The sequence below is a fragment of the Nerophis ophidion genome, linkage group LG25, assembly GCF_033978795.1.
Source record: "Nerophis ophidion isolate RoL-2023_Sa linkage group LG25, RoL_Noph_v1.0, whole genome shotgun sequence".
Lineage (NCBI taxonomy): Eukaryota > Metazoa > Chordata > Actinopteri > Syngnathiformes > Syngnathidae > Nerophis > Nerophis ophidion.
This window is the reverse complement of record NC_084635.1, coordinates 39,658,508-39,730,596: the sequence shown is the minus strand read 5'-3', so window position 1 is coordinate 39,730,596 and position 72,089 is coordinate 39,658,508. Positions and strand designations below refer to the sequence as shown.

Here is a 72,089-nt window from a genome sequence, read left to right as displayed (position 1 = left end):
TACATGCACATATCAATATATCCATGTACGCACACAATATACATGCACATATCAATATATACACCCAACATACGTGTACATATACATGTATACATCCAAGTACATATACATGTATACACCAACATACATGTACATATGCATGTATACACCCAACATACATGTACATATACATGTATATACACAATATACATTAATGTGTACATGTATACACACAATATACATGCACATACACATCTATACACAGAATATAGATGTATATGTATTAGGGCTGGGTGATAAAACTAACAATATATATCGCGATAGACATGTGATCGATATCAATAGAAAATGGGGTCGATAGAACGTTCGATAATTTCACTGAGTTCTGTTAGAAAAAAATAGTAAGAAACGCAGAGCTGGAACCGCACGGCATTCTGGGGGGTATAGGCAAAGGAAGGGTATTAGCCTCTCGACCTATCACGGCCGAGCCTGAACGGCAAGGCATTCTTGGAAATGCTAATAGGAAAAAAAAAAGCAACGATTGATTGATACTTTTATTAGTAGATTGCACAGTTCAGTACATATTCCGTACAATTGACCACTAAATGGTAACATCCGAATAAGTTTTTCAACTTGTTTAAGTCGGGGTCCACGTTAATCAACGAAACGGGAATATGAGTGCGGCAGCACGAGAGGAAATTGTAAATAAAAAAGGAAACGTCACGTCACCAGTTTGGCAGTATTTTGGATTTTTTAAGTCCGATACGAATCAGAGTAATACTGTCTGCAAGCTTTGCAAGGTCGTCGTCCCGACCAAGTCTTGGAACACGACAAACTTATTTTACCACCTGAGCCGCTCTCACCCACTGGAGTATAGCAGCAAGCAGCCACAACATCAGCCGGTGCAAGTGGAACAGCACCGAAGCGGCAACAACAGACCACCAACAATACAAAACGTTATAAAGAAATAAGGGATGCAGTGATGTATCAATTAGCGAAGGACATGCTACCGCTCAGTATAGTTGAGAAGTCTGGGTAAGCATTTATTTAATGTCAATATTTGCACATCGATCAGTATTTCAATTAATTTGACTGTTTTTCTGAATGCTGACCTTGTTCTAAAGGTTATATCTAAAATAAAATTATTTAAACTCAGCCTTTTTTCTCCTGGTCTTTATCTGGAATAGTTTTTTTTATCAATAATTATCGATATTGACTGATATGAAACACTTATATCGTGATACATTTTTTAGTCATATCGCCCAGCCCTAATATGTATACACACAGAATATATATGTATATGTATACACACAATATAGATTTATGTGTATATACACAGAATATAGCTGTATATGTATACACACAAAATATATATGTATACACAAAATATAGATTTATGTGTATATACACAGAATATAGACGTATATGTATACAACCAATATACATGTACATATACATGTATCAGAATCATCTTTATTTGTCCGTTCCAACATGTAAAAGACACAACAGAACTGAAATTACATTTTCGGCACAGTCCCGCTGAGAGCAGACATAAGTTACCGTGGGGGGGAGGACACACAAGACGAGACCGCCGATGGATCAGCCGGTTACATCGCTTCTTATATATACACAATATACATGAATGTGTACATGTATACACACAGAATATAGATATGTGTATACATTGTGACGTACCTGACAGCCAGTCCATGTATACACACAATATATACATACACAAAATATAGATGTATATGTATAGATTGTGACGTACCTGACAGCCAGTCCAGCATCACGCAATATACATGCACATACACAGAATATAGATGTATATGTATACACACAGAATATAGGATATAGATGTATATGAACTCTCGCGGCTGTGTTGGAGCCACTTTGGTTTGAACTTTCACAGTATCATGTTAGACCCGCTCGACATCCATTGCTTTCGGTCCCCTAGAGGGGGGAGGGGTTGCCCACATCTGAGGTCCTCTCCAAGGTTTCTCATAGTCAGAATTGTCACTGGCGTCCCACTGGATGTGAATTCTCCCTGCCCACTGGGTGTGAGTTTTCCTTGCCCTTTTGTGGGTTCTTCCGAGGATGTTGTAGTCGTAATGATTTGCGCAGTCCTTTGAGACATTTGTGATTTGGGGCTATATAAATAAACATTGATTGATTGATTGATATGTACAGATTGTGACGTACCTGACAGCCAGTCCATGTACACACACAATATACATGTACATACACACAATATAGATGTATATGCAGAGGTGGGTTGTAACGCGCTACATTTACTCCGTTACATTTACTTGAGTAACTTTTGGGATAAATTGTACTTATACAAGTAGTTTTTATGCAACATACTTTTACTTTTACTTGAGTATATTTATAGAGAAGAAACGCTACTTTTACTCCGTTCCATTTATCTACATTCAGCTCGCTACTTTTTTTTATCGATCTATTAATGTTTGTTTTGGTTTATGACAGAGCTTCAAAGTAGAATCTACGCATGCCTGCGTTTCACCAATCACATGCAGTCACTGGTGACGTTGGACCAATCAAACAGAGCCAGGCGGTCACATGACACGACTTAAACAAGTTGAAAAACGTATTGGGGCGTTACCATTTAGTGGTCAATTTTACGGAATATGTACTGTACTGTGCAATCTACTAATAAAAGTTTCAATCAATCAAAAGTGTAAAGGAAAAAAGACACTTTATTTCAACCGTACTTCCCGTCAAAAGCCTAAAGACGGATCGCACAGTTCCTGTCTTCACAATAAAAGTGCTGCTCCGTCGCGCCTGCGCTAACAAAATAAGAGTCTCCGAAAGCCAGCGCAAACAAGCTAGCAAACTACGGAGTTTTCCGCCAATGTATTTCTTGTAAAGTGTATAAAAACGAATATGGAAGCTGGACAGATAAGATGCCAAAAACCAACGACTTTCATGTGGTATTAGACAGAAAAGAGGAACTTTTTTTCTCCTCCATTTGAAAACGTGGACGTCTGATTCCAATCATTGCAAGTCATCAGAATCAGGTAATACACCAACTTATATTCTTGTCTTCATGAAAGATAGGAATCTATATGTTAAACATGCATGTATATTCATTAAAACACCTTCAATATGTGAACAAAAACGGCAAAATAAATACATATAAATGATATACTGTATATATAAATGTATGTATATATATATATATATATATATATATATGATTTGTGTGTGTATGTATGATATGTGTGTGTATGTATGATATGTGTGTGTATAAATGATATGTGTGTGTATGTATATATGAGGTAGATCACCTCGACGTGGTCATTTACTAAGTAATTGATAAACGTTGAAAAACTTGTTGGGGTGTTACCATTTAGTGGTCAATTGTACGGAATATGTACTGTACTACAATCTACTAATACAAGTTTTAATCAATCAATCAATCAAATCAATGAATGCCTACTGAGGCTATGGTGCTGTTAAGTTATTGTGGCTCAATGTGCCATTTTTTTATTTTATTTTAATGTACTATTATTTAATGTATATAATTGTTTTAGTTGCTTAAGAGATATTCCTGGCTCTGAATTTGCTCATTGCTATTTTTATGTTTTTGTGCATTATTTGTTGCCGTAATCAGGTTACTCATCAGTTACTCAGTACTTGTGTAGTTTTTTCACAACATACTTTTTACTTTTACTCAAGTAAATATTTGGGTGACTACTCCTTACTTTTACTTGAGTAATACATCTCTAAAGTAACAGTACTCTTACTTCAGTACACTTTCTGGCTACTCTACCCACCTCTGTGTATATGTATACACACAGAATATAGAATATAGATGTATATGTATAGATTGTGACGTACCTGACAGCCAGTCCAGCATCACGCAGAACTTTGGCGGTCCCTCCTGAAGCTACGAGACTCAAACCAACGCCCAGCAGCTTCTGGGCAAACTCCAGCAGCCCACTTTTGTCTGACACGCTGAGCAGAGCTGCAATGGACGCAACAAAACACTAATGTCACTCTTTCTTCAGCCGGTGTATAAAAATAGCACCACGATGCTAATCATGCTAGCTGAAGAGTTAGCTCCCGCCACGTCCCGTAGCTACGACATAAGTTGCTCTTGAATGAAACTTGGAGGAGGAAACTTACCGAGTTCTGCAGAGGCCATGTTGGCAGGAACAATGTCGTCTTGGAGAAGTAAAGTGGAAGGTTAGAGGAGCGAGCAAGGAGATAATTGTGACAAACTGACTCGAATCCTCCACTTTTCAACGCTTCTTCTTCATGTGCTCGCTAAGCCCCGCCCCGCGCCGTCGGCCCGCCCCCAAACTTCACACGAGCGTACCCAACCCCCCCTACGTCATAGTTACATTCAGGAAGTGCTTAGATTGATCACGTCAACGGAAAAATACAAAAATTAAATTAAATTGAAAAAAAAAATGAATAAAAATGATTAATCACGTGAATGGAAGTAAAAATATTGCTAGCTTAAATACTTTAAAATGTACTCCTTTGTAAACTAGAGGTGACCACATTCTACTCAGTAGCGTTACTTTATTTAGAGCAGGGGTGTCCAAACTTTTTCACTGAGGGCCACACACTGAAAAATCAATGCAAGCTGGGGCCATTTTGATAGTTTTTATTTTTAAAAACCAATACTATATGTGTATAAAAATAAACGTATAAGGCTTGATCCCGGGGACACCAAAAGGTTTTGGTCAAAAAAATATTTAAAATGTGTCATTATTCAGTATTATTATTATTATAGGCTTTAATCTTTAGATCAACATTAGGACTATGTGTCAATATAACATTTAAAAAAAATTAAGTTGTATGCTCTTTTTGTCAAAGAAAACCTTTTTTTTTTTTAAAAAAACTCAAAATACCGTATTTCCTTGAATTGCCGCCGGGGTGCTAATTAACTTAAAACCTCTTCTCACTCCTGCACTTACCAAAAGCATGCGGTAAAAGTAAGCATGCGCTAATTATTTTAAAACCTATTCTCACTCCGGCACTTACCAAAGGCATGCGTTAAAATAAGCATGCGCTAATTATTTCAAAACCTCTTCTCACTCCGGCACTTACCAAAGGTATGCAGTAAAAATTTGAGTGTGATGTAAGCTTGGACCTTAAATCCTACTGAATAGCTCTTAATCTTCTTCCCTTTATGCAATTTCGAATTACCGGTATTGAAATCAGCCTCCTCCATTTTGAAAATGATGACAGGGCAAGTGTTACTCGTGATGTCACGAGTTTGACCAGGCGGTAATACTAAGCATGCGCTATTTATTTTGGGAAGCGAGTTTGACCCGGCAGTAATTCAAGGCAGGCGCATACTATATGCCCTGCGGCAATTCAAGGAAATACTGTATGCAATATTTTCACCCAATAACATTTTTAAGTGGAATATTTTGGGATATATAATAAGTGTATCTTTAAAAAGGTCAATAAGTTATAACAACATTGATTTCAATTCATTATTATTTTTTGAGCAATGGCAAAAAAAAAATATTGGGGATCTAAAAGGGTTCAACTCATTAAAGTGTTAAAAAATAAATTTTAATTATTTTGTTTACTTTTAACACAATAATCTCGAGATCAACTTCAGATCTAGCCGTCGATTATACGTTTTATTGTTGTTTATGTTTTTTGTTTGTTCGTTTTAAAAAAAAAACGTGTGGCAAACACAAAATATGCAACATTTTACACAAAAAATATCTCGAAGTGGAATATTTAATGTGACGTAATTGGTGCCTTGAATAAGTCAATAATTCATAAGGACATTAATTTTGATTCGTTATTTTTTTTTTTAAGAAAGAAACAGCATGCATGGCAGCTTTGTGTCATTAGTCAAAATTGGAACATTTTCTTGTTAAATTTCACCTCTTTGCTCTTTTTTACCACTTTTTATGTTTTGTATTTTTCTTATCGTATTTTTAGAATGTGCCGTTGGGCCGTTAAAAAATTCCCTGCGGGCCGCAAATGGCCCCCGGGCCACACTTTGGACATCCCTGATTTAGAGTAAAACGACTCAAGTAAGAGTAAAAAGTAGTCAAACATTACGAACACGTAATTCATATTCAGTGGGAAAAAATACTCTGCTAAACAAGTGAGTAACTTTTGAAGTATTTGGTAGCTATTTATTAAAATGTACTTTCACTACAACCAGTGTGTGCGTGCACATTTTACAGTCACTTATGACGTCATAAAAGAGCTAATGTTAGCATATGCTAGCTAAAACATGAACAAAACTACTTCTTATTGCAAAATGTGTTGTCTCTTTGGAAGTGTAATGAAATGAATTCATGATTAATTCATCAAGTTTTGATTGATTTGACTGTTATACTTGTTGATGAATGGAAACATTATCACACTTTAATACCATAAATGTAAGTATATTCACGACGTATGTTCTATAATAATACAAACATTTTCTTTATATTCATAAATTAAAGGAGGGTTTTAGTTTGGGGGGAAATTCCTCCACATTCACTAAAAAATACTTCCTTACTCTCACCACCAGAGGGAAGCATTACTTCTGGTCTAAGTGAATATACAGCAGCAATGTCCAAAATGATGCCCGGGGGCCGTTTGTGGCCCACAGCTAATTGTTTACCGGCCCGCCGGTAAACAATTAGCTGCAAAATAAAAAAAGACATTGCAAAAATAAAAAAGGACATTAAAAATATTGGAATGAGGTGAAATCTATCGAGAAAAAGTTGCAATGTTGACACAAAGCTGCCATGCAGGCTGTTTTTCTTTCTTTTGTCTTTATTTTACCATGTAAAAACCATCTTTACCATGAATTGATTAACGTGGACCCCGACTTAAACAAGTTGAAAAACTTATTGAGGTGTTACCATTTAGTGGTCAATTGTACGGAATATGTACTGTACTGTGCAATCTACTAATTACAAGTTTCAATCAATCAATCAATTATTTTTTTATATTTTTTTTGCCATTGCTCAAAACAAAAAATAATGACAAAAAAATCCATGTTATAATGAATTATTTTCAAAGCTCCAATTAGTTCAAAAATTTCACTTTAAAATGTTTTATGTGGTAAATATTGCATATATTGTGCAGTTGCCATGTAAAAAGAAAGTTTTCTTTGACAAAAGAGCATAAAAAAAACTAAATGATTGTTCAGACGTAAAATCAACAGATATATCTGAAGTTGATCTCGTAACTTAAGTGTTGAAAGTTAAAAAAATAATAAAAATGTATCACTTTCTGAGTGGGGCACCTTTTGGATCCCAATATATTTAGTGGTATTTTATTTATCTTTTCACTGTGATTACTCAAAAATAATAAATAATTAAAATCAATGGTGTCCTGCATTATTGATATTGATATTTCAGTTTTACTATGAAAAACAAAGGTGTTTTTGACAGAAATGTCATAAAACCTTTTTTATTTTTTATTTTTAAGTGTTAAATAAAAAAATAATACTAAACATTTGACTTATTTTTAACATTTTATTAACTGAGACCCTTTATATATAGATAGATAGTACTTTTTTGATTCCTTCAGGAGAGTTCCTTCAGGAAAATTAAAATTTATGGTCCCTGGGACCCCTAAAAGTAAAATATTTTTGGAGATAGGCACCAGTGCGCCCCGCCACCCCAAAAGGGACAAGCGGTAGTAAATGGATGGATAGATGGATATATTTTGTTACGGTTAGAAAATGAAAAATATCAAAATGGCCCCCGCATTCTTTAATTTTTCCGTGTGCGGCCCTCAGTGGAAAAAGTTTGGACACCCCTGATATACAGTAATATAATACAACATTATTGTATCATATTAGTTGCAACCAAAATACAAAAAAAACAAGTTCTCTCAGTTTAGTACTTGTAGAAATAGAGGAAACAAGTATTTCAATATTTGTTTATGCATTGTGTAATATTAATATTGTTGTACATTCAAAGTGTATGATATGATGGCAGTTTATCATTTCTGAAAAAAGCGTATTTCAATGAATGAAAACCTAGAAAATGGACGATTATTAAGCATGTTTCATATTTGGAAGATGTTCTGAGGGACGATGTGCTTTCTTCCTTTCCACCAGCAGAGGGCGATGTGGACTTTCTTGACGATTGAGTGTCTTTGGTGGCGTTTTTATGTCCGATGAATAAGTACAGAGTTCATTTAAATAGTCTTTGTTATATCCATTATTACAATCAAAATGTTTAGATTGCTGTCTTAACTCTTAAGTTGCCCGTAATTGTAATGATATTATTTACAGTTGTTATTATTATTTGCAAAAAAACGTTTTGCTGCCAATTTAAAGAGATGATTGTTGTTGTAATTGTGTGATGATGACTTTGCTTCTCCACCTGTAAGTTCACAATAGAATAAAAAAATTGATGTTCATTCTCTCCAACAGTTTATAAAATAGGAAAAATAAGAATGTTTTTCATATAATTCTGCAGTAGGAAATGGATGGATGAAATTCTGAAATCCTCACAAAAAATAAATTTGAATTGAAATTCCATCCATTTTCTACCGCGTATTCCCTTTCGGGGTCGCGGGGGGCGCTGGCGCCTATCTCAGCTACAATCGGGCGGAAGGCAGGGTACACCCTGGACAAGTCGCCACCTCATCGCAGGGCCAACACAGATAGACAGACAACATTCACACTCACATTCACATTCATTATTGTAATCCTAATATAGACAATATGATTAATTTGTTTTTGCAATGTGACACAAATGACGTTTATTTTGAAGGCGGCGGACTGCAAAATAAACATGAATATTCCATGCCTACATTCACTGTGGTTAATATTAAATGTGGCATATTTAGAAAAGGCAGCACATTTGTATTCATATTATTATGTTGCTTAAAAACACTCATAAAAGTTATTTTTAAGTGCAGCATTTATTGTCTTTTTTTGATACATTTAATGTGTTTTAATAAACAGTTTGTTGTAACGTTAGTCTCTTTTTGTCTCTGTTATTTTTACTTTTATTTTGTGGTTCTGTTTGTATTTGATTTATTTCATATTATATTGTAATTTATATTCATATTATAATTTTATATTTTGTAATTTGTTGTCATTGATTGAATTGTACCCGGAGGGAACCCACGCATTCACGGGGAGAACATGCACCAAAGACATGCACCTGGGGATAGGTTGATTGGCAACACTAAATGGTCCCTAGTGTGTGAATGTAAGTGTGAATGTTGTCTGTCTATCTGTGTTGGCCCTGCGATGAGGTGGCGACTTGTCCAGGGTGTACCCCGCCTTCCGCCCGATTGTAGCTGAGATAGGCGCCAGCGCCCCCCGCGACCCTGAAAGGGAATAAGCGGTAGAAAATGGATGGATGGATGGATGATTGAATTGTATTGAGTGCATTATTTTTGTTTGTATTCAATTTAATTCATAGTATATTGTAATTCACATACATATTATACTTTTATATTTTGTAATCTGTCGTCAATGATTAAATTATATTGGAAGTGCATTTTTTTATTTGTATTTGATTTTTTAAATTTGTTTTGTATTTTATATGCATATGCTTTTTTGTTATTTGTCGTCAATGATTTATTTGTATTGGAAGTGCATTATTTTGTTTGTATTTGATTTATTTAATATTATGTTGTACTTTATGTACATATTACAACTGTACATGCTGTAGTTTGTTGTCAATGATTAAATTGTGTTAGGAGTGCATTATTTTGTTTGTATTTAATTTAAATCGTACAATATTGTATTTTTTCATACATATTATAAAATGACCGACAGGAAGGCGGGAAACTTTTTCTTCCAGCAGACTCTCGCAAGTCATCACAATCACACCAACTTATATTCTTGTCTTTATGAAAGACAGGAATGTTAAACATGCTTGTATTATTAAACACCTTCAACTCGTTAACAAAAACAGCAAAATAAACACACGCACACGTTTTTGTTTGTGTGCTATGGCTATGAGTTTTTTTTCCCCTTAGTCTCTGTCTGGACATCCCTCTAGGGCAGTGGTTCTTAACCAGGGTTCAATCAAACCCCCTAGGGTTCGATGAGTCGACCTCAGGGGTTTGGCGGAGATCAAAACACACGCGACTCTTCGTGTAAATACAAACTTCTCCCTGTTGGCATATTACAGATACGGCAACAGCTGACTGATTTGCAGGAGTATAATTTGTTGTGAGTTTATGCACTGTCTTAGTTTTGTTGTTTGAACAAGGTGATGTTCATGCACGGTTGATTTTGTTGGCGGTCAAGTTCTACGTCAGGCCATACAGGAAACATCGGGGGTGGCAGAGCGGAGCAGCCAGTGGTTCTGACTGAAGAGCAAAGACCCCAAATGCTCCCCAAAATAAATCATGACTCCTGCTGAGGCTGGCCGGATGCAGAGGGGGTCACTGGTGCTTCGGCATGGGACGCTGAACCTACTTGAGGCGTCGTGGGCCCGGTCAGCGAGAGGTCCGTGAGCGTAGGAGCCCACTTTAAAACCCCAATGATGCGTCTGCCTGCCTGCCTGCAGCACATAGATCAGGGGTAAGGAACCTATGGCTCTAGAGCCAGATGTGGCTTTTTTGATGACGGCATCTGGCTCTCAGATACATCTTAGCTGACATTGCTTAACACCAGACCTGAGAAAATGAAGGCACATGCGGCCAGTTATGCTTTTCAATCAGGCCCGCCGGACATTCCCATATAATGTCATTAGATCTTCAAGATCTAATGATGTTTTCTAATGACCGTCAGTCTTCATCAGAGGTGGGTAGTAACGCGCTACATTTACTCCGTTACATCTACTTGAGTAACTTTTGGGATAAATTGTACTTCTAAGAGTAGTTTTTATGCAACATACTTTTACTTTTACTTGAGTATATTTATAAAGAAGAAACGCTACTTTTACTCCGCTCCATTTATCTACAATCAGCTCGTTACTCGCTACCTTTTTTTTATCGATCTGTTAATGCACGTTTTGTTTGTTTTGATTTTGTCAGACACGCATTCAAAGTAGGATCTACGCATGCCTGCGTTTCACCAATCAAATGCAGTCACTGGTGACGTTGGACCAATCAAACAAAACCAGTCGGTCACGTGACCGTCAAACGTCGAATCCGACCTTAAAAGTTGAAAAACGTATTGGGGTGTTACCATTTAGTGGTCAATTGTACGGAATATGTACTGTACTGTGCAATCTACTAATAAAAGTATCAATCAATCAATCAATCAAAAGTGTAAAGGAAAAAAGACACTTTTTATTTCAACGGTACTTCCCGTCAGAACCCTAAAGACTGATCGCACAGTTCCTGTCTTCACAATAAAAGTGCTGCTCCATTGCGCCCGCGCTAACAAAATAAGAGTCTCCGAAAGCCAGCGCAAACAAGCTAGCAAGCTACGGAGTTTGCCGCCAATGTATTTCTTGTAAAGTGTATAAAAACGAATATGGAAGCTGGACAAATAAGATGCCAAAAACCAACGACTTTCATGTGGTATTAGACAGAAAAGAGGAACTTTTTTTCTCCTCCATTTGAAAACGTGGACAGTATCAGCACTATACTGTCTGATTCCAATCAATGCAAGTCATCAGAATCAGGTAATACACCAACTTATATTCTTGTCTTCATGAAAGATAGGAATCTATATGTTAAACATGCATGTATATTCATTAAAACACCTTTAACATTTCAACAAAAACGGCCAAATAAAAAACTACAAATTATATACTGTATATATATATATATATGTATATATATATATATATATATATATGATGTGTGTGTGTATGTATATATGAGGTAGATCACCTCGACTTGGTCATTTATTAAGTAATTGATAAACGTTGAAAAACTTATTGGGGTGTTACCATTTAGTGGTCAATTGTACGGAATATGTACTGTACTGCAATCTACTAATACAAGTTTCAATCAATCAATCAATCAATCAATCAATAAATGCCTACTGAGCCTATGGTGCTGTTAAGTTATTGTGGCTCAATTTGCCGTATTTTTTTTTTTTTTAATGTATTATTATTTAATATATATTATTGTTTTAGTTGCATAAGAGATATTCCTGGCTCTGAATTTGCTCATTGCTATTTTTATGTTTTTGTGCATTATCTGTTGCCGTAATTATTAAACAAACAGGTTACTCATCAGTTACTCAGTACTTGAGTAGTTTTTTCACAACATACTTTTTACTTTTACTCAAGTAAATATTTGGATGACTACTCCTTACTTTTACTTGAGTAATACATCTCTAAAGTAACTGTACTCTTACTTGAGTACAATTTCTGGCTACTCTACCCACCTCTGGTCTTAAACTACTCAAAGTCTTTCGATGGTTGAAATCTGCTCTTTTGCATGATATACTAAACTATGGTAATTTAATTAGTTGCTATGCCAATCCAGTTAGTATATGGTAGTGTAAGTCACGGCAGCTCAGACGGGGCACCAAGCAGTGTGGGTGGGGAGTGTTTCCACAGAGTGGTCAACCTGAAATGTGGGTGTCAGGGACAGACAGAAAGTGAAGTGAAGTGAAGTGTATTATATTTTTTACAACAAAGTTCTAAAGCTTAGTGATGTATCAGATGTATCAGATTGTAAGCGGCATAGCTCGGTTGGTAGAGTGGCCGTGCCAGCAACTTGAGGGTTGCAGGTTCGATTCCCGCTTGTGCCATCCTAGTCACTGCCGTTGTGTCCTTGGGCAAGACACTTTACCCACCTGCTCCCAGTGCCACCCACACTGGTTTAAATGTAACTTAGATATTGGGTGTCACTATGTAAAGCGCTTTGAGTCACTTGAGAAAAGCGCTATATAAATATAATTCACTTCACTTTTTACCCGTCAATTTCCTATTTCGCTGTTTGTGTCCATTTTTCTTGATTGTAAAATATTTGGATGGAGAGGGTGAGTGACGTTCATATGTTGTCAATAGTCTGTGTTTTATCCCTCATAGTTAATATTGTAAATCCCACATTCTTTATTTTGGGTGTCTCGCTCAGTCAAATATTGTAAAATTCCACTCTGCTTTTTTGAGGCAGTCTCTCGTAACTTTTTAGCATTCAATCAGATTCTGTTCACCTACAAGGCCACCAAGTGTATGTGCTCGCAAAGGATGCAAACACCTCATTCTGTTTTTAATTTGTTTTAGGAGTCTTTTTACGTGTTTTAGGAGTCTTTTTACGTGTTTTAGGAGTCTTTATGTGTTTTAGGAGTCTTTTTACGTGTTTTAGGAGTCTTGTTAAGTGTTTTAGGAGTCTTATTATGTGTTTTAGGAGTCTTGTTAAGTGTTTCAGGAGTCTTATTATGTGTTTTAGGAGTCTTGTTAAGTGTTTTAGGAGTCTTATTATGTGTTTTAGGAGTCTTGTTAAGTGTTTTAGGAGTCTTATTATGTGTTTTAGGAGTCTTTTTAAGTGTTTTAGAAGTCTTATTATGTGTTTTAGGAGTCTTGTTAAGTGTTTTAGGACTCTTATTATGTGTTTTAGGAGTCTTGTTAAGTGTTTTAGGAGTCTTTTTAAGTGTTTTAGAAGTCTTATTATGTGTTTTAGGAGTCTTAAGTGTTTTAGGAGTCTTATTATGTGTTTTAGGAGTCTTGTTAAGTGTTTTAGGACTCTTATTATGTGTTTTAGGACTCTTATTATGTGTTTTAGGAGTCTTTTTACGTGTTTTAGGAGTCTTATTATGTGTTTTAGGAGTCTTTTGAAGTGTTTTAGGAGTCTTTTTACGTGTTTTAGGAGTCTTTATGTGTTTTAGGAGTCTTTTTACGTGTTTTAGGAGTCTTGTTAAGTGTTTTAGGAGTCTTATTATGTGTTTTAGGAGTCTTGTTAAGTGTTTCAGGAGTCTTATTATGTGTTTTAGGAGTCTTGTTAAGTGTTTTAGGAGTCTTATGTGTTTTAGGAGTCTTGTTAAGTGTTTTAGGAGTCTTATTATGTGTTTTAGGAGTCTTGTTAAGTGTTTCAGGAGTCTTATTATGTGTTTTAGGAGTCTTGTTAAGTGTTTTAGGAGTCTTATTATGTGTTTTAGGAGTCTTGTTAAGTGTTTTAGGAGTCTTATTATGTGTTTTAGGAGTCTTTTTAAGTGTTTTAGAAGTCTTATTATGTGTTTTAGGAGTCTTGTTAAGTGTTTTAGGAGTCTTATTATGTGTTTTAGGAGTCTTTATGTGTTTTAGGAGTCTTTTTACGTGTTTTAGGAGTCTTATTATGTGTTTTAGGAGTCTTGTTAAGTGTTTTAGGAGTCTTATGTGTTTTAGGAGTCTTTATGTGTTTTAGGAGTCTTTTTACGTGTTTTATGAGTCTTATTATGTGTTTTAGGAGTCTTATTATGTGTTTTAGGACTCTTATTATGTGTTTTAGGAGTCTTGTTAAGTGTTTTAGGAGTCTTTATGTGTTTTAGGAGTCTTTTTACGTGTTTTAGGACTCTTATTATGTGTTTTAGGAGTCTTGTTAAGTGTTTTAGGAGTCTTATTATGTGTTTTAGGAGTCTTGTCAAGTGTTTTAGGAGTCTTATTATGTGTTTTAGGAGTCTTGTTAAGTGTTTCAGGAGTCTTATTATGTGTTTTAGGAGTCTTGTTAAGTGTTTTAGGAGTCTTATTATGTGTTTTAGGAGTCTTGTTAAGTGTTTTAGGAGTCTTATTATGTGTTTTAGGAGTCTTTTTAAGTGTTTTAGAAGTCTTATTATGTGTTTTAGGAGTCTTGTTAAGTGTTTTAGGACTCTTATTATGTGTTTTAGGAGTCTTGTTAAGTGTTTTAGGAGTCTTATTATGTGTTTTAGGAGTCTTGTTAAGTGTTTTAGGACTCTTATTATGTGTTTTAGGAGTCTTGTTAAGTGTTTTAGGAGTCTTTTTAAGTGTTTTAGAAGTCTTATTATGTGTTTTAGGAGTCTTGTTAAGTGTTTTAGGAGTCTTATTATGTGTTTTAGGAGTCTTGTTAAGTGTTTTAGGACTCTTATTATGTGTTTTAGGACCCTTATTATGTGTTTTAGGAGTCTTTTTACGTGTTTTAGGAGTCTTATTATGTGTTTTAGGAGTCTTTTGAAGTGTTTTAGGAGTCTTTTTACGTGTTTTAGGAGTCTTTATGTGTTTTAGGAGTCTTTTTACGTGTTTTAGGAGTCTTGTTAAGTGTTTTAGGAGTCTTATTATGTGTTTTAGGAGTCTTGTTAAGTGTTTCAGGAGTCTTATTATGTGTTTTAGGAGTCTTGTTAAGTGTTTTAGGAGTCTTATGTGTTTTAGGAGTCTTGTTAAGTGTTTTAGGAGTCTTATTATGTGTTTTAGGAGTCTTGTTAAGTGTTTCAGGAGTCTTATTATGTGTTTTAGGAGTCTTGTTAAGTGTTTTAGGAGTCTTATTATGTGTTTTAGGAGTCTTGTTAAGTGTTTTAGGAGTCTTATTATGTGTTTTAGGAGTCTTTTTAAGTGTTTTAGAAGTCTTATTATGTGTTTTAGGAGTCTTGTTAAGTGTTTTAGGAGTCTTTATGTGTTTTAGGAGTCTTTTTACGTGTTTTAGGAGTCTTATTATGTGTTTTAGGAGTCTTGTTAAGTGTTTTAGGACTCTTATTATGTGTTTTAGGAGTCTTGTTAAGTGTTTTAGGAGTCTTTATGTGTTTTAGGAGTCTTTTTACGTGTTTTAGGAGTCTTTATGTGTTTTAGGAGTCTTGTTAAGTGTTTTAGGAGTCTTATTATGTGTTTTAGGAGTCTTGTTAAGTGTTTTAGGACTCTTATTATGTGTTTTAGGACCCTTATTATGTGTTTTAGGAGTCTTTTTACGTGTTTTAGGAGTCTTATTATGTGTTTTAGGAGTCTTTTGAAGTGTTTTAGGAGTCTTTTTACGTGTTTTAGGAGTCTTTATGTGTTTTAGGAGTCTTTTTACGTGTTTTAGGAGTCTTGTTAAGTGTTTTAGGAGTCTTATTATGTGTTTTAGGAGTCTTGTTAAGTGTTTCAGGAGTCTTATTATGTGTTTTAGGAGTCTTGTTAAGTGTTTTAGGAGTCTTATGTGTTTTAGGAGTCTTGTTAAGTGTTTTAGGAGTCTTATTATGTGTTTTAGGAGTCTTGTTAAGTGTTTCAGGAGTCTTATTATGTGTTTTAGGAGTCTTGTTAAGTGTTTTAGGAGTCTTATTATGTGTTTTAGGAGTCTTGTTAAGTGTTTTAGGAGTCTTATTATGTGTTTTAGGAGTCTTTTTAAGTGTTTTAGAAGTCTTATTATGTGTTTTAGGAGTCTTGTTAAGTGTTTTAGGACTCTTATTATGTGTTTTAGGAGTCTTTATGTGTTTTAGGAGTCTTTTTACGTGTTTTAGGAGTCTTATTATGTGTTTTAGGAGTCTTGTTAAGTGTTTTAGGAGTCTTATGTGTTTTAGGAGTCTTTATGTGTTTTAGGAGTCTTTTTACGTGTTTTATGAGTCTTATTATGTGTTTTAGGAGTCTTATTATGTGTTTTAGGACTCTTATTATGTGTTTTAGGAGTCTTGTTAAGTGTTTTAGGAGTCTTTATGTGTTTTAGGAGTCTTTTTACGTGTTTTAGGACTCTTATTATGTGTTTTAGGAGTCTTGTTAAGTGTTTTAGGAGTCTTATTATGTGTTTTAGGAGTCTTTATGTGTTTTAGGAGTCTTTTTACGTGTTTTAGGACTCTTATTATGTGTTTTAGGAGTCTTGTTAAGTGTTTTAGGAGTCTTATTATGTGTTTTAGGAGTCTTTATGTGTTTTAGGAGTCTTTTTACGTGTTTTAGGAGTCTTGTTAAGTGTTTTAGGAGTCTTATTATGTGTTTTAGGAGTCTTTATGTGTTTTAGGAGTCTTTTTACGTGTTTTAGGAGTCTTATATGTGTTTTAGGAGTCTTATGTGTTTTAGGACTCTTATTATGTGTTTTAGGAGTCTTGTTAAGTGTTTTAGGAGTATTATGTGTTTTAGGAGTCTTTTTACGTGTTTTAGGAGTCTTATTATGTGTTTTAGGAGTCTTGTTATGTGTTTTAGGAGTCTTATTATGTGTTTTAGGACTCTTATTATGTGTTTTAGGAGTCTTGTTAAGGGTTTTAGGAGTCTTATTATGTGTTTTAGGAGTCTTTATGTGTTTTAGGAGTCTTTTTACGTGTTTTAGGACTCTTATTATGTGTTTTAGGAGTCTTGTTAAGTGTTTTAGGAGTCTTATTATGTGTTTTAGGAGTCTTTATGTGTTTTAGGAGTCTTTTTACATGTTTTAGGAGTCTTATTATGTGTTTTAGGAGTCTTGTTAAGTGTTTTAGGAGTCTTATTATGTGTTTTAGGAGTCTTATTATGTGTTTTAGGAGTCTTATTATGTGTTTTAGGACTCTTATTATGTGTTTTAGGAGTCTTGTTAAGTGTTTTAGGAGTCTTATTATGTGTTTTAGGAGTCTTTATGTGTTTTAGGAGTCTTTTTACGTGTTTTAGGAGTCTTATTATGTGTTTTAGGAGTCTTGTTAAGTGTTTTCGGAGTCTTATTATGTGTTTTAGGAGTCTTTATGTGTTTTAGGAGTCTTTTTACATGTTTTAGGAGTCTTATTATGTGTTTTAGGAGTCTTGTTAAGTGTTTTAGGAGTCTTATTATGTGTTTTAGGAGTCTTTTTACGTGTTTTAGGAGTCTTATTATGTGTTTTAGGAGTCTTATTATGTGTTTTAGGAGTCTTGTTAAGTGTTTTAGGAGTCTTATTATGTGTTTTAGGAGTCTTTATGTGTTTTAGGAGTCTTTTTACGTGTTTTAGGAGTCTTATTATGTGTTTTAGGAGTCTTTTTAAGTGTTTTAGGAGTCTTATTATGTGTTTTAGGAGTCTTGTTAAGTGTTTTAGGAGTCTTATTATGTGTTTTAGGAGTCTTGTTAAGTGTTTTAGGAGTGATTTACGTTTTAGATGATACTGTGCATCTCTTCAAGGTCATTTTTTGTGTTTTAGAGTCAATTTTAATGTTTTAGAAGTTGGTTGTTGTTTTTTTTAAATGTTTTACTAGTCATTTGAATGTGTTAAGTCGTTTTATGGATTTGTGTTTCGCACAAGAGGTAGAACATCTCACTCTGTGTTTTCTGGAATCTCAGTACAGAGCCCACTTAAGGGCAAGGACATCCATTGTTTAATTTCATGAAGACACGCCCCCAGCTGACTACAATCCGGCGTGTTGGTCAGCTTTAGAGGCATATAGAGTTTAGTGTCAGTAAAAGCTAACATGTATGATGTCACCTAGCGGCAGCATGTAGATACTGAAGAGTGCAGGGCCAAGGACAGAACCCTGGGGAACTCCACACTTTACCTTAACATAGTCCGAGGTCACATTGTTATGGGAGACACACTGCATCCTGTCATAAGATAAGAGTTAAACCAAGACAGGGCTAAGTCTCACATACCTATTCGTATTTTGATACGCTCTAATAAAATATTATGATCGACGGTATCGAAAGCAGCGCTAAGATGGAGGAGCAGCAACATAGATGACGCATCAGAATCCATCGTTAGCAATAGATCATTAGTCATTTTTGCGAGGACTGTCTCCGTAGAGTGATTTGCCCTGAAACCGGATTGAAAGGTTTCACATAGATTGTTAGACGCTAAGTGTTCATTTAACTGCTCTGCAACAATTTTTTCGAGGATTTTTGAAATAAAGGGAAGGTGAGACACCAGTCATGGTAAACTACCGATAATATGTCAGTGTCTGTAAGTCTTCAACACGGGAGGGAGGGGGTGCCACTCTGGACTTGAACATCTTGTCCTGTGTATTTTCAAACATTTCACATTACATTGTATTATATACACATGTTATACTCTTATATTTTGTCAAGTGTTGTCAATGATTGAAATGCATTGAGCGCATCATTTTTTAAATCAATTTTTTATTACATATTATATTGTGTTTTATATACATATTACACTTTTTTGTAATTTTCCGTCAATGATTAAATTGTATTGAGTGCATTAATTTTGCTTGTATTTGATTTAATTCCTACTTTATAATATATTATACTTCTATATTTTGTCATTTGTCATCAATGATTAAAATGCCTGCGATGAGGTGGCGACTTGTCCAGGGTGTACCCCGCCTTGCGCCCGATTGTAGCTGAGATAGACGCCAGCGCCCCCCGCGACCCTGAAAGGGAATAAGCGGTAGAAAATGGATGGATGGATGGATGATTAAAATGCATTGAGTGCATAATTTATTTATTCATTTGTATTTTATATACATATTTCACTTTTTTGTAAATTTCCATCAATGATTAAATTGTATTGAGTGCATTATTTTGTGTGTATTTGATTTAATTCCTACTATATAGTATATTATACTTCTATATTTTGTCATTTGTCGTCAATGATTAAAATGCATTGAGTGCATAATTAATTTATTCATTTTTTATTACATATTATATTGTATTTTATATACATATTACACTTTTTTGTAATTTTCCGTCCATGATTAAATTGTATTGAGTGCATTATTTTGTTTGTATTTGATTTAATTCCTACTATATAGTATATTATACTTCTATATTTTGTCATTTGTCGTCAATGATTAAAATGCATTGAGTGCATCATTTATTTATTCATTTTTATTACATATTATATTGTATTTTATATGCATGTTATGCTTTTTTGTAATTTTCCATCCATGATTAAATTGTATTGAGTGCAGTATTTTGTTTGTATTTGATTTAATTCCTACTATTTAGTATATTATACGTCTATATTTTGTCATTTGTCGTCAATGATTAAAATGCATTGGGTGCATAATTTATTTATTCATTTTTTATTACATATTATATTGTATTTTATATGCATGTTATGCTTTTTTGTAATTTGTAATTTTCCATCCATGATTAAATTGGATTGAGTGCATTATTTTGTTTGTATTTGATTTAATTCCTACTGTTTAGTATATAATACTTCTATATTTTGTCATTTGTCGTCAATGATTAAAATGCATTGAGTGCATAATTTATTTATTCATTTTTTATTACATATTATATTGTATTTTATATACATATTACACTTTTTTGTAATTTTCCGTCAATGATTAAATTGTATTGAGTGCATTATTTTGTGTGTATTTGATTCAATTCCTACTATATAGTATATTATACTTCTATATTTTGTCATTTGTCATCAATGATTAAAATGCATTGAGTGCATTATTTTTGGATGTATTTTTTATTTCATATTATATTGTATTTTATATACATATGCGTTTTCGTAATTTTCCGTCAATGATTAAATTGTATTGAGTGCATTATTTTGCTTGTATTTGATTCAATTCCTATTACATTCTTATATTTGGTCATTTGTCGTCGATGGTTCAATTGTGTCGGGAGTTCATTATTTTGTTTGTTGAAAGGTTTCATTGAAATATTCAACATTTCCCGAGGCGCCGATCACGTGACGGCCTTTTCCATAAAGTTTATTGTTGAAAAAGGAGGATTTTGCCGGCTGAGACGTGAATGATCGCCGCGTCCATTAGTTAAGTGACAGGCCAGCTGCGGCTGATGACGCAATCTCTTCATATTCACCTCATCTGCTGATTGATTCCACTCGTCGTGCTTTTTTTTTCATGTATTCATTTCATTTATTCCTTCATTTGTGCATTTAAGAAATGAAAAAGAAGCAAATGAGGGTTTTTTTTTTTTGTTTTTTTTTGGTGAGAGGACATATTTCATCTGAAAGACAAACTGCAGCATTCTTGCTCACAATAGAGACAGAAACGATGACGTCAGTGTTTTGATATCATATTTTAAATCTGTGATAATACATTTAGTGATTTCATAAATCGGATGAAAAGCAACACATTCATGACAAATTAAAGGTTTTTTCGAACAATTATGACGTCATCAATTGACATGATTGGTCTTTGATTGATCTGAAGACGTCATGATGTCTCATTAATTTATTATTATTATTATTATTATTAGGAACATTTTCGTTTTATTGCTAAAGAAATACACTCTTTTTTTTTTTTTTACCTCGACTCATGATTATTTTACATTAAAAATATGCAACATTTATTCATCTTGTATTTGTTTTAATTATGCAAAATGCCATTGCATAATTTTTTATATAATGAGACATTCCTGCAATGAGGTGGCGACTTGTCCAGGGTGTAAACTGCCTTCCGCCTGATTGTAGCTGAGATAGGCACCAGCGCCCCCCGCGACCCCAAAGGGAATAAGCGGTAGGAAATGAATGGATGGAGACATTTTATGTCATTTTATGTTGCATTATTCAGATTTTTTTTCGTTTCCTTGCTAAAGAAATACGCTTTTCTTCTTTTTTTTTTTTTTTTTTACATCGAATCGTCATTAACAATGAGAATATTTATTGAAATGTAATCAAACAATCAAATCATTATCGACTGCCGTGAAAATATACATTTAAATATACAATATTCATTTATCTTGTATTGTATTTTTTTAATTGTGCAAAATTCCATTGCATAATTTGTGTATAATGAGACATTTGATGTCAATAATTATGTTGCATTACGTATTGCATTGCGAAATAAATACAAATTTCTTCTTTTTTTAACCTCGAATCATCTTTATTTGCAATTTATGATTAAGAATGTGAATATTTATTGAAATGTAATCAAACGATACTATTATTATGCAACATTTATTCATCTTTTTTTTTTTGAATGATGCAAATGCTGTGCCTTAATTCCAATGCATATTTTGTGTATAATGAAACATTTCTTCTTCTTTTCTTTAATTAATGAGGATTTTTGTTTATGGGATTTTATTGTGAACATTTTCAAAACAAACATTGTGTTCTAGAGGTTGGAATAATCTCTACTTTGAAATATTGGTTTGGATGAATGTTTCCTCAATGATATAAAAACAACATAAAAATAGTCTTTAACGACATAAAAGGCAATAAAACACATCTCTGCACTTACAGGCACGCGCACGCGCGCTCACGCACCTTTTCCTAATTGTTTTGACGTCATCATCGTCGTCATGTTTAATGACTTTTCATGAGCTGAGTGATTTGCTGTCAGTGATTATTAATTGTACTTGAACCGCTATTTTATTGTTTGTGTTTATTTTGCCACATAACACATGTAAAGAACAGTTAGAAAAAAAACTCAATATTAATTTTGTATCTGCCTGATTTAATTCGTAAAATACATTTTAATTCCTAGAATATTTAAGTGTGGGTTAAAATGTTTTCATAGTCTAAATCCCCAAAGTCGTCATTTAAGACTTATATAAGTATAAACATACAATTTATGCGTCCTCTCCAGATTAGTTCCCACATTTGTTGTGAATTTAGAATTTTAACATTGTTTGATTGCAAATAAAAAGTAATTTCTCGCCTAATGAAATCATATTTCGGCCTAAATGAAGTGAAAGTATCAATAGTGCAGTGTAAATGGGACTAAGCCAATCAGAGCGCGCTGTGCAGAATGGAGGCCTCTGATTGGCTCAGGCGCAAACAGCATTGGATTATAATATATTATAGGTGATTAAATGTTATTTCATATTTAATGGCTCTCATTACAATGTTTTTAAACCGCCATATGTATATGTATTTAAGGAATTTACTACGGTCAGGCCTGGTACCAATTAATGTATATATTTTAATACATTATAATTGTAAATACATTTAATTTATTTGATTCGTCACATTAATTGTCAATAATTTTATTTTTTTTAATTAATTACGTTAATTTTTAATAAATGTAATTTAGATGGATGAACATTCGAATCATCAGCTAATTTTAAATAGGTGTACTTTTTTTATTAATCCCATTAATTGGAAATAGATGTAATTTATTCGATTCGTTACATTAATTGTTAAAAATGTCATTTCTTTGATTCGTCACATTAATTGTAAATAAATGTTATTTCTATGATTCCTCACATTAATTGTAAATACATTTAATTTATTCGATTCATCACATTAATTGTAAATAATTGTCATTATTTTGATTAATCATATTAATTATAAATAAATGGCACGTCTTTGATTCGTCACATTATTGTAAATACATTTTATACAGGCTGACATAGGCTCCAGCGCCCCCTGCGGCCCTGAAGGGAATATCCATCCATCCATCTATTTCTCTACCGCTTATTCCCTTTTGGGGTCGCAGGGGGCGCTGGGGCCTATCACAGCTACAATCGCCCGAAGGGAATAAGCGGTAGGAAATGGATGGATGGATATACAGGCTTCTTGATGCCCTCTAATAAAAATAATCCGTAGATTTTAGTTAAAAAAAAAAAAAGTAAAATTGACTGTGGTTGTTTTACAGTGGATTACTGTAAATTGGAAGAGAGTACCGCTTTTATTTTGATGGTCAAATTCTGGCAACTGAGCTGTCCTACCGTAAACATCTTTGGTAGTTTTTACACTGCCTTGCTGTAAATAAAAAATCATTTGTTTTTAGAGTACAATTACCTTATTCGTAAGTACAATTGCCTTATTTTTAGAGTAAAATTACCTTATTTTTTAGAGTACAGATATCTTATTTATAGAGTACAATTACCTTAATTCTTTAACGTAAAATCCCCTTTATTTTTAGAATAAAATTATGTTATTTTTAGAGTACAATTACCTTCTTTTAAAGTAAAATTACCGTATTTTTAGAGTAAAATTAAGTTATTTTAAAGTAAAATTACCTTATTTTTAGAGTAAAATTATTATTTTTTTTTTGAATAAAATTACCTTATTTTTAAAGTAAAATTACCTTATATTTAGAGTACAATTACCTTTTTTTTTTAGTATAATTACCTTATTTTTTTAGAATAAAATTACATTATTTAAAAAAACAACTCATTTTTAGAGTAAAATTATCTTATTTTTAAATTAGTATTACCTTATTTTTACAGTACAATTACCTTATATTTGAAGTAAAATCACCTTATTTTTAGAGTACAAGTGCCTTATTTTTAGAGTAAAATCAGTTTTTTTTTTGAATAAAATTAACTTATTTCAAAGGAAAATTACCTTATTTTTACAAGTGCAATTATCTTATTTTTAAAATAAAATTGCATTATTTTTAAAGTAAAATTACTGTATTTTTTAGAATAAAATTACCCTATTTTTAAAGTTAAATGACCTTATTTTTAGAGTAAAATAATCTTATTTTTAGTATAAAATTACCTTATTTTTAAAGTAAAATGACATTATTTTTAGAGTACAATTAGCTTCTTTTTAAAGTAAATTTCCTTATTTTTAGAGTAAAACTAGAGTAAAATTATCTTATTTCAGAGTAAAATTACAGCAATTGAAGTGTAAAATCTACAGTGGATTCAGAGGTTTGGACAGCTAATGATTTAATCTGATTATGATTCCTGGATTCTCCTTTCAAACCGATTCCCACCATGTATTATTTAATAAGACAAAACTTTTCCGAAACAGGTTACATGTTAGAAAAACTCTTTCCGGTTGACCTAAAAACGTCTTTTTAACCCTATGATGTGATACATTCTCTATGTTTTGAGCCCTCTTCATCATCATGTCATCATTTTTTTTATTAGAAGCCTGACGTATCAGATCAGATGCATGTGTTACACATACAAGATGGCCACAAAAAAAGAAAGATTTTTGAGGAGAAACTTTGGCAAATTTGAAATAAATAATGTAAGAAAATTTACATTTTTTACTGCGTCATCATTTTGAGCAGTTCAAATGTTGATGCAATGTCAAATTAATATTTCATCGTATATTTTTTAGTAAAACGCTTTGGAAAATGTGTGTATCACATTTGAAACAGCAGGTATAAAAGGTCATTCATTTTAATTTCATTGCAGTCTTTAGATTGTTTTAAATAAACAAATGTAATGTTTACATGACACAATATTTACAGGTAAAATATTTACTGTATCATTTTGTGGTTTTGCATGATAAATGGTAGCGTTCTGATTTTTATGAGAGAAAAAATGGTGTGTTTATGACACATAAGTCATGTGATCACACCTTCTCAGGTGTGTTTATGATACATAAGTCATGTGAGCACACCAGCACAGGTGTGTTAATGACACATAAGTCATGTGATCACACCTTCACAGGTGTGTTTATGATACATAAGTCATGTGATCACACCTGCACAGGTGTGTTTATGACACATAAGTCATGTGATCACAGCTGCACAGGTGTGTTTATGATACACAAGTCATGTGATCACACCTTCTCAGGTGTGTTTATGATACATAAGTCATGTGATCACAGCTGCACAGGTGTCTTTATGATACATAAGTCATGTGATCACACCTTCTCAGGTGTGTTTATGATACATAAGTCATGTGAGCACACCAGCACAGGTGTGTTAATGACACATAAGTCATGTGATCACACCTTCACAGGTGTGTTTATGATACATAAGTCATGTGATCACACCTGCACAGGTGTGTTTATGACACATAAGTCATGTGATCACAGCTGCACAGGTGTGTTTATGATACACAAGTCATGTGATCACACCTTCTCAGGTGTGTTTATGATACATAAGTCATGTGATCACAGCTGCACAGGTGTCTTTATGATACATAAGTCATGTGATCAGACCTTCACAGGTGTGTTTATGATACATAAGTCATGTGATTACACCTTCACAGGTGTGTTTATGATACATAAGTCATGTGATCACACCTTCACAGGTGTCTTTATGATACATAAGTCATGTGATCACACCTGCACAGGTGTGTTTATGACACATAAGTCATGTGATCACACCTGCACAGGTGTCTTTATGATACATAAGTCATGTGATCACACCTGCACAGGTGTGTTTATGACACATAAGTCATGTGATCACAGCTGCACAGGTGTGTTTATGATACACAAGTCATGTGATCACACCTTCTCAGGTGTGTTTATGATACATAAGTCATGTGATCACAGCTGCACAGGTGTCTTTATGATACATAAGTCATGTGATCACACCTTCTCAGGTGTGTTTATGATACATAAGTCATGTGAGCACACCAGCACAGGTGTGTTAATGACACATAAGTCATGTGATCACACCTTCACAGGTGTGTTTATGATACATAAGTCATGTGATCACACCTGCACAGGTGTGTTTATGACACATAAGTCATGTGATCACAGCTGCACAGGTGTGTTTATGATACACAAGTCATGTGATCACACCTTCTCAGGTGTGTTTATGATACATAAGTCATGTGATCACAGCTGCACAGGTGTCTTTATGATACATAAGTCATGTGATCACACCTTCTCAGGTGTGTTTATGATACATAAGTCATGTGAGCACACCAGCACAGGTGTGTTAATGACACATAAGTCATGTGATCACACCTTCACAGGTGTGTTTATGATACATAAGTCATGTGATCACACCTGCACAGGTGTGTTTATGACACATAAGTCATGTGATCACAGCTGCACAGGTGTGTTTATGATACACAAGTCATGTGATCACACCTTCTCAGGTGTGTTTATGATACATAAGTCATGTGATCACAGCTGCACAGGTGTCTTTATGATACATAAGTCATGTGATCAGACCTTCACAGGTGTGTTTATGATACATAAGTCATGTGATTACACCTTCACAGGTGTGTTTATGATACATAAGTCATGTGATCACACCTTCACAGGTGTCTTTATGATACATAAGTCATGTGATCACACCTGCACAGGTGTGTTTATGACACATAAGTCATGTGATCACACCTGCACAGGTGTCTTTATGATACATAAGTCATGTGATCACACCTGCACAGGTGTGTTTATGACACATAAGTCATGTGATCACAGCTGCACAGGTGTGTTTATGATACACAAGTCATGTGATCACACCTTCTCAGGTGTGTTTATGATACATAAGTCATGTGATCACAGCTGCACAGGTGTCTTTATGATACATAAGTCATGTGATCACACCTTCTCAGGTGTGTTTATGATACATAAGTCATGTGAGCACACCAGCACAGGTGTGTTAATGACACATAAGTCATGTGATCACACCTTCACAGGTGTGTTTATGATACATAAGTCATGTGATCACACCTGCACAGGTGTGTTTATGACACATAAGTCATGTGATCACAGCTGCACAGGTGTGTTTATGATACACAAGTCATGTGATCACACCTTCTCAGGTGTGTTTATGATACATAAGTCATGTGATCACAGCTGCACAGGTGTCTTTATGATACATAAGTCATGTGATCAGACCTTCACAGGTGTGTTTATGATACATAAGTCATGTGATTACACCTTCACAGGTGTGTTTATGATACATAAGTCATGTGATCACACCTTCACAGGTGTCTTTATGATACATAAGTCATGTGATCACACCTGCACAGGTGTGTTTATGACACATAAGTCATGTGATCACACCTGCACAGGTGTCTTTATGATACATAAGTCATGTGATCACACCTTCACAGGTGTCTTTATGATACATAAGTCATGTGATCACAGCTGCACAGGTGTGTTTATGATACATAAGTCCTCAGTCATGTGATCAGACCTTCACAGGTGTGTTTATGACACATAAGTCATGTGATCACAGGCCTGCCACCATCTTCCGGTCTCCTCGTCCTGCTTGTACGTCCTCCAGCTGGTCATCAGAAAAAGAGGCGTGTCCATTAAAGGTGAGGTCATCGCGCTGCAGGAAGTCCAAGGCGCGCTCACGTCCGTGCACCGGGAAGCCACGCTGGGTTTCCGCCTCCTCCTCTTCCTCCTGCTCCTCCTCGTCTTCCTCCTCCTCCTCCTCCTCCAAGTCCAGCTGCACACCTCCTCCACCTTCCGGGTTCCTTTTGTCCTCGGCTTTGTTGGACATCTTCCCTCCATCGGCCTCCGACTGGCCCGCAGAGCCCAGCTGCTCCTTGGCCTTCCGACTGCGTTTCCACTTCATCCTCCGGTTCTGGAACCAGATCTTCACCTGACACACCACACACATTCCATACTTGAGGATGGGCCATCTTCCATACTGATGCGATACCATATCAGCAGGAATCTTATATGCATGCTAAAAATGTTGGGTTATCTTGGTAACTCAATTTATGGGTTGAGTTAAATTTGTTGTTGGGTTACATTTTGGGGTATTTTTATAAGGAGTAACCCATTGGGGGGGGTTTAGGACTATTAGTTTGACCCAATTTCTGGGGTTTCAAGACTACACACCATTTTTGGACATTTTTATAAGGAGTAACCCATTTTGGGGGTTACAGGACCATTAGTTTGACCCAATTTTGGGGTTTTCAAAGCTATGCACCTTTGTGGGTTATTCTTATAAGTAGTAACCCATTTTGGGGATTATAGGACTATTAGTTTGACCCAATTTCTGGGTTTTCATGTCTATGCACCATTTTTGGGTTATTTTTATAATGAGTAACCCATTTTGGGGGTTAAAGGACCATTACTTTGACCCAATTTCTGGGTTTTCATGTCTATGCACCATTTTTGGGTAATTTTTTATAAGGAGTAACCCATTTTGGGGGTTATAGAACTAATAGTTTGACCCAATTTCTGGGTTTTCAAGACTACACAGCATTTTTGGAAATTTTTACAAGGAGTAACCAATTTTGGGGGTTACAGGACCATTAGTTTGACCCAATGTTTGGGTTTTCAAAGCTATGCACCATTGTGGGTTATTCTTATAAGGAGTAACCCATTTTGGGGAGTATAGGACTATTAGTTTGACCCAATTTCTGGGTTTTCATGTCTATGCACCATTTTGGGGTTATTTTTATAAGGAGTAACCCATTTTGGGGGTTATAGGACCATTAGTTTGACCCAATTTCTGGGTTTTCATGTCTATGCACCATTTTTGGGTTATTTTTGTAAGGAGTAACCCATTTTGGGGGTTATAGGATTATTAGTTTGACCCAATTTTGGGGTTTTCATGTCTATGCACCATTTTCGGGTTATTTTTTATAAGGAGTAACCCATTTTAGGGGTTATAGGACCATTAGTTTGACCCACATTTGGGTTTTCAAGGCTACGCACCATTTTTGGTTATTTTTAGGAGGAGTAACCCATTTTGGGGGTTATAGTACTATTAGTTTGAACAAATTTCTGGGTTTTCAAGGCTATGCACCATTTTTGGGTTATTTTTATAAGGAGTAACCCATTTTAGGAGTCATAAGACTATTTGTTTGACCCAAGTTCTGGGTTTTCAAGGCTGCGCACCATTTTTGGTTATTTTTATGAGGAGTAACCCATTTTGGGGTTATAGGACTATTTGTGTGACCCAATTTGGGGTTTTCACGGCTACACACCATTTTTTTTATTTTTTTTTAGAGTAACCCATTTTCTAAATACAAAAAATACATTTTTTTCTTGAGGTGGAGTACATTATGGCATAATCTCTTGAAAAGTATTTCTAGTCACACATCTTATGTATATAAAATGCCTTTTGAAGAGGAGTAACCCATTTTGGGGTTATAGGACTATTAGATTGACCCAATTTCCAGGTTTTCAAGGCTAAATAAATAAATAAATAAATGGGTTGTACTTGTATAGCGCTTTTCTACCTTCAAGGTACTCAAAGCGCTTTGACACTACTTCCACATTTACCCATTCACACACACATTCACACACTGATGGAGGGAGCTGCCATGCAAGGCGCTAACCAGCACCCATCAGGAGCAAGGGTGAAGTGTCTTGCTCAGGACACAACGGACGTGACGAGGTTGGTACTAGGTGGGCATTGAACCACGGACCCTCGGGTTGCCCACAGCCACTCTTCCACTGCGCCATGCCGTCCCTATGCACCATTTTTGGTTTATTTTTATAGGGAGTAACCCATTTTGGGGGTTCAAGGACTGTGAGTTTGACCCAATTTCTGGGTTTCATGGCTACGCACCATTTTTGGGTGTTATTTTTAGAGTAACCCATTTTTTAAAATACAAAAAAAAAATTTTTCTTGAAGGAGAGTATATTATGGAGTAATCATGAACAGTATTTCTAATCACACATCTTTTGTACAATGCCTTTTGAAGAGGAGTAACCCATTTTTTAGTTTGACCCAATTTATGGGTTTTCAAGGCTACGCAGAATTTTTCAACTATTTTCATTTAGGAGTAACCCATTTTGGGTGTTATAGGACTATTTGTTTGACCCAATTTCTGGGTTTTCAAGGCTACGCACCATTTTTGGGTTATTTTTATAAGGAGTAACCCATTTTGGGGGTTATAGGACTCACAGTTGGCCCTAATATCTGGGTTTTCGTGGCTACTTACCATTTTTGGGTCGTATTTTTAACCCATTTTTTTAAAATACAAAAAAATGTTTTTTTCTTGAAGGGGAGTATATTATGGAGTAATCTCTTGAACAGTATTTCTAATCACACATCTTTTGTACAATGCCTTTTGAAGAGGAGTAACCCATTTTTAAATTTGACCCTATTTTGGGGTATTCAAGGCTGCGCAGAATTTTTGGATTATTTTCATGAAGGAGTAACCCATTTTGGGGGTTATAGTACTATTTGTTTGACCCAATTTCTGGGTTTTCAAGGCTACGCACCATTTTTGGGTTATTTTTATAAGGAGTAACCCATTTTGGGGGTTATAGGACTCACAGTTGGCCCTAATATCTGGGGTTTTTTTTGGGTCGTTTTTTTAACCCATTTTTTTTAAATACAAAAAATGTTTTTTAATGAAGAGGAGTATATTATAGAGTAATCTCTTGAACACTATTTCTAATCACACATCTTTTGTACAATGCCCTTTGAAGAGGAGTAACCCATTTTTTAGTTTGACCCAATTTTTGGGTTTTCAAGGCTACGCAGAATTTTTGGATTATTTTCATGAAGGAGTAACCCGTTTTTGGGGGTTATAGTAGTATTTGTTTGACCCAATTTCTGGGTTTTCAGGGCTACGCACCATTTTTGGGTTATTTTTATAAGGAGTAACCATTTTGGGGGCTATAGGACTCACAGTTTTCGTGGTTACGTACCATTTTTGGGTCGTTTTTTTAAACCTTTTTTTTTTTAAATACAAAAAATGTTTTTTCTTGAACACTATTTCTAATCACACATCTTATCTACATGTCTTTTGAAGAAGACTACTTGATTTTGGGGGTTATAGGACTATTTGTTTGACCCAATTAATACATAAATTTGGGTTGTTTTTTTCAAAATGACCCATTTTTAGGTTGGAAGCTTTGAAAAAAAATATCTTGAAGGGGAGTATATTATGGCGTAATCTCATTAACATTATTTCTAATCACACATCTTGCATGAACTGCCTTTTAAAGAGGTACTAAATACTTGAACATACTTGTATTATTTGGTAGTGTGAATGTTGGAAATGTTTTGATCAAGTGAAATGAGTCCAACAGAACAATGGCAGCTAAGAAAAACACTAACATATCAGGACTGGAATTCTGTCTACCATTCACAATCCTCATGTAAATTTTGTATGCGTTTATGCCCATAAAGTCCTCTAAAATCATCCAAAACGCGCCTATACTCAATTTACACGTGGTGACTTGAATATTGACAAATATTAGTCATATTGTTATTATAAGCGCTAACACAGAGGAACTACTTTTAGAAAGCTAACTAGCTTATGCTGCTATATTGACATATTGAGCTGCTGCATGGCCTCTGAGTTGGTGAAAGTTAATTGTAGATGACAAATTATGCCTCTCACCTGGATAGTAGAAGGTTGTGGACATAAACCCAAAAGTTGGTCAACTTTGACATCCAACTTAGACCCGGAGATGGCCAGAAAGACACAAAAATACGTTTGTTTGTGCTAATCACACAACTGTTATGTGACTACCAACTCACCAAGGTGTTTTTTATTGCATATAAGTTGTTGGCAGATCAAACGCTAATGTGTGTCTAATATGAATATGTTGTACTGTGGCGGTTCCTGGTGGTGGAGGGGTCAAATTACACCTCTAGAAGGATTTGCACGAATTTGAAAGAGAAGTGTTTGGATTTATTTGGTTTTAATGGAGAAAGCAAAACAAAAAGCAGGTTGACAGTACATCTTATATAAGGAGTCAAGGGGGGAACTCCATTGTATACTTATTACAGGGGTGTCCAAACTTTTTCCACTGAGGGCCGCACACAGAGATATTAAGGCATGCAGGGGCCATTTTGATATGTTTCATTTTCAAACCATAAGAAAATATATGGATTATTTTTTTTACCTTTAGGACTCCCGGGGGCCATAAAGGGTCTAAGTCACTAAAATGTTAAAAACAACTCTAATTATTATTTGTTTTTTTAAATTATTTAACGCTTACAGTAAATCTTTACAATATATAAACTTCGAGTTGATATTATGCCTTTTTTGTCAAAGACAACTTTGTTGTTTTATAATAAAACTGAAATATGCTTCAGTATTTCCCCCACTGCCCAAAACATTCAGAAAGCAATGTTTGATGTGAAGTAATTACAGTCTTAAATAATTAATAATGCAGGACACCAATGATTTTAATTCATTAATCTTTTTGAGTAATCTCAGTGAAAAGATAAATAAAATCTTATTAAATATATTTGGTATTCAAAAGGTGTCTCACTCATAAAGTGATACATTGTTATTACGTTTTTTTAACTTAAGTTACAAGATCAACTTTGGATATATCTGTCGATTTTTTTATTTAGTTTTTTATGCTCTTTTGTCAAAGAAAACAATGTTTTGTATGGCAACCACACAATATATGCAATATTTTCCACATTAAACATTTTAAAGTGAAATATTTGAAATAATTGGAGCCTTGAATAGGTCAATAATTCATTATTAGTGTTAGATAGATTTTTTATTTTTTTATTTTGGCACAATTGCAAAAAAAAAAGAAAAATTAATATAGATGAAAGAAAAAAAACAGCCAACTTTTTCTAGTTAGATTGCACCTCATTTCAGTTTTTTTAAATTTTTGCAATAGCATTTCCAGAAGGTGGAAATGCTATATATATATATATATATATATATATATATATATATACAGTATATATATATATATATATATATATATATATACTGTATATATATACACATGTGTAGATGTGTATATATATATATATATATATATAAACACATATCTATATAAATATATATATATATATATATATACACACACATATATATATATATACATATACATATATATATAAACACATATGTATATAAATATATATATATATATACACACACATATATATATATACATATACATATATATATAAACACATATCTATATAAATATATATATATATATATACACACACATATATATATAAACACATATGTATATAAATATATATATATATATATACACACACATATATATATATATACACATATGTGTATATATATATATGTGTATATATATATACATATATACACACATATATATATATACACACACATATATATATATATATATACACACATATATATATACACACATGTATATATATATATAAATACACATATATATATATATATACACACACATATATATATATATATATATACACATACATATATATATATATATATATACATATATATATATATATATATATATATAAATAAAACATATCTATATGAGAGCCTTTGTAGACCTTGGCAAAAAGAGTCTGACCTGGGTCTCAGTCAGCATGAGGGACGTGGCCACCTCGAAGCGCTTGGGTCTGGACAGGTACTTGTTGACCTTGAACTGGTTCTCCAGCTCCAGCAGCTGCTGGCTGGTGAAGGCGGTGCGAGGCCGGCGACATTTCCCCAGCAGACCCGACTGAGGTCCTGCAGGAGACAAACACCCAATTATTCATGACTCATCATTTCCTTCAGCACATCACATATCATCCTTTTACAGGCCCTGTTTACTCCCTGTTATTGTTGTCCTACTATCCTTCATCTTGATGCTTTTACTTCACTTCTGACAGGAGACACTTTCAGGCCAGATGCTGACGCCGAGAAACAGGAAGTTTAATATCGTTTAGCACAGGCCTGTCCAAACTGAAAAATAAAAGCACGCGGCGACCTTTTTCATATTTTTCAATCCCAAAATCAAAACAAAGAGATTTTTTAACTTTTAGGGGCTCCGCTCAAGGTTCCAGTGGTGGAAATTGTTAAAAAAAACTCTAACATTAAACGCTTAACAACAACTTCACTGATATAAATATGTTTATGCTATTTTTCTTCAAAAAAACAAAACAAAACACAGAATATGCCATATTTCCCCAAAAATATCTTCAAGTGGAATATTTGATGTGAGGTAACTGTAGCCTTAAATATGTCAATCATTCATAACAACCTTGATTTTGATTCATTATTATTTTTCAAGCAATAAGAGTAGAAAAAAAAAATTAATAAAGGAATTCAACCAAAATTCCCAGGAATCCAAAAAAGTGTTAAAAATAAGTGATTCATTATTTTTTTTTTCCAATGCTTAAATTTCTAGATCCTATCCATCCGTTATAAGTATTTTTTTTTTCAATTTGTTTTTTGCAGTTTTTGTAAAAAAATAATAAATAAATATTTTTTATATGTAAAATACACAAAATATGCAACTGTAGCCCTAAATATGTCAATAATTCATAACAATGTTGATTTTGATTCATTATTATTTTTCAAGCAATAAGAGTAGAAAAAAATAAATGAATAAAGGAATTCAACCAAAATTTTCAGGAATCCAAAAAAGTGTTAAAAATAAGTGATACATTATTATTATTTTTTATTTTCAATGCTTAAATTACTAGATCCTATCCGTCAATTATAAGTTTATTTTTTTTAAATGTGTTTGTTTTTTGCAGTTTCTGTAAAATAATAATAAATAAATATTTTTTTATATGTGAAATACACAAAATATGCAATATTACCCCAATTTTTTTTCCCAAAAGTTAATATTTGATGTGAAGTAACTCGAGTCTTCAATATGTCAATAATTCATAACATTGATTCTGATTCATGATTATCTTTCCAGCAAAAAGAGTTTAAAAAAAGAAAGGAATTCAACCAAAATTATTAGGGATTCAAAAAAGTGTTAAGTCATACATTATTAATATTATTATTTATACTTTCAATGCTTAAATTACTAGATCAAATTCAGGTCTATCCATGAATTATAAGTTTAAATAGTTCCAAAATAGTTTTTTATACATCAAATACACAAAATATGCAATATTTCCCCCCCAAAAAATGTTTCAAAATGTAATATTGGATGTGAAGTAACTCTAGTCTTCAATATGTCAATAATGCATAAAAACATTGATTTTTGACTCATTAATATTTTTGAGCAATAAAAGTAAAAAACAAAACAAAAAATTATTTCACCAAAATTGTCAGGGGTCCAAAAGGGCCCCAATCATGAAGTGTTAAAATAAGTCATACCTTAGTTATTATTTTATTGCTTTTAAGGCCTAAATTACTAAATCAAATTCAAATCTATTTGTCGATTATATGTTTTTATTTTTTTCAACCTCTTTGTTTGTTTGTTTTATGCGATGTGTGTCAAATGTATGTCAAAAACATTTCCCAAAAACATAATTCAAAGTGTAATATTTGATGTGAAGTAATTGGAAGCTTTAATAAGTCAATAATTCATAACAACATTGATTTTGATTCATTATTATTTTTTGAGTAATAAAAGTTTTAGTAAAAAAATAAATAAAATCCATCAACATATCAACATTCTTTGTTGATAGTGTTAAATATAAGTCATACATTATTATTATTATTATTATTATTTTTTAACTTTCAATGCCTAAATTACTAGATTAAATTCAGGTCTATCCAGCAATTATAAGTTTTTATTTTTTTTTACAATCTTTTTTGTTTGTTGGTTTCAGGCAATTTTTGTAAAAAAAAAAAAAGATTAAAAAATAAATAAATAAATAAAAATAAATATATATATATATATATATATATATATATATATATTTGTGTGTGTGTGTGTCAAACACACAAAATATGCAACATTTCCCAACAAATATTTCAAAGTGGAATAGTTGATGTTAAGTATTCTTTTTTGAGGAATAAAAGTTTGAATAAATAAATAAATACAATTCACCAAAATTCACAGGGATCCCAAAGGGGACCCAGTCATAAAAGTGTTAAACTTAAGTCATACATTTTTATTATATAAATATTTTTATACGTTCAGCGCCTAAATTACTAGATCAAAATCAGGTCTATTCGAAAACATAGTTTTTTTAATATATCAAACACAAAATATGCAATATTTCCCTCAAAAAATATGTCAAAGTGTAATATTTCACGTGAAGTAATTGGAAGCTTTAATAAGTCAATAATTCATAACAACATTGATTTTGATTCATTATTATTTTTTGAGTAATAAAAGTTTTAGTGAAAAAATAAATAAAATCCATCAACATATCAACATTCTTTGGTATCCAGTCATATAGTGTTAAATATAAGTCATACATTATTATTATTATTATTATTATTTTTTTTTTTACTTTCAATGCCTAAATTACTAGATTAAATTCAGGTCTATCCAGCAATTATAAGTTTTTTGTTTTTTTTTACAATCTTTTTTGTTTGTTGGTTTCAGGCAATTTTTGTAAAAAAAAAAAGATTAAAAAATAAATAAATAAATAAAAATAAATATATATATATATATTTGTGTGTGTGTGTGTGTGTGTGTCAAACACACAAAATATGCAACATTTCCCAACAAATATTTCAAAGTGGAATAGTTGATGTTAAGTATTCTTTTTTGAGGAATAAAAGTTTGAATAAATAAATAAATACAATTCACCAAAATTCACAAGAATCCCAAAGGGGACCCAGTCATAAAAGTGTTAAACATAAGTCATACATTTTCATTATATTTTTTTTTATATACTAAATTACTAGATCAAATTCAGGTCTATTTGAAAACATAGTTTTTTTAATATATCAAACACAAAATATGCAATATTTCCCTCAAAAAATATGTCAAAGTGTAATATTTGACGTGAAGTAATTGGAAGCTTTAATAAGTCAATAATTCATAACAACATTGATTTTGATTCATTATTATTTTTTGAGTAATAAAAGTTTTAGTGAAAAAATAAATAAAATCCATCAACATATCAACATTCTTTGGTATCCAGTCATATAGTGTTAAATATAAGTCATACATTATTATTATTATTATTATTATTTTTATTTTTTTTTACTTTCAATGCCTAAATTACTAGATTAAATTCAGGTCTATCCAGCAATTATAAGTTTTTTGTTTTTTTTTTACAATCTTTTTTGTTTGTTGGTTTCAGGCAATTTTTGTAAAAAAAAAAGATTAAAAAATAAATAAATAAAAATAAATATATATATATATTTGTGTGTGTGTGTGTGTGTGTCAAACACACAAAATATGCAACATTTCCCAACAAATATTTCAAAGTGGAATAGTTGATGTTAAGTATTCTTTTTTGAGGAATAAAAGTTTGAATAAATAAATAAATACAATTCACCAAAATTCACAAGAATCCCAAAGGGGACCCAGTCATAAAAGTGTTAAACATAAGTCATACATTTTCATTATATTTTTTTTTATATACTAAATTACTAGATCAAATTCAGGTCTATTTGAAAACATAGTTTTTTTAATATATCAAACACAAAATATGCAATATTTCCCTCAAAAAATATGTCAAAGTGTAATATTTGACGTGAAGTAATTGGAAGCTTTAATAAGTCAATAATTCATAACAACATTAATTTTGATTCATTATTATTTTTGGAGCATTGACTGTTTTAAAGAAAGATAAAACAAACATGGGAACTTTTTGTTATTAGATAGATAGATAGATTGTACTTTATTTATTCCGTCAGGAAAATTACAATTTTCAGCACAATCCCATTCAAGATCAGACAAACATTACAGGGAGACAGAACAGGATCGACATTAGGATTAGTCGACATTGCAACTTTTCCTTGTCACATTTCACCTGTTTGCTCTTTTATTCTCCATTTGATGTACTTTTCTAATACTTCTTTTTAGAATGTGCCATTAAAAAATGAGCTGCGGCCCACCAATGTCCCCCGGGGGCCACACTTTGCACACCCTTGTTAGCAGACACACGTGACCTGTTATCTGACTTTATAGTTGAGGGGGGAATAAACGCCATAAAATCACATCACGCCATTAACTTGATGAAAATTCAATGGCGGCTTTGGGCTTTTATTGATGAACTCCGCTGCGTCTCAGGCGTTTGTTGGTACATTCTTTGTCTCACAAACACGCCTCGCAGCGGCTTGTCCTTTATAGACAAAGCAGGGGAAAGGAGAATAATGCTGCCTTCCTTCTAGGCATGAACTTGACAAGATGCGACCCCAAAGAAGCGCATGAAAGAGAAAAATGAATAAACGACAGGACGCTTCATGTGATATTTTGCAGCAAACTTACTGCTAGCCCCTTCCTGCTCTGGCACTGATAAGAATGTCATGGCAAATGTCCCAAAACATTTGCACGGTGCATCATTATCTTATCGCCATGTCAGAGAGTTTGCAAATTCATATTTTTATTACGGTCAATGTTTTATTTTGCATGAAAAAAATGTCCCATTACTTACTTTTGGTACAAAACCTCAAATTACATTCAAGTTTGATGGAAATTAAAAAAAAAAAAATCTCTGGATAGGAATAAAAACAGTGACTTTGTAATTGGGGGGGCCTCCAAATACAATTCTGCTCAGGGCCCCAACAATAATTGTTAAGTGCAACTTCTAATATAGATTTTAATTGCATTTTAGGTAGATGACGTGCTACGTGTAGGGCCCAAACATTTGTGGGGGCCCCGTGTGTAACATGTGCTTTATTGAAATATTCATCCAGCCCTTTGCTGCTCCATCACTGATAAGACCGTGATTGTCCCTTGTGCTGCGTGGCCCCCACCTCTCAACAATGTCTCCACATAAGTTACTTTGCACTTTAAAATAGCATTATTCAACAATGTATTTAACATGAATTTGTTCTGGGACAAAACATGGTTCAGGGCCCTAATTTAGTCAGGTGTGGCCCTGCTTGTAAATGTTGTATTAATCAACTGATGAGATACAAAATTCCCAATCTGATATTAATTAAATGATGAGATTCCATATTTGCGTGGGATTATTCACAAACTAAGTCTTGGAATTATTGTTATTTTTTTTCAATAAGTGAAAGTTTTACATAAATAAAATGCGAACATTACTTTTGACATAGGGGCCCCTCTTAATACAATTTTGTTTAGGACCCCAATGAAGCTATGAGCGGCCCTGGTTGTCAATAACAGTTCTTACGTAATACTAATAAGGCAATGATAATAATAAAACAATATTAATGCAGCCGAGATAGGCTCTAGCACACACACACACCCCACCCCGCATGGGACAAGCGGTAGGAAATGGATGGATGGATGGATAATTACACAATATTAATAAGAGCATATTATTAGCATAATATTAATAAGAAAATATAACAGAATAATAACAATAATGCAATATTAATAATACATTATTAATAACACAATCATGATAATAACATCATAATAATAACATAATATTAGTATGACAATATTAATAACATAATACTAATAATGCATTATTAACAAGGGCCCTGCAATGAGATAGCGACTTGTCCAGGGTGTACACTCGCCTTCCGCCTGAATGCAGCTGAGATAGACTCCAGCGACCCCTCACGACCTCGAACAGGATAAGCGGTAGAAAATGGATGGATGAATGGATATTAACAATACAATAATAATAAGATCATAATAATAACACAGTATTAGTAAGACAACATTATTAACATAATATTAATAATGAAATAATAAGAAGACAATATTAATAAGATCATATTAATAGCATAATATTAATACGACAATATTATAACATGATAATAATACTAACACAATACTAACAATACACTATTAATGAGACAATATTATCCATCCATCCATTAATTTTCTACCGCTTGTCCTTATAGTACAATATTAACCAGACAATATTAATAAGATCATAACATTAGCATAATATTGTTAAGACAATATTATAACAGAATTGTAATAATAATATGAATATACAAGATGAATAATGCAATATTAATAATACACGATTAATAGGACAATATTAATAATACACGATTAAAAAGACACTATTAATCAGACAATATTAATAATAGAATATTAAAAATACATTATTAGTAAGACAATTTAACAACATAATATGAGTAAGACAATATTAAAAAGATAATATTAGTAAGACAATATTAAAAAGATAATATTAGTAAGACAATATTAATAAGATAATATTAGTAAGACAATATTAAAAAGATAATATTAGTAAGACAATATTAATGATATATTAGTAAGACAATATTAATAATATAATATGAGTAAGACAATATAAATAAGATAATATGAGTAAGACAATATTAATAATATAAAATGAGTAAGACAGTACCGTAGTCGGGCAGTCTGGGCATCATGATGCCAGCTCGGATCCAGTGCTCCAGGGGCATTGAGCCGGCCATGGCCGCCTTCAGGTGCTCGGGGTAGGCGTGGGAGAGGTGCGTGAAGCCGGTGTAGGCGAAGGCGGGGTGCTGGCCTCCCAGGGCGGACAGCGGGTAGATGGCGGGCGGGTACATGCCCGGGACGGCGGCCTGGGGCAGCGAGGTGAGCCCGTGATGGTGAGCCAGACCCAGCATGGAGGCTTTGGGGAGGATGCCCGCCGCCGCGTGGAGCTGCGAGGCGGCCCGCGGGGAAGGTGTGTCTCCGCGGCGGCACGACACGGGGCTCCCCGCCGGGCTGTCGCTGCTCATTCCCGGGGACACGTCGCGGCTCGCTCGGCTCGTCTCGTCCGCGAGTAAGGCGTCGATTCGGAAGTTTTTAGACTTCTCCATCAGGACTAACGTGGGAGACGGAAGTGAAGCGATGATGCAAACATGAAAGAGATGACAATCATTTCCCGCCTGCAAACATTTGTTTTCACCACTTCACCGCCGCGTGGCCGCCACGCCACGCCCCTCACGCCGGAAGTGGCGTGTGATTGGTTGGAGCTCTCCACGGGTATGACGCTCTTAATCAGCTAATTACTTCCTGTTTCTCCCCACAGAGCCTCGTGAGTGACGTCATGACAGCAAACACCACATTAGTGGATTGATTACTCACTCCTTGTTACTCACTCTTACTCCTTCACTCACTCACCTGTCACTCATTGTTACTCCTTGTTACTCCTTACCACCAACTATTACTCACTCCTTGTTACTCACTCTTACTCCTTCACTCACTCACCTGTCACTCATTGTTACTCCTTATTACTCACTCTTACTCCTTCACTCACTCACCTGTCACTCATTGTCACTCCTTATTACTCACTCTTACTCCTTCACCCACTCACCTGTCACTCATTGTCACTCCTTACCACCAACTATTACTCCTTGTTACTCACTCTTACTCCTTCACTCACTCACCTGTCACTCATTGTCACTCCTTATTACTCACTCTTACTCCTTCACTCACTCACCTGTCACTCATTGTCACTCCTTACCACCAACTATTACTCCTTGTTACTCACTCTTACTCCTTCACTCACTCACCTGTCACTCATTGTTACTCCTTACCACCAACTATTACTCACTCCTTGTTACTCACTCTTACTCCTTCACTCACTCACTTGTCACTCATTGTCACTCCTTACCACAAACTATTAATCACTCATTGTTACTCACTCTTACTCCTTCACTCACTCACCTGTCACTCATTGTTACTCCTTGTTACTCCTTACCACCAACTATTACTCACTCCTTGTTACTCACTCTTACTCCTTCACTCGCTCACCTGTCACTCATTGTTACTCCTTACCACCAACTATTACTCACTCCTTGTTACTCACTCTTACTCCTTCACTCACTCACCTGTCACTCATTGTCACTCCTTATTACTCACTCTTACTCCTTCACTCACTCACCTGTCACTCATTGTCACTCCTTACCACCAACTATTACTCCTTGTTAATCACTCTTACTCCTTCACTCACTCACCTGTCACTCATTGTTACTCCTTACCACCAACTATTACTCACTCCTTGTTACTCACTCTTACTCCTTCACTCACTCACCTGTCACTCATTGTTACTCCTTACCGCCAACTATTACTCACTCCTTGTTACTCACTCTTACTCCTTCACTCACTCACCTGTCACTCATTGTTACTCCTTACCACCAACTATTACTCACTCATTGTTACTCCTTCACTCACTCATTGTTACTCCTTGTTACTCCTTACCACCAACTATTACTCACTCATTGTTACTCATTCTTACTCATTACCACCAACTATTACTCACTCCTTGGTACTCCTTACCACCAAATATTACTCACTCATTGTTACTCCTTGTTACACATTACTACCCATTATTACTCAGTCATTGTTACTCATTACCACCAACTATTACTCACTCATTGTTACTCATCACCACTAATTGTTACTCACTCATTGTTACTGATTACCACCAACTATTACTCACTCATTGTAACTGAAATGATTTACACGTGAATATAACTGAAAAGACTTAAACGTGAATATTACATAACTGAAATGACTTAAGTGTGACTATATTATATAATTGAAATGACTTAAGTGTGACTATATTATATAATTGAAATGACTTAAGTGTGAATACAATAACTGAAATGAATTAAGCATGAATATAACTGAAATTATTTAAGCGTGACTATAACTGAAATGACTTAAGCATGAATATATTACATAACTGAAACGACTTAAGAATGAATATAATATAAATGAAATTACTTAAGCATAAATATAACTGAAATGACTTAAGTTGAATATAATATATAACTAAAATTACTTAAGCGTGAATGTAACTGAAATGACTTAAGTGGGACTATATTATATAATTGAAATGACTTAAGTGTGAATACAATAACTGAAATGAATTAAGCATGAATATAACTGAAATTATTTAAGCGTGACTATAACTGGAATGACTTAAGCATGAATATATTACATAACTGAAATGACTTAAGAATGAATATAATATAAATGAAATTACTTAAGCGTAAATATAACTGAAATGACTTAAGTTGAATATAATATATAACTAAAATTACTTAAGCGTGAATGTAACTGAAATGACCTAAGTGTGAATATAACTGAAATGACTTAAGCATAACTATAATATAACTGAAATGACATAAGTGTGATTATAACTGTAATTACTTAAGTGTGACTATAATATAACTGAAATAACCTAAGCGTGAATATAATAAATGAAATTACTTAAGCATGAACATAACTGAAATTATTTAAGCGTGAATACATTACATAACTGAAAAGACTTAAGAATGAATATAACTGAAATGACTTAAGCATGAATATAACTGAAATGACTTAAGCTTGAATATAATACATAACTGAAAATACTTAAGCGTGAATTTAACTGAAATGACTTAAGCGTGAATAATAATATAACTAAAATGACCTAAGCGTGAATATGACTGAAATTACTTAAGCCTGAATATATTACATAACTGAAATGACTTAAGCGTGAATATAACTGAAATGACTTAAGCTTAACTATAATATAACTGAAATGACTTAAGTGTGAATATAATATAACTGAAATAACTTAGGCGTGAATATAATAAATTAAATTACTTTGGCATGAACATAACTGAAATTACTTAAGCCTGAATATATTACATAACTGAAAAGACTTAAGAATGAATATAACTGACATGACTTAAGCATGAATATAACTGAAATGACTTAAGTTTGAATATGGTACATAACTGAAATGACTTAAGCGTGAATTTAACTGAAATGACTTAAGCGTGAATAATAATATAACTGAAATGACGTAAGCGTGAAAATGGCTGAAATGACTTAAGCCTGAATATATCACATAACTGAAATTACTTAAGCTGCGATGAGGTCCAGGGTGTACCCCGCCTTCCGCCCGATTGTAGCTGAGATAGGCGCCAGCGCCCCCCGCGTCCCCAAAAGGGAATAAGCGGTAGAAAATGGATGGATGGATGACTAAAACGTGAATATAACTGAAATTACTTAAATTTGAATAAAATATATAACTAAAATGACTTAAGCGTGAATAATAACTGTAATGACTTAAGTGTGAATATAACATGACTGAAATGATTAAATACAGGATTAGCAGTGAAAGGTGCAAGACTAGAAATAGTCTGTGAACCAAAATAGGGCTTAAAGTGAACCCAAATTCTGAGGGAACTTTTTACGATTGGATTTTTAGTAAAAGCGTAATTAGAAGAGTGGATGGGAGAGCGAAGCAGAGCCTTAAAAGAGTTCATATCCATAACCAGCCATATAGGAGGAAGATCAAAGGCTTCATTTGCAGTCAATATTAAACAATTGGAATGTTGGTAACCTAAAACCTAATTAAGTGTGACTTGTGATACAAAGACACAAAAACAAGATGGTCTTGCTACCATTTACTTCAGGGGTCACCAAGACCAGGTCGCCCGTAAGGACCAGATGAGTCGCCCGCTGGCCTGTTCTAAAAATAGCTCAAATAGCAGCACTTACCAGTGAGCTGCCTCTATTTTTTAAATTGTATTTATTTACTAGCAAGCTGGTCTCGCTTTGCTCGACATTTTTAATTGTAAGAGAGACAAAACTCAAATAGAATTTGAAAATCTAAAAAGATATTTTAAAGACTTGTTTAAATAAATTCATTTATTTTTTTTTTTACTTAGTTTCTTATAACATTCAGAAAGACAATTTTAGAGAAAAAATGCAAACTTAAAAATGATTTTAGGATTTCTAAACACTTATACCTTTTAAATTCCTTCCTCTTCTTTCCTGACAATTTAAATCAATGTTCAAGTACATTTATTTTTTTTATTGTAAAGAATAATAAATACATTTTAATTTAATTCTTCATTTTAGCTTCTGTTTTTTCGACAAAGAATATTTGTGAAATATTTTTTGAAACTTATTATGATTAAAATTCCCCCAAAAATATTCTGGCAAATCTAGAAAATCTGTAGAATCCAATTTGAATCTTATTTCAAAGTTTTTTGAATTTCTTTTTAAAATTTGTGTTCTGGAAAATCGAGAAGAAATAAGGATTTGTCTTTTTTAGAAATATAGCTTGGTCCAATTTGTTATATATTCTAACAAAGTGCAAATTGGATTTTAACTATTTAAAACAGGGGTGCCCACACTTTTTCTGCAGGCGAGCTACTTTTCAATTGACCAACTCGAGGGGATCTACCTCATTTATATATATCATTTATATTTATTTATTTATGAAAGAGACATTTTTGTAAACAAGTTAAATGTGTTTAATGATAATACAAGCATGTGTAACACATATAGATGTCTTTCTTTCACAAAGACAAGAATATAAGTTGGTGTATTACCTGATTCTGATGACTTGCATTGATTGGAATCAGACAGTAATGATGATAACGCCCACATTTTCAAATGGAGGAGAAAAAAAGTTGTCCTTTCTGTACAATACCACATGAAAGTGGTTGGTTTTTGGCATCTAATTCATCCAGCTTCCATACACTTTACAAGAAAAACATTGGCGGCAAATTCCGTAGCTTGCTTGATTGACATTCACGGCACCCGAGGGTCTTGTGAGATGACGCTGGCTGCTGCCAGTTCATTATTATGAAAAAATGACAGAGAGGAAGGCGAGAAACACTTTTTATTTCAACAGACTTTCGCGCCGTCCCTTCCGTCAAAACTCTAAAGGCCGACTGCACATTTCCTATCCTCACAATAAAAGCCCTGCTTCATGCTGCCTGCGCTAACAAAATAAGAGTCTCGGAAAACTGGCGCGCACAAGTGATGTGCACGCCAGCTTTCTGAGGGATCGCTTGTGCACGCCAGTTTTCCGAGACTCTGTATTTAGTTAGCGCAGGCAGCATGAAGCAGGGCTTTTATTGTGAAGATAGGAAATGTGCAGTCGGCCTTTAGAGTTTTGACGGAAGGTACGGCGCGAGAGTCTGTTGAAATAAAAAGTGTTTCTGGCCTTCCTCTCGGTCATATTTTCATAATAATGATCTTGCAGCAGCCAGCGTCATCTCACAAGACCCTCCGGTACCGTGAATGTCATTTAAGTGACGTCTTGGTGAAGATTGATGATCACTCATTTTTAGGTCTATTTTTTTCAAAAGCCTGGCTGGAGATCGACTGACACACCCCCCGCGGTCGACTGGTAGCTCACGATCGACGTAATGGGCACCCCTGATTTAAAACATGTCATCAAAAATATATATATTTTTGTGAGAAATCATTAAGATGATCAGTGTTTCCACAAAGATAAATATAATTCATTATTAATAATAAAATAGAGTTAATGGTAATTTGAGCTAATTGGCTATTTCTGGCAATTTATTTAAGTGTGTATCAAACTGGTAGCCCTTGGCATTAATCAGTACCCAAGAAGTAGTTCTTGGATTCAAAAAGGTTGCTGACCCCTGATTTACTTACTGAGTACACAACTTTTCAGATAGCATTTACTGTAGTTTGTGTTCTTTCTCCTGAGAGACAAGATGGTTGTCATTTATTTATGACATATAGATTATTCATCCCATCAGTCTTTATCCCAGTGAGAGCAGACATTGTACAGTAAGTGATTGTTTTATTATGTTTAGCACTTAGCAATACTTAAGATGTGATGTTTATGATGCAGGTGTCAACTTCATGTAGAAATAGTTAGTGATGTTTGGGATGAACACTTCCCAGAGAGCAGAATGTGCCGGAATTAGCTCCTCTACGTTTCACACATGTGTTGTGTTGTGTTGTGTTGTGCAGGCGTCATGTGACCAGGGAACCGAGGAAGACGACAAAGTACTGCGCAGGGTTTCCATCAGCGATATTAACGGCTTGCTTCTTTCTCACGGCCATTAAAGTTTACGACGCAGACTTGCACACAAGTCGTATAACAGCCTGATGACTCGGGCGCGGGATGCTAGAAGTTAATTGGTGCTCTGCTTAATGTCAACTAATGAAGTTTTAAGCAGAAAAATGAATGAATGAATAAATAAATAAAGGTACATTTCTTGTGGTTGTCGGTCCGACACTACATTTGATGCCATGGCCTGAAATGTATACCAAAAAATAAAGCCACCTGTTAGAGAAGATAATAATATTAATAATAATGGATTAGATTTATATCGCGCTTTTCTATTATTAGATACTCAAAGCCCTCACAGAGAAGTGGGAAGCCATCATTCATTCACACCTGGTGGTGGTAAGCAACATCTGTAGCCACAGACTGACGGAAGCGTCTACAGCCCCTCCGACCACCACTTATCATTCATTCATCATTCATTCACCAGTGTGAGCGGCACCAGGGGCAAAGGGTGAAGTGTCCTGCCCAAGGACACAACGGCAGTTATTTTTTGGATGTCAATAGGCGGGGAGCGAACCTGCAACCCTCAGGTTTCTGGCACGGCCGCTCTACCCACTATGCCAGGGGTGTCAAACTCAAATACAGTGTGGGCCAAAATTTAAAACTGAACAAAGCCGCGGGCCAAGGTTGAACAAATTAACCTTTTAGGTGCTAGCGTGTGTTGTAGTGTTCCGGAAGAGTTAGTGCTGCAAGGGCTCCTGGGTATTTGTTCTGTTGTTTTACGGTACGGATGTTCTCCCGAAATGTGTGGGCCAAAATTTAAAATCGAACAAAGCCGCGGGCCAAGGTTGAACAAATTAACCTTTTAGGTGCTAGCGTGTATTGTAGTGTCCCGGAAGAGTTAGTGCTGCAAGGGGTCCTGGGTATTTGTTCTGTTGTGTTACGGTACGGATGTTCTCCCGAAATGTGTGGGCCAAAATTTAAAACTGAACAAAGCCTCGGGCCAAGGTTGAACAAATTAACCTTTTAGGTGCTAGCGTGTATTGTAGTGTTCCGGAAGAGTTAGTGCTGCAAGGGATCCTGGGTATTTGTTCTGTTGTGTTACGGTACGGATGTTCTCCCGAAATGTGTGGGCCAAAATTTAAAATCGAACAAAGCCTCGGGCCAAGGTTGAAAAAATTAACCTTTTAGATGCTAGCGTGTATTGTAGTGTCCCGGAAGAGTTAGTGCTGCAAGGGTTCCTGGGTATTTGTTCTGTTGTGTTACGGTACGAATGTTCTCCCGAAATGTGTGGGCCAAAATTTAAAATCGAACAAAGCCGCGGGCCAAGGTTGAACAAATTAACCTTTTAGGTGCTAGCGTGTATTGTAGTGTTCCGGAAGAGTTAGTGCTGCAAGGGAACCCCGGGGATTTGTTCTACTGTGGTGTTACGGTACGGATGTTCTCCCGAAATGTGTGGGCTAAAATTTAAAATCGAACAAAGCCTCGGGCCAAGGTTGAAAAAATTAACCTTTTAGATGCTAGCGTGTATTGTAGTGTCCCGGAAGAGTTAGTGCTGCAAGGGATCCTGGGTATTTGTTCTGTTGTGTTACGGTACGAATGTTCTCCCGAAATGTGTGGGCCAAAATTTAAAATCGAACAAAGCCGCGGGCCAAGGTTGAACAAATTAACCTTTTAGGTGCTAGCGTGTATTGTAGTGTTCCGGAAGAGTTAGTGCTGCAAGGGATCCTGGGTATTTGTTCTGTTGTGTTACGGTATGGATGTTCTCCCGAAATGTGTGGGCCAAAATTTAAAATCGAACAAAGCCGCGGGCCAAGGTTGAACAAATTAACCTTTTAGGTGGTAACGTGTATTGTAGTGTTCCGGAAGAGTTAGTGCTGCAAGGAATCCTGGGTATTTGTTCTGTTGTGTTACGGTACGGATGTTCTCCCGAAATGTGTGGGCCAAAATTTAAAATCGAACAAAGCAGCGGGCCAAGGTTGAACAAATTAACCTTTTAGGTGCTAGCGTGTATTGTAGTGTTCCGGAAGAGTTAGTGCTGCAAGGGATCCTGGGTATTTGTTCTGTTGTGTTACGGTACGGATGTTCTCCCGAAATGTGTGGGCCAAAATTTAAAATCGAACAAAGCCGCGGGCCAAGGTTGAACAAATTAACCTTTTAGCTGGTAGCGTGTATTGTAGTGTCCCGGAAGAGTTAGTGCTGCAAGGGATCCTGGGTATTTGTTCTGTTGTGTTACGGTACGGATGTTCTCCCGAAATGTGTGGGCCAAAATTTAAAACTGAACAAAGCCGCGGGCCAAGGTTGAACAAATTAACCTTTTAGGTGGTAGCGTGTATTGTAGTATCCCGGAAGAGTTAGTGCTGCAAGGGATCCTGGGTATTTGTTCTGTTGTGTTACGGTACGGATGTTCTCCCGAAATGTGTGGGCCAAAATTTAAAATCGAACAAAGCCGCGGGCCAAGGTTGAACAAATTAACCTTTTAGGTGCTAGCGTGTATTGTAGTGTCCCGGAAGAGTTAGTGCTGCAAGGGGTCCTGGGTATTTGTTCTGTTGTGTTACGGTACGGATGTTCTCCCGAAATGTGTGAGCCAAAATTTAAAATCGAACAAAGCCACGGGCCAAGGTTGAACAAATTAACCTTTTAGGTGCTAGCGTGTATTGTAGTGTTCCGGAAGAGTTAGTGCTGCAAGGGGTCCTGGGTATTTGTTCTGTTGTGTTACGGTACGGATGTTCTCCCGAAATGTGTGGGCCAAAATTTAAAATCGAACAAAGCCGCGGGCCAAGGTTGAACAAATTAACCTTTTAGGTGCTAGCGTGTATTGTAGTGTCCCGGAAGAGTTAGTGCTGCAAGGGGTCCTGGGTATTTGTTCTGTTGTGTTACGGTACGGATGTTCTCCCGAAATGTGTGGGCCAAAATTTAAAATCGAACAAAGCCGCGGGCCAAGGTTGAACAAATTAACCTTTTAGGTGCTAGCGTGTATTGTAGTGTCCCGGAAGAGTTAGTGCTGCAAGGGGTCCTGGGTATTTGTTCTGTTGTGTTACAGTACGGATGTTCTCCCGAAATGTGTGGGCCAAAATCTAAAATCGAACAAAGCCGCGGGCCAAGGTTGAACAAATTAACCTTTTAGGTGGTAGCGTGTATTGTAGTGTTCCGGAAGAGTTAGTGCTGCAAGGGATCCTGGGTATTTGTTCTGTTGTGTTACGGTACGGATGTTCTCCCGAAATGTGTGGGCCAAAATTTAAAATCGAACAAAGCCGCGGGCCAAGGTTGAACAAATTAACCTTTTAGGTGCTAGCGTGTATTGTAGTGTCCCGGAAGAGTTAGTGCTGCAAGGGATCCTGGGTATTTGTTCTGTTGTGTTATGGTACGGATGTTCTCCCGAAATGTGTGGGCCAAAATTTAAAATCGAACAAAGCCGCGGGCCAAGGTTGAACAAATGAACCTTTTAGGTGGTAGCGTGTATTGTAGTGTTCCGGAAGAGTTAGTGCTGCAAGGGATCCTGGGTATTTGTTCTGTTGTGTTACGGTACGGATGTTCTCCCGAAATGTGTGGGCCAAAATTTAAAATCGAACAAAGCCGCGGGCCAAGGTTGAACAAATGAACCTTTTAGGTGGTAGCGTCTATTGTAGTGTTCTGGAAGAGTTAGTGCTGCAAGGGGTCCTGGGTATTTGTTCTGTTGTGTTACGGTACGGATGTTCTCCCGAAATGTGGGGGCCAAAATTTAAAATCGAACAAAGCCGCGGGCCAAGGTTGAACAAATTAACCTTTTAGGTGCTAGCGTGTATTGTAGTGTCCCGGAAGAGTTAGTGCTGCAAGGGGTCCTGGGTATTTGTTCTGTTGTGTTACGGTACGGATGTTCTCCCGAAATGTGTGGGCCAAAATTTAAAATCGAACAAAGCCGCGGGCCAAGGTTGAACAAATTAACCTTTTAGGTGGTAGCGTGTATTGTAGTGTCCCGGAAGAGTTAGTGCTGCAAGGGCTCCTGGGTATTTGTTCTGTTGTGTTACGGTACGGATGTTCTCCCGAAATGTGTGGGCCAAAATTTAAAATCGAACAAAGCCGCGGGCCAAGGTTGAACAAATGAACCTTTTAGGTGGTAGCGTGTATTGTAGTGTTCCGGAAGAGTTAGTGCTGCAAGGGATCCTGGGTATTTGTTCTGTTGTGTTACCGTACGGATGTTCTCCCGAAATGTGTGGGCCAAAATTTAAAATCGAACAAAGCCGCGGGCCAAGGTTGAACAAATGAACCTTTTAGGTGGTAGCGTCTATTGTAGTGTTCTGGAAGAGTTAGTGCTGCAAGGGGTCCTGGGTATTTGTTCTGTTGTGTTACGGTACGGATGTTCTCCCGAAATGTGGGGGCCAAAATTTAAAATCGAACAAAGCCGCGGGCCAAGGTTGAACAAATTAACCTTTTAGGTGCTAGCTTGTATTGTAGTGTCCCGGAAGAGTTAGTGCTGCAAGGGGTCCTGGGTATTTGTTCTGTTGTGTTACGGTACGGATGTTCTCCCGAAATGTGTGGGCCAAAATTTAAAATCGAACACAGCCGCGGGCCAAGGTTGAACAAATTAACCTTTTAGGTTGTAGCGTGTATTGTAGTGTCCCGGAAGAGTTAGTGCTGCAAGGGATCCTGGGTATTTGTTCTGTTGTGTTACGGTACGGATGTTCTCCCGAAATGTGTGGGCCAAAATTTAAAATCGAACAAAGCCGCGGGCCAAGGTTGAACAAATTAACCTTTTAGGTGGTAGCGTGTATTGTAGTGTTCCGGAAGAGTTAGTGCTGCAAGGGATCCTGGGTATTTGTTCTGTTGTGTTACGGTACGGATGTTCTCCCGAAATGTGTGGGCCAAAATTTAAAATCGAACAAAGCCGCGGGCCAAGGTTGAACAAATGAACCTTTTAGGTGGTAGCGTGTATTGTAGTGTTCCGGAAGAGTTAGTGCTGCAAGGGATCCTGGGTATTTGTTCTGTTGTGTTATGGTACGGATGTTCTCCCGAAATGTGTGAGCCAAAATTTAAAATCGAACAAAGCCGCGGGCAGAGGTTGAACAAATTAACCTTTTAGGTTGTAGCGTGTATTGTAGTGTCCCGGAAGAGTTAGTGCTGCAAGGGCTCCTGGGTATTTGTTCTGTTGTGTTACGGTACGGATGTTCTCCCGAAATGTGTGAGCCAAAATCTAAAATCGAACAAAGCCGCGGGCCAAGGTTGAACAAATTAACCTTTTAGCTGGTAGCGTGTATTGTAGTGTCCCGGAAGAGTTAGTGCTGCAAGGGATCCTGGGTATTTGTTCTGTTGTGTTACGGTACGGATGTTCTCCCGAAATGTGTGGGCCAAAATTTAAAATCGAACAAAGCCGCGGGCCAAGGTTGAACAAATTAACCTTTTAGGTGCTAGCGTGTATTGTAGTGTCCCGGAAGAGTTAGTGCTGCAAGGGGTCCTGGGTATTTGTTCTGTTGTGTTACGGTACGGATGTTCTCCCGAAATGTGTGGGCCAAAATTTAAAATCGAACAAAGCCGCGGGCCAAGGTTGAACAAATTAACCTTTTAGGTGCTAGCGTGTATTGTAGTGTCCCGGAAGAGTTAGTGCTGCAAGGGGTCCTGGGTATTTGTTCTGTTGTGTTACAGTACGGATGTTCTCCCGAAATGTGTGGGCCAAAATTTAAAATCGAACAAAGCCGCGGGCCAAGGTTGAACAAATTAACCTTTTAGGTGGTAGCGTGTATTGTAGTGTTCCGGAAGAGTTAGTGCTGCAAGGGCTCCTGGGTATTTGTTCTGTTGTGTTACGGTACGGATGTTCTCCCGAAATGTGTGGGCCAAAATTTAAAATCGAACAAAGCCGCGGGCCAAGGTTGAACAAATTAACCTTTTAGGTGCTAGCGTGTATTGTAGTGTCCCGGAAGAGTTAGTGCTGCAAGGGATCCTGGGTATTTGTTCTGTTGTGTTATGGTACGGATGTTCTCCCGAAATGTGTGGGCCAAAATTTAAAATCGAACAAAGCCGCGGGCCAAGGTTGAACAAATGAACCTTTTAGGTGGTAGCGTGTGTTGTAGTGTTCCGGAAGAGTTAGTGCTGCAAGGGCTCCTGGGTATTTGTTCTGTTGTGTTACGGTACGGATGTTCTCCCGAAATGTGTGGGCCAAAATTTAAAATCGAACAAAGCCGCGGGCCAAGGTTGAACAAATGAACCTTTTAGGTGGTAGCGTGTATTGTAGTGTTCCGGAAGAGTTAGTGCTGCAAGGGATCCTGGGTATTTGTTCTGTTGTGTTACGGTACGGATGTTCTCCCGAAATGTGTGGGCCAAAATTTAAAATCGAACAAAGCCGCGGGCCAAGGTTGAACAAATGAACCTTTTAGGTGGTAGCGTCTATTGTAGTGTTCTGGAAGAGTTAGTGCTGCAAGGGGTCCTGGGTATTTGTTCTGTTGTGTTACGGTACGGATGTTCTCCCGAAATGTGGGGGCCAAAATTTAAAATCGAACAAAGCCGCGGGCCAAGGTTGAACAAATTAACCTTTTAGGTGCTAGCTTGTATTGTAGTGTCCCGGATGAGTTAGTGCTGCAAGGGGTCCTGGGTATTTGTTCTGTTGTGTTACGGTACGGATGTTCTCCCGAAATGTGTGGGCCAAAATTTAAAATCGAACAAAGCCGCGGGCCAAGGTTGAACAAATTAACCTTTTAGGTGGTAGCGTGTATTGTAGTGTCCCGGAAGAGTTAGTGCTGCAAGGGATCCTGGGTATTTGTTCTGTTGTGTTACGGTACGGATGTTCTCCCGAAATGTGTGGGCCAAAATTTAAAATCGAACACAGCCGCGGGCCAAGGTTGAACAAATTAACCTTTTAGGTTGTAGCGTGTATTGTAGTGTCCCGGAAGAGTTAGTGCTGCAAGGGATCCTGGGTATTTGTTCTGTTGTGTTACGGTACGGATGTTCTCCCGAAATGTGTGGGCCAAAATTTAAAATCGAACAAAGCCGCGGGCCAAGGTTGAACAAATTAACCTTTTAGGTGGTAGCGTGTATTGTAGTGTTCCGGAAGAGTTAGTGCTGCAAGGGATCCTGGGTATTTGTTCTGTTGTGTTACGGTACGGATGTTCTCCCGAAATGTGTGGGCCAAAATTTAAAATCGAACAAAGCCTCGGGCCAAGGTTGAAAAAGTTAACCTTTTAGGTGCTAGCGTGTATTGTAGTGTCCCGGAAGAGTTAGTGCTGCAAGGGATCCTGGGTATTTCTTCTGTTGTGTTACGGTACGGATGTTCTCCCGAAATGTGTTTGTCATTCTTGTTTGGCGTGGGTTCACGGTGTGGCACATATTAGTAACAGTGTTAAAGTTGTTTATACGGCCACCCTCAAGTGTCACCTGTATGGCTGTTGACCAAGTATGCGTTGCATTCACTTATGAGTGTGTATAAGCCGCTTAAATTATGAAGCTGTACAGGTTTTACAGAACATTGTTGAATGTGGAAATCGGGAGATATTCGGGAGAATGGTTTGCCCAGGGATATTTTCGGGAGGGGCACTGAACTTCGGAAGTCTCCCGGGAAAATTGGGAGGGTTGGCAAGTATGAATACTAGCAGTGATGTTCAAACTCATAAACATTTTTTTTTTGCAAATGATCTGTGAGGCTTGTGTGGCATTGTAATGCCGGATTGGTTCTTCCAGGGATGCGTCGAAGCGATGAACACAACAAGGTAAGTTATGAATGGATTTACTAAATAATAAAAAGGCTAGGAACACAAACACTGGTGTAAAGAGAAAGCAAACAAAAGACGCTAGCGTGAAAGCTAGGGTAAAACACTAAGAAACTAAAATTTGGCTGGAGAGCACAAACGAGAAAACAAATCATCAGTATGAAAACTGGAATAAACAAGTGGCATAGCATGAGAGCTAGCGAGAAAATACATACAGTAGAAGGACGAGAGTCGTCACGGTTGCACGTAGGCAAATTAGGATCTGAGAATGAATAACGAAAAGTGGCGAGTTTAAATAAGGGAGGTGATTAGAAGAAAACAGGTGTGCGTAGATAACAAGGGGCAGGTGAACTAATGAGCTACCATGGTGACGGACTGAACAGGAAATAAAGACGTCAAACAGGGTGATACAAAAATGGAACAATAAACCATAATATGGGAAGATCGGAGTACGGATCTTAACATGATCATTAACTTTAGAATTTGATGCCAGCAACACGTGTAGTGAAGTGAATTATATTTATATAGCGCTTTTCTCAAGTGACTCAAAGCACTTTACATAGTGACACCCAATATCTAAGTTACATTTAAACCAGTGTGGGTGGCACTGGGAGCAGGTGGGTAAAGTGTCTTGCCCAAGGACACAACGGCAGTAACTAAGATGGCACAAGCGGGAATCGAACCTGCAACCCTCAAGTTGCTGGCATGGCCGCTCTACCAACCGAGCTATGAGTTGTCCGGGGTCTTGCTGTCGTATTTTACGCTTCATAATGCGCCACACATTTTCAATGGGACACAGGTCTGGACTGCAGGTGGGCCAGGAAAGTACCCGCACTCTTTTTTTTTTACGAAGCCACGCTGTTGTAACACGTGCTGAATGTGGCCTGGCATTGTCTTGCTGAAATAAGCAGGGGCGTCCATGAAAAAGACGGCACTTAGATGGCAGCATATGTTGTTCCAAAAGCTGTATGTACCTTTCAGCATTAATGGTGCCTTCACAGATGTGTAAGTTACCCATGCCTTGGGCACTAATGCACCCCCATACCATCACACATGCTGGCTTTTCAACTTTATGTCGATAACAGTCTGGATGGTTCGCTTCCCCTTTGGTCCGGATGAAACAATGTCGAATACTTCCAAAAACAATTTGATTTGAAATGTGGAATTGTCAGACCACAGAACACTTTTCCACTTTGCATCAGTCCATCTTAGATGATCTCGGGCCCAGAGAAGCCGGCGGCGTTTCTGGATGTTGTTGATAAATGGCTTTCGCTTTGCATAGTAGAGCTTTAACTTGCACTTACAGATGTAGCGACCGACTGTATTTAGTGATAGTGGTTTTCTGAAGTGTTCCTGTCCCCATGTGGCGATATCCTTTAGAGATGGATGTCAGTTTTTGATACAGTGCCGTCTGAGGGATGGAAGGTCACGGTCATTCAATGTTGGTTTCCGGCCATGCTGCTTACGTGGAGTGATTTCTCCAGATTCTCTGAACCTTTTGATGATATTATGGAGCGTAGATGTTGAAATCCGAAAATTTCTTGCAATTGCACTTTGAGAAATGTTGTTCTTAAACTGTTTGACTATTTGCTCACGCAGTTGTGGACAAAGGGGTGTACCTCGCCCCATCCTTTCTTGTGAAAGACTGAGCAGTTTTTGGGAAGCTGTTTTTATACCCAATCATGGCACCCACCTGTTCCCAATTAGCCTGCACACCTGTGGGATGTTCCAAATAAGTGTTTGATGAGCATTCCTCAACTTTATCAGTATTTATTGCCACCTTTCCTAACTTCTTTGTCTTGTGTTGCAAAAAAAAAAATGTTTATGAGTTTGAACATGAAATATGTTGTCTTTGTAGCATATTCAACTGAATATGGCTTGAAAAGGATTTGCAAATCATTGTATTCTGTTTATATTTACATCTAACACAATTTCCCAACTCATATGGAAACGGGGGTTTGTATAAAAACAAAGGTTACTTGACAAAATGGGCATAAAACAAACAATCATTGAAAAAATAACTTACCAACAGCAAGATGTGAAGTTGAAAGTAAAAACGTATGACTTATTTTTAACATTTTTATTTCATTTTTAGTGGGTCTTCATATATATACATATATATATCTATATATAAATATATATATATATTTTTAATGTCACCGATCGCTTAAAATAATAATGAATCAAACCAATGTTAAGAATTATTGACCTGTTTAAGGCGACAAATATTCCACTGTGAATTTTTAAAAAACATTTTTAACTTCTAGCCTTCTGGGTCACTCAGATCTGCCGTCTGTCTAAAGCGTGATACATTTGCCAGGCTTTCATTTCCTGGTCGTCCTGGAGGGCAAAATGAAGCAGAACCTTGAGGGAAAAACCCTTTAAGTGACCAAGTCAGGGTTGAAATGTGCACCAGGACCGGTTCCACCAAGAGTAAAGAGACCCCGTTTAGAAGAACCCAACCGACATTCTTCTTCGGCAAATGTTTGTGGAACTTACAGTTGCGTGTTTGGAGATCCGTTATGGCGCTGGGGCACACACACACACACACACACACACACACACACACACACACACACACACACACACACACACACACACACACACACACACACACACACACACACACACACGCCCTCCGCACCCCCGCCCGGCGAGTCCGGCAGACACTCCCTGCCTGCCCGCCAGCGTGAGAACACAATGGCTTCAAAGAGAAGCGGCGGTCCAACAAAGCCACTTTATGTGTCGCTATCAGCAATTACAGGCATATTTTTCAATCATTACCACATCCCGCTGATAGTGTGACCTGGGATTATGGACCAGTTGCGTTCTTCGGCCAACTCGATCAACGTTCAAGCAACATCTGTCAGGCCTTCATGCCACCTGAGGACTCCCGGCCGGCCTGCCAGTCCCCACCAGGACCTGGGCCGTGATAAAGGAGGCCGGAGCACAATGGGCTTCCTGTCCTGGTCATTAGTTCCATCCTGACAACCATAAATCAGGCAGCTTTCTCCCAGACCTTGAATCCAAACTAACGTTGTCTCATTACGGAGATAAAGGTAAAATAATGCTCCTCTTACCCCTCCTGTTAATTATTAACCAACTCTGAGCCGTGTGACCAAGTCAATCTGTGTTGCCTTCTGCAGCCGAGACTCATCCCAGATTCTGGTATTCAAAGAATTGAACAAGGTCTTCTAAGAAACAGGACAAACAGTAGCAATGCCAGGACCGAGGCGTGGAAAGTCCAAGAGAAATACAACCTGGAAGGAGAATGTCAGGGAAAACATTTAGTTGAGTTTATTTGAAGCTCAAAGACTGATATGTTCTGTACAAGGTTACGGCTAAATAGCTCATTTCCATCTGCAGTCCCATCCAGACATCCATCCATCTTCCTCCACTTATCCGAGGTCGGGTCGCGGGGGCAGCAGCCTAAGCAGGGAAGCCCAGACTTCCCTCTCCCCAGCCACTTCGTCCAGCTCTTCCCAGGAGAATCTGAGGCGTTCCCAGGCCAGCCGGGAGACATAGTCTTCAATCAATCAATGTTTATTTATATAGCCCCAAATCACAAATGTCTCAAAGGACTGCACAAATCATTACGACTACAACATCCTCGGAAGAACCCACAAAAGGGCAAGGAAAACTCACACCCAGTGGGCAGGGAGAATTCACATCCAGTGGGACGCCAGTGACAATGCTGACTATGAGAAACCTTGGAGAGGACCTCAGATGTGGGCAACCCCCCCCCCCTCTAGGGGACCGAAAGCAATGGATGTCGAGCGGGTCTAACATGATACTGTGAAAGTTCAATCCATAGTGGCTCCAACACAGCCGCGAGAGTTCAGTTCAAGCGGATCCAAGACAGCAGCGAGAGTCCCGTCCACAGGAAACCATCTCAAGCGGATCAGCAGCGTAGAGATGTCCCCAACCGATACAGGCGAGCGGTCCATCCTGGGTCCCGACGAGCGGTCCATCCTGGGTCTCGACTCTGGACAGCCAGTACTTCATCCATGGTCATCGGACCGGACCCCCTCCACAAGGGAGGGGGGGACATAGGAGAAAGAAAAGAAGCGGCAGATCAACTGGTCTAAAAAGGAGGTCCGGGACACGTCTTCCCAACGTGTCCTGGGTCTTCCCCATGGCCTCCTATTAGTCGGACGTGCACTAAACACCTCAGTAGGGAGGGTTCGGATGGCATCCTGACCAGATGCCTGAAGCTTCTTACCCTATCTCTAAGGGAGAGACCCGCCACCCGGCGAAGGAAACTCATTTCGGCCGCTTGTACCCGTGATCTTGTCCTTTCGGTCATAACCCAAAGCTCATGACCATAGGTGAGGACGGGAACATAGATCGACCGGTAAATTGAGAGCTTTGCCTTCCGGCTCAGCTCCTTCTTCACCACAATGAATCGATACAGCGTCCACATCACTGAAGACGCCGCAACAATCAATCAATCAATCAATGTTTACTTATATAGCCCTAAATCACTAGTGTCTCAAAGGGCTGCACAAACCACTACGACATCCTCGGTAGGCCCACATAAGGGCAAGGAAAACTCACACCCAGTGGGACGTCGGTGACAATGATGACTATGAGAACCTTGGAGAGGAGGAAAGCAATGGATGTCGAGCGGGTCTAACATGATACTGTGAAAGTTCAATCCATAATGGATCCAACACAGTCGCGAGAGTCCAGTCCAAAGCGGATCCAACACAGCAGCGAGAGTCCCGTTCACAGCGGAGCCAGCAGGAAACCATCCCAAGCGGAGGCGGATCAGCAGCGCAGAGATGTCCCCAGCCGATACACAGGCAAGCAGTACATGGCCACCGGATCGGACCGGACCCCCTCCTCAAGGGAGAGTGGGACATAGGAGAAAAAGAAAAGAAACGGCAGATCAACTGGTCTAAAAAGGGAGTCTATTTAAAGGCTAGAGTATACAAATGAGTTTTAAGGTGAGACTTAAATGCTTCTACTGAGGTGGCATCTCGAACTGTTACCGGGAGGGCATTCCAGAGTACTGGAGCCCGAACGGAAAACGCTCTAAAGCCCGCAGACTTTTTTTGGGCTTTGGGAATCACTAATAAGCCGGAGTCCTTTGAACACAGATTTCTTGCCGGGACATATGGTACAATACAATCGGCAAGATAGGATGGAGCTAGACCGTGTAGTATTTTATACGTAAGTAGTAAAACCTTAAAGTCACATCTTAAGTGCACAGGAAGCCAGTGCAGGTGAGCCAGTATAGGTATATATGTATGTATATATGTATATAAAGGTATATACAGTATAGGTATATATGTATGTATATATGTATATAAAGGTATATACAGTATAGGTATATATGTATGTATATATGTATATAAAGGTATATACAGTATAGGTATATATGTATGTATATATGTATATAAAGGTATATACAGTATAGGTATATATGTATGTATATATGTATATAAAGGTATATACAGTACAGGTATATATGTATGTATGTATGTATATAAAGGTATATACAGTATAGGTATATATGTATGTATATATGTATATAAAGGTATATACAGTACAGGCGTAATGTGATCAAACTTTCTTGTTCTTGTCAAGAGTCTAGCAGCCGCATTTTGTACCAACTGTAATCTTTTAATGCTAGACATGGGGAGACCCGAAAATAATACGTTTCAGTAATCGAGACGAGACGTAACATCCGCCTGTCCATCTCACCATCTCTTCCCTCACTTGTGAGCAAGACTCCAAGGTACTTGAACTCCTCCAATTTGGAAAAGATCTCCTCCCTAATCCGGGGATGGCACTCCACCCTTTTCCGGGCGAGAACCATGGACTCAGAATTTCCCGAACGTTTCTGTAAATATAATGTTTTTGATCATTATTTGGTTTACAATGTTTTACTTTAATGTTATGGTTTTCGTTTGGCAGCCGTAGCGGCCAGTAGATGACCATTTTTTTTTACAGAATTTTTTTTTAACAGTGTGTGTACGCTACACTGCCCCCTGGTGGAGGCTCCTGTCTTTCTACTTGTCACAGCAGACACAAACTGGACAAAGTGCTTAAGTGGCGCAGGTCTCGTGTTATTTAGGATTCCATGAGCCATCCCAATTTGTATGCGCGTACAACACTGAACACCTTTAGCATATCGGTGTGTGTGGGATGAAAACCATGGAACAGATTAAGCAAGGACACCAAACAAAGCGGCGATATGATCCTAGTTGAACAAATTGTTCATCTTTGAGGTAAACTACTTGACTATTTATTCATGACTACTTCAATTATTGTGTCAATGTTCCAAAGCGTGCTTTACTTTCCACATTTTTTCACCCGATTCAAAGCCTTCCTGTCAAGTTGTGTTGGTGACGAACCCCAAGATGCAGAGATGGCGGCAGGCATTGAATAAGAAAACATAATTTAATGTTAAAAAATTAGGGAAAAAAATAAACCAGGAACTCGGAGACAGGAAACAGGATGCCAGGAACAGGAACTAGAAGACGAGGAAGAAAAAAGACAGCAGGCTGCAAACAGCTACAGGTTCAGGTATAAACGGTCGGAGCTACAAGTCGTAATGATAATAATCCAGCCCAGAGTGGAGGAACAAGCAGGTCTGAATACCACTGGCTGATTAACACCAGGTGTGGTCCCGTGTCAATCAGCCACAGCTGAGGGGGAAAAGCACTCAGGGATAACAGCAGGAAAGAAAGACAAAATAAGAGCGCTGACAGGAAATAAGACAAACACAGAGGAAAAACTAAAACATGACCAAACTGTCAAGTACAAACCTGACACTTCCAACTTCAAACTCTTCAGCCTATCCGGGGAATCGCGGGGCTTTCCCTTGACAAAGTCCAAATATTCCCAGATTTCCCAGAATTCCAGGTTCAAGATTGTCCCATAAACCAACACCTTCGATTAGAATGCTTCTTTTCTTTGTCACTGGCCTACAGTAAATCTCAAATGATTAAAGTTTATCCTAAAAAAAGAAATAACAATTGAGTCCGAGTCGATCACTTTAACAGACTGGAGGATTAGTTGCTGGCTGCACAAGTTTCAAGTACACGTTCTAATCCCGCGCCACATATATTTCCGTTTCCATAGCGACGCACTTCTGGCAACAAACGTGTGTTCCTACTTCCAGAAGAAATGTGCTAATCATGGCAGACTAGCCATGATTATGTTGATTCCCAACATTATCTTTTTTGAAGCTGAACATACTGCGGATGAACTACAGGAGGGAGCACAAAGGAAGAGTGAGACGTTGGAGCGGACGGAAGCCGAGAGAGTGAGGTGAAAGTGACGACGCAATAAATACGGGACTCGGAGCCAAGCTATTTCAAGATAAATGGAGTGCTTACCCAAATAAACCAGGAAAAACGTTGCATGTAGCAGCACGTCATGCGTGTAATTACAACTACAGTACATACACTTAACAAAACATGAAATAATACTTTACAGATACTGTAATACGATGTTTTTCACTCAGTACAGATTGGTGTCCTATCAGAATGTTGTGCGTTAAAAACTCAAACCTGTTTTGTGCTGACATAGAAGCTAGCTTATCTCTTGCCGTAGTTAGCTTACGGCTAACACGATGTGTTAGTACGCTAGAAAAAGAGTTCCTCAGTGTTCTCTCTTACAACAACAATGTTGTACAGTTTGTTATTATACATGTTACACAACGTAAGAGAAGTATTGTTGACACTTTTTGAATGCATTTTTAAAGTGATTTAAATGTAGAAGTATTTGCTAACTTTAGCTGCATTGCTAGCCACCAAGAACAAGTTAGAATGGAAATAATAAAACAACTTTTGTCTTCTCGTGAACGACAGGCAGAATTCCAAAAAAGAAGTTCAGTCCCCCTTTAAGATTTACTTTGGGGAATTACAACAATGCAGCAGTTTTATTTTCTGTTTGACAGCCCCCCCCCCCCCCCCCCCACCTGTTTGTTTTTGGAAACAAAAGCTCCCTTTGAGTACAGTGTGACTTTTATGAGCATTTAATTGGTCCTTCTATCTCACCTTTACGAGGCGCTGCACAAGGAGCCATTGTGCAGGTAATGTGGGAGATACCTTATCACTGTCCGTCTCACTTTCTGCTGCTATCTGCCCCCCCCCAACATTACTACACGCTATACCCCCCCCCCCCCCCCCCAACATTACCACACCACTTACGGGACTATTCAGCGCCATCAAGCACTTTGGGAACCTTCCATCACTTTTAATCTTTTGGCTTCTTCACCTGCTGTCAAATACACACTTTCATACACATGTTTACTGTATACACACTTATACACACATTTATACATACTTGTATACACACACCTGTATACACACATTTATACACACTTTTGTACACACATTTATACACAAATTTACTATACACACACTTTTATACACACATTTATACACATACTTACACACACATTTATGCACACACTTATACCCACATTTATACACACTTGTATACACACACCTGTATACACACATTTATACACACGCTTATACACACACACTTATGTACACATTTATACACACATTCATACACACCATTTATACACACATACACACATTTATACACACACTTATACACACATTAATGCAAACATTTATACACACACTTATACACACATTTATGCACACATTTATACACACACTTATACACACATTTATACACACCCTTATACACACATTTATGCACACACTTATACACACATTTATGCACACATTTATACACACACTTATACACACATTTATACACACCCTTATACACACATTTATGCACACACTTATACACACCCTTATACACACATTTATGCACACACTTATACACACACTTATATACACATTTATACACACATTTATGCACACATTTATACACACACTTATACAGACATTTATACACACATTTATACACACACTTATACACACATTAATGCACACATTTATACACACATTTATGCACACATTTATACACACACTTATACACACATTTATGCACACATTTATACACACACTTATACACACATTTATACACACATTTATACACACCCTTATACACACATTTATACACACCCTTATACACACATTTATGCACAAATTTATGCACACACTTATACAGACATTTATACACACATTTATACACACACTTATACACACCCTTATACACACATTTATGCACAAATTTATGCACACACTTATACACACATTTATACACACATTTATACACACATTTATGCACACATTTATACACACCCTTATACACACATTTATGCACAAATTTATGCACACACTTATACAGACATTTATACACACATTAATGCACACCTTTATACACACACTTATACACACCCTTATACACACATTTATGCACACGTTTATACACACTTATACACACATTTATACACACTTGTATACACACACCTGTATACACACGCTTATACACACACTTATGTACACATTTATACACCCATTTATACACACCATTTATACACACACTTATACACACACTTATACACACATTAATGCACACATTTATACACACACTTATACACACATTTATACACACACTTATACACACATTTATACACACCCTTATACACACATTTATGCACACATTTATACACACATTTATGCACACATTTATGCACACATTTATACACACATTTATGCACAAATTTATGCACACATTTATACAGACATTTATACACACATTTATACACACATTTATACACACACTTATACACACATTAATGCATACATTTATACACACACTTATACACACATTTATACACACATTTATACACACCCTTATACACACATTTATACACACATTTATACACACATTTATACACACTTGTATACACACACCTGTATACACACACACTTATACACACATTTATACACACACTTATACACACATTTATACACACATTTATACACACACTTATACACACATTAATGCATACATTTATACACACACTTATACACACATTTATACACACATTTATACACATACTTACACACACATTTATGCACACACTTATACCCACATTTATACACACTTGTATACACACACCTGTATACACACATTTATACACACGCTTATACACACACACTTATGTACACATTTATACACACATTCATACACACCATTTATACACACATACACACATTTATACACACACTTATACACACATTAATGCAAACATTTATACACACACTTATACACACATTTATGCACACATTTATACACACACTTATACACACATTTATACACACCCTTATACACACATTTATGCACACACTTATACACACATTTATGCACACATTTATACACACACTTATACACACATTTATACACACCCTTATACACACATTTATGCACACACTTATACACACCCTTATACACACATTTATGCACACACTTATACACACACTTATATACACATTTATACACACATTTATGCACACATTTATACACACACTTATACAGACATTTATACACACATTTATACACACACTTATACACACATTAATGCACACATTTATACACACATTTATGCACACATTTATACACACACTTATACACACATTTATGCACACATTTATACACACACTTATACACACATTTATACACACATTTATACACACCCTTATACACACATTTATACACACCCTTATACACACATTTATGCACAAATTTATGCACACACTTATACAGACATTTATACACACATTTATGCACACATTTATACACACCCTTATACACACATTTATGCACAAATTTATGCACACACTTATACAGACATTTATACACACATTAATGCACACCTTTATACACACACTTATACACACATTTATACACACATTTATGCACACGTTTATACACACTTATACACACATTTATACACACTTGTATACACACACCTGTATACACACGCTTATACACACACTTATGTACACATTTATACACACATTTATACACACCATTTATACACACACTTATACACACACTTATACACACATTAATGCACACATTTATACACACACTTATACACACATTTATACACACACTTATACACACATTTATACACACCCTTATACACACATTTATGCACACATTTATACACACATTTATGCACACATTTATGCACACACTTATACAGACATTTATACACACATTTATACACACATTTATACACACACTTATACACACATTAATGCATACATTTATACACACACTTATACACACATTTATACACACATTTATACACACCCTTATACACACATTTATACACACATTTATACACACACTTATACAGACATTTATACACACATTAATGCACACCTTTATACACACACTTATACACACATTTATACACACATTTATGCACACGTTTATACACACTTATACACACATTTATACACACTTGTATACACACACCTGTATACACACGCTTATACACACACTTATGTACACATTTATACACACATTTATACACACCATTTATACACACACTTATACACACATTAATGCACACATTTATACACACACTTATACACACATTTATACACACACTTATACACACATTTATACACACCCTTATACACACATTTATGCACACATTTATACACACATTTATGCACACATTTATGCACACACTTATACAGACATTTATACACACATTTATACACACATTTATACACACACTTATACACACATTAATGCATACATTTATACACACACTTATACACACATTTATACACACATTTATACACACCCTTATACACACATTTATACACACATTTATACACACATTTATACACACTTGTATACACACACCTGTATACACACACACTTATACACACATTTATACACACACTTATACACACATTTATACACACCCTTATACACACATTTATGCACACATTTATACACACATTTATACACACATTTATGCACACATTTATACACACCCTTATACACACATTTATGCACAAATTTATGCACACACTTATACAGACATTTATACACACATTTATACACACACTTATACACACATTAATGCACACATTTATGCACACATTTATACACACCCTTATACACACATTTATGCACAAATTTATGCACACACTTATACAGACATTTATACACACATTTATACACACATTAATGCACACATTTATACACACATTTATGCACACATTTATACACACCCTTATACACACATTTATGCACAAATGTATGCACACACTTATACAGACATTTATACACACATTAATGCACACATTTATACACACATTTATGCACACATTTATACACACACTTATACACAAATTTATACACATATTTATACACACCCTTATAAACACATTTATACACACCCTTATACACACATTTATGCACAAATTTATACACACACTTATACACACATTTATGCACACATTTATACACACACTTATACACACATTTATGCACAAATTTATGCACACACTTATACAGACATTTATACACACCCTTATACACACATTTATGCACAAATTTATGCACACACTTATACAGACATTTATACACACACTTATACACACATTAATGCATACATTTATACACACACTTATACACACATTTATGCACACATTTATACACACACTTATACACACCCTTATACACACATTTATGCACAAATTTATGCACACACTTATACACACATTTATACACACATTTATACACACACTTATACAGACATTTATACACACACTTATACACACATTAATGCATACATTTATACACACACTTATACACACATTTATGCACACATTTATACACACACTTATACACATATTTATACACACCCTTATACACACATTTATGCACAAATTTATGCACACACTTATACACACATTTATACACACATTTATACACACACTTATACAGACATTTATACACACACTTATACACACATTAATGCATACATTTATACACACCCTTATACACACATTTATGCACACACTTATACACACATTTATACACACATTTATGCACACATTTACTGTACATACTTACACACACATATATACACAGACTTATACACACATTTATACACACATTTATGCACACATTTATACACACCCTTATACACACATTTATGCACAAATGTATGCACACACTTATACAGACATTTATACACACATTTATACACACACTTATACACACATTAATGCACACATTTATACACACATTTATGCACACATTTATACACACACTTATACACAAATTTATACACATATTTATACACACCCTTATAAACACCTTTATACACACCCTTATACACACATTTATGCACAAATTTATACACACATTTATGCACACATTTATACACACACTTATACACACATTTATGCACAAATTTATGCACACACTTATACAGACATTTATACACACCCTTATACACACATTTATGCACAAATTTATGCACACACTTATACAGACATTTATACACACACTTATACACACATTAATGCATACATTTATACACACATTTATGCACACATTTATACACACACTTATACACATATTTATACACAACCTTATACACACATTTATGCACAAATTTATGCACACACTTATACACACATTTATACACACGTTTATACACACACTTATACACACATTAATGCATACATTTATACACACCCTTATACACACATTTATGCACACATTTACTGTACATACTTACACACACATATATACACAGACTTATACACACATTTATACACACATTTATGCACACATTTACTATACACACTTATACACACATATATACACAGACTTATACACACATTTACCATACACACATTTATATACACGTTTATACACACACACTTATACACACATTTATGCACACATTTACTATACACACACATTTGTACAAACATTTATACACACACTTATATACACACATTTATGCACACACACTTGTACACACATTTATACACACTTGTATTTATTATTATCAGGATGTCATTGAAAATACAATTTTTAAAAAACAGATTAGACTTTGCAACTGAGATTAATCATGATTAATCACAAGTATGACTTGTAGTATAAACGTTTAATTAACTTGATAATTTCAATTTAAAAAAATACAACTTTATAGTTAGAACAGACTGAAGGTAAATTGCGTGATTCATCTTCATAAATACAAGATTAATGCCATATTTTGGGTAATTAATCCGAGAAGTTATGTTTGACAGCCCAGATTATTGATGACATCATTTCCTGTGTCACCTGTGACACAAAGCTAACGTGGATGGTTTGTTTAGCTAGCTTAGCATATATGGACATAAAGTACACCCGGAAAGTATTCACAGCACTTCACTTTCCTCACAAGTCTTCTCACATGTCATTTATCTACCATGGACTGATGAAGGTGGACCCCGACTTAAACAAGTTGAAAAACTTATTGGGGTGTTAGCATTTAGTGGTCAATTGTACATAATATGTACTGTACTGTGCAATCTACTCATAAAAGTCCCAATTAATCAATCAATCAAACCGTCTCGCGGTTTACGATGACCCCTGAACGTTTCACGCAGCTCGGCCAATCGTAATCTACTTCCTGTCATCAACCGGAAACTGGAGAAGTGTCCTTGGAGCTTTTATGCTGCGTTGTGTTTATGTGCCAAGTCGCAGTCAAACATGTTGCACATTACGGTTATGTTGAAGGAAAACAACATTTGGACCCAACAACGGTTATGTTGAAGGGAAAGGAAAATTGGAGCTTACTACGGTTATGTTGAAGGGAAACAACATTTGGAGCTAACTACGGTTATGTTGAAGGAAAAGGACATTTAAAGCTAAGTATGTTTATGTTGAAGGGAAACAACATTTGGACCCAACTACGGTTATGTCGAAGGAAAAGGACATTTGGAGTTAACTACGGTTATGTTGAAGGGAAACAACATTTGGAGCTAACTACGGTCATGTTGAAGGTAAACAACATTTGGAGCTAACTACGGTCATGTTGAAGGTAAACAACATTTGGAGCTAACTACGGTTATGTTGAAGGAATACAACATTTAAAGCTAACTACAGTTATGTGTCATGGAAACAACATTTGGACCCAACTACGGTTATGTTGAAGGAAAAAAACTTTTGGAGCTAACTACGGTTATGTTGAAGAGAAACAACATTCGGAGCTAACTATGGTTATGTTGAAGAAAAACAAAATTTGGAGCTAACTATGGTTATGTTGAAGAAAACGCAACAATTGGAGCTAACTACGGTTATGTTGAAGGAATACAACATTTAAAGCTAACTACAGTTATGTTAAAGGGAAACAACATTTGGACCCAACTACGGTTATGTTGAAGGAAAAAAACATTTGGAGCTAACTACGGTTATGTTGAAGGGAAACAACATTCGGAGCTAACTATGGTTATGTTGAAGGAAAACGACATTTGGAGCTAATAATGTTTACGTTGAATAAAATCAAGATTCATAATTAACTATGGTTATGTTGAAAAAAAACAACATCTGGAGCTAACTATGGTCATGTTGAAGAAAACGCAACATTTGGAACTGACTACGGTTATGTTGAAGGAAAACAACATTTGGACCCAACTACGGCTATGTTGAAGGAAAAGGTCATTTGGAGCTAACTACGGTTATGATGAAGGAAAACAACATTTCGACCCAACTACGGTTATGTTGAATGAAAAGGTCATTTGGAGCTAACTACGGTTATGATGAAGGGAAACAACATTTGGAGCTAACTACGGTTATGTTGAAGGAAAATGACATTTGGAGCTAACAATGGTTATGTTGAAGGAAAACAACATTTGGATTCAACTACGGCTATGTTGAAGGAAAAGGACACTTGGAGCTAACTACGGTTATGTTGAAGGGAAACAACATTCGGAGCTAACTATGGTTATGTTGAAGGAAAACGACATTTGGTGCTAATAATGGTTATGTTGAATAAAATCAACATTCATAATTAACTATGGTTATGTTGAAAAAAAACAACATCTGGAGCTAACTATGGTCATGTTGAAGAAAACGCAACATTTGGAACTGACTACGGTTATGTTGAAGGAAAACAACATTTGGACCCAACTACGGCTATGTTGAAGGAAAAGGTCATTTGGAGCTAACTACGGTTATGATGAAGGGAAACAACATTTGGAGCTAACTACGGTTATGTTGAAGGAAAATGACATTTGGAGCTAACAATGGTTATGTTGAAGGAAAACAACATTTGGATTCAACTACGGCTATGTTGAAGGAAAAGGACACTTGGAGCTAACTACGGTTATGTTGAAGGGAAACAACATTCGGAGCTAACTATGGTTATGTTGAAGGAAAACGACATTTGGTGCTAATAATGGTTATGTTGAATAAAATCAACATTCATAATTAACTATGGTTATGTTGAAAAAAAACAACATCTGGAGCTAACTATGGTCATGTTGAAGAAAACGCAACATTTGGAACTGACTACGGTTATGTTGAAGGAAAACAACATTTGGACCCAACTACGGCTATGTTGAAGGAAAAGGTCATTTGGAGCTAACTACGGTTATGATGAAGGAAAACAACATTTGGACCCAACCACGGTTATGTTGAAGGAAAAGGTCATTTGGAGCTAACTACGGTTATGATGAAGGGAAACAACATTTGGAGCTAACTACGGTTATGTTGAAGGAAAATGACATTTGGAGCTAACAATGGTTATGTTGAAGGAAAACAACATTTGGATTCAACTACGGCTATGTTGAAGGAAAAGGACACTTGGAGCTAACTACGGTTATGTCGACGGGAAACAACATTTGGAGCTAAATACAGTTATGTTGAAGGAAAACGACATTTAAAGCTAACCACGGTTATGTTGAAGGAAAACGACATTTAAAGCTAACCACGGTTATGTTGAAGGAAAAACACTTGGAGCTAACTACCTATACAAGTTTCAATCAATCAATCAATGTCGTTATGTTACTGCCTTATTCCATAGGGAAATGATTAATTGTTGTCCTCAAAATTCCACACACAATTTCCCTTAATGACAATGTGAGAAGTTTTTTTAAATTATTATTATAATTTTGGGCTTCACGGTGGCCAAAAAAGGGAATAAGCGGTAGAAAATGAATGTATGGTTATTATAATTTTGCAAATGTATTGAGAAAAGTGATAACAATAATAAATGAGATGTGCACAAGTATTGACATCCTTTGCTCAATACTGGAATGTAAAAAGTTATGAAAGTGTCGGCCTGCTTGTGTTTGAGTCCCTGCAGACAAGAAGAAGAGTGCTGTGTTCTGCAAGCTCGGGAAGGTTGAAGTGGAGAAGCATGTAACGGCACGGCATGAAATATTAGGCACGGTGTTCTGCGTGGGCTTGAAAAAAAGATGCAGATGAGGAAACAAATCCAATCACGTCAAAGGCGAATCTTTTAAGCAAATGAAAGCCTTTTTATGTGCACACATGCTGCTCATTTGTGTGGGAAGGAGTCCATCCTCCCAAAATGTGCAGGCGTGGATTTGTCACTTGACTTTGTCACAGATTGATGGAGGCCCGCTTAGATTCCTCAATTTGGGCCATAGTGGCAGATGTAAATCACAGCAGGGGTTTTAATGCCTCGCCATTGATCAAAACCTCGCTGGGCTGTGACAGTCTTCCTCCAGGACACGCCCCCCTTGTCCTTGACCACCAGCACGCTTCTCTTCTCCCCGCTGCTGGGGGAATGGGAGCATTTTGGGTCTTGGCGTAACATCATGTGACAAGA

General features: G+C 36.1%; 2 protein-coding genes across 3 annotated transcripts in view; both read right to left on the bottom strand.

Annotated features, from left to right (window-relative positions):
* The window catches only part of atic (5-aminoimidazole-4-carboxamide ribonucleotide formyltransferase/IMP cyclohydrolase), a 28,469-nt gene extending 24,169 nt beyond the window's left edge, over positions 1-4,300 (bottom strand). For both annotated transcript variants that reach the window (XM_061887196.1, XM_061887197.1), the window contains exons 1-2: positions 4,129-4,300; positions 3,841-3,967 (exon numbers count right to left, since the gene is read on the bottom strand). In XM_061887196.1, coding sequence (XP_061743180.1) covers positions 3,841-3,967; positions 4,129-4,147 — 146 coding nt within the window. In that variant the 5' untranslated portion in view covers positions 4,148-4,300. The remainder of the gene's footprint in view (positions 1-3,840; positions 3,968-4,128) is intronic.
* Positions 4,301-27,105: 22,805 nt separating this feature from the next.
* Positions 27,106-40,861, bottom strand: mnx2b (motor neuron and pancreas homeobox 2b). Its single transcript, XM_061887160.1, has 3 exons — positions 40,236-40,861; positions 33,431-33,588; positions 27,106-27,767 (listed from the first exon to the last, which is right to left on the bottom strand). Exons 1-3 carry the CDS (start codon positions 40,672-40,674, stop codon positions 27,390-27,392), a joined length of 975 nt encoding a protein of 324 aa, XP_061743144.1. The 5' UTR covers positions 40,675-40,861; the 3' UTR covers positions 27,106-27,389.
* Positions 40,862-72,089: the final 31,228 nt, after the last annotated feature.

Coding starts and splice junctions, on each gene's coding strand:
- mnx2b (XM_061887160.1), bottom strand. CDS start 40,674: ATGGAGAAGTCTAAAAACTTCCGAATCGACGCCTTACTCGCGGACGAG. Junction 33,589..40,235: donor GCCCAGACTGCCCGACTACG/GTACTGTCTTAC, acceptor TGTCTCCTGCAG/GACCTCAGTCGGGTCTGCTG. Junction 27,768..33,430: donor TCATGCTGACTGAGACCCAG/GTCAGACTCTTT, acceptor GTGGTGTGTCAG/GTGAAGATCTGGTTCCAGAA.